Source organism: Mizuhopecten yessoensis, unplaced genomic scaffold (genome assembly GCF_002113885.1).
Source record: "Mizuhopecten yessoensis strain PY_sf001 unplaced genomic scaffold, ASM211388v2 scaffold5547, whole genome shotgun sequence".
In the NCBI taxonomy this organism is placed as follows: Eukaryota; Metazoa; Mollusca; class Bivalvia; order Pectinida; family Pectinidae; genus Mizuhopecten; species Mizuhopecten yessoensis.
Window position 1 is genome coordinate 391,009 of NW_018406103.1, and position 72,089 is coordinate 463,097.

General features: G+C 35.1%; 3 protein-coding genes across 3 annotated transcripts in view; 1 reads left to right on the forward strand and 2 right to left on the reverse strand.

Moving 5' to 3' along the window:
- Positions 1-12,289: 12,289 nt before the first annotated feature.
- LOC110450954 lies at positions 12,290-24,830 on the reverse strand. The gene is made up of 8 exons (XM_021498768.1): positions 24,110-24,830; positions 22,984-23,080; positions 21,856-21,970; positions 17,801-18,044; positions 17,063-17,226; positions 15,915-16,119; positions 14,840-14,980; positions 12,290-14,039 (listed from the first exon to the last, which is right to left on the reverse strand). Exons 1-8 carry the CDS (start codon positions 24,825-24,827, stop codon positions 13,210-13,212), a joined length of 2,514 nt encoding a protein of 837 aa, XP_021354443.1. The 5' UTR covers positions 24,828-24,830; the 3' UTR covers positions 12,290-13,209.
- Positions 24,831-47,229: 22,399 nt separating this feature from the next.
- On the reverse strand, positions 47,230-48,414 carry LOC110450941 (jacalin-related lectin 34-like). Its single transcript, XM_021498755.1, has one exon. The coding sequence runs from the start codon at positions 48,412-48,414 to the stop codon at positions 47,230-47,232; it is 1,185 nt and encodes a 394-aa protein (XP_021354430.1).
- Positions 48,415-65,887: 17,473 nt separating this feature from the next.
- Positions 65,888-72,089, forward strand: part of LOC110450942 (solute carrier organic anion transporter family member 4A1-like) — a 68,833-nt gene continuing 62,631 nt past the window's right edge. The window contains exons 1-2 of the mRNA XM_021498756.1: positions 65,888-66,110; positions 70,831-71,163. Coding sequence (XP_021354431.1) covers positions 71,011-71,163 — 153 coding nt within the window. The 5' untranslated portion in view covers positions 65,888-66,110; positions 70,831-71,010. The remainder of the gene's footprint in view (positions 66,111-70,830; positions 71,164-72,089) is intronic.

Here is a 72,089-nt window from a genome sequence, read left to right on the forward strand (position 1 = left end):
TATTTTCGGTCCAGATCAGTACGGTTTGTTGATAAGTCACCCCCTGTTATTGTATAACATACATGATTCAATCCTTTTAAGTGACGATTGAATTTCTGTAATTTTTCATTCTTTTATATATGCCTGTTTCACTCACACATGTTTCCAAAAACAGAAAGGGGAGTTAGTTTATAGATGATTTTTTTTTTACAATTTTAATGATGAAATGAGTTCCTCCTGAGGAGGTTAACGGTGTGTTGGATGCTATCTAAATGAATATGTTTTTTTGTTTTTTTATACATAAGTGGTTAATCTAGTGACTGTAAATAATATACATCTAGAGCCACATTCAAATGGTTCGTACCTTTGGCTTAAGGACTACAACACAGAAGAGATCCCTTCCAAAAACTAACCCGGCCATCCCCTTTTAAAATCCTTTAACCAGAGACATATAACATGTACTATATTATAGTGTATGAACTGCTTATATACTGTTTTTTTCGCCTCTGTATTAACCGCCCGATGTTTATTTTTTAAAACATAACTTTTTTAAACAAAGTGTCTGATCAGAGACGTATATGTTTCTGGTCTGAAGTGCTGACAAAAAACACCCCGGCAAATAATAAACTTTTTGTTATTAAATTGATCTTTAGAAAATTTGATGAACACCTATATACAACACAAAACAATTGATTAAAAAACAATTGATCTAAATTGATCAAATTAACGTAGGCGCACCAAGAGAATATGATATATACGTCTCTGGCGCACCGCACCCCTTTCTTTACAATATGTAGATATACGATTGGAATTGACAAAAATGCACCGGTACAATAGTTAATACTCAAAATGAGTAGCAACCCTTGTTTTTTCACTCCCAGTCGTAAAACTTGAAACGTTTTTATTCTGTATGCAATCCAAGGAATCCAAGCACACACCACTTCTAAGAATATTGCAGAGGGTGAACCTGTCCGTTCAAGTCTCACAAAGATTAGTAATTTATCAATGAACCACCTGATCATATATATAGCATGGTCCATCATTAATTGGCTCGTTTCTGACTTTCACCTGTCGAGTCAATTTCCCCTCGTTATCTCACCTAAGGACATTGTTGTTCAATTGAAAATTGGAAGACACATAATCTACACCAATCTACATACTAATTTCAGGACCCCCTTGACCATCTGCTTGCATCCCTTTGATGTCATACCTGTACACATGTATATAGGTGTATCGTGGCCCTCCTGCTGTCAGCGCTGTTCACAGGTGTTTACTGTTTTTTACCTGTACACAAATTTCATAACCAAGTATGCTAAGGGAGTGGATCGAGATGTTTTTCATAATTTAAGCAAGATTTTGAAATAAAAGTTGTGTAGGCTACATGTATAGGGAAAAACGATCGAGATTAATGAAATTCTGGAATTAGATTATAAAAGTCGGTGATCCAGTTTAGCATCGAATACATAGGTACTGTATTGTATTCAATCAAATGTTTGAAATGTCGACCTAACTTAAGGAAGACACAATGTCGTGGATTTGTCATTAAACGGTGATACTAAAAATATTGACATTTAAAAACAGCAGAAACCAACGTTAGAGTTATTTTGTAAACATTTTCACTGATACCTTTTCGTATTTTTAGGCTATAGAGGTACCACAGTATATAACTTTTTTCAATTTAAATATTCCTGCACAGACTCTGGTCACGACGTAGTGCTGTTTCAATGACGACATGATTGGATAAGTTCTCTCTGTATAGCAGAAACATATACAGTATATACGTCTCTATGTATAGTAAAGAAAATGATTGCAAACTGACTTTCCAGCTAAAATTAGGAAATATCGCAACGGTGACATCGGGATGGCACGTTTGTCGAATGCGTAAAACCTGAGTAGATTCAAGTATACATGTATTATGATATTCTCCGATTTTTCTTTTTCAAACACAAGAGCACCGGGATCAATATAAATCAACAAAAAAGTCTATACAAATTCATATTTGTAACTCCATTTTTCTTTATTACAATCGATAACTACGTGTAAATGAATTTTGTTCCATCTATCACATGTGGAACCTTTCAAAAGATGGACATCTACATCCGTTCTAGATATTTCCAAACCATGTGTGCCATCTACTTACCAATACAATTTGAAATTCATTTTCCTGGTCAAACTCTTGTTTAATACCTTTTTAAATCCTACTTAAACTTAATGTAAACGGTTTTTGCCGGACCCCCACTTTCTGGAACCATTTAAAATTTGGGCACCGGCACAGATTCTATACTAGTTGCGACCTTATTCTGTATGATTATGAATACATGAAATGTTGTACTAATACTTTGTTCATGATACTGGCTCGTAGTGAACACCAAGTTCTATCTTTATGGCACCCCCTGTGCGTGGAACCTTTTAAACGTTTGGCATCGGCTCGAGTTCTAGACCTATTTTGACACTAGACTCTTCAGATAATCCCTTAATAGATGTTGTAGCGACATCATACTCCTTTTGACAAAATTTTAACAAAGCCATACTAAATTTGGTCAAAATCTAACAACATCTGATTGCTGAACATTCAATATGAATTAACTAAGTTTTTCTTTCTAATTCCAAACATCTCTTTTACTACGTTTCTATCTACACAGATAGATCCGAGCGCCTACCATCGTACCATCTTCATAGTTTTCATGTTCTATTGATCTTTACTCTGCTTATCTCTTTTCTATTGGAATAAGTCACGTAAACAATTTTTTAACTTATAGTGAATTTTATAATTTGTTTAAACTGATTTGTATGACATTGAAATTTCAAAGTCAGGTTGTTGTGCTACATATTTACTATATGGTTCCTACTCTGTAAGAAGGAGAACCTAAATTTGAATTTGAAGAAAGATCTGTCTAGTATTTGTCAATAAACATGGATAACAATCTGTAACTGTCAAAATCAAGTATGGATGCCTTTGCGACCATTTTGTTTTTCTAAACAGCCATAATATGAAACTTGCACAACAAAGCCATATGAAAGTAAACATACGAAAACGGATAAAGATCTAGCAAGTACTTATTGAGAAATAGCGCTAACAACCTTTCAATCTCTTAATTCAAAATAGCAGTCTGTCACCTATCGTGATATCCTGATCAGACCCTTTAATGCATAACAGAAGACCACGGGAAACCTTCATGTCAAATTTGATAAAGAAACTCCCATTACTTTCTATGAAACAATGTTAACATACTTAAACTCTTCTCATCATTTCAAATGGCCGCTCGTCAACCAACTTGGTTTTAAACAGACACAAAATTTGACATTCACAACAAGAGACCAGAAAGATCCTTCGAATATTTTCTGAGAAATAGCACTTTACACTATTCATCCTAATCTCAAAATTCCAACAAGAGGCATAGATGGCCTGTATCGCTCACCTGAATTTGTTTAAAATAATTTGCATGAAGTAAAGATATAGCACTTCATGGTAGGTGCTGTAAGTACATATGAANTGGGGGGTGGGGGGTGGGGGGGTCATATCCACCAATTATACAAAATTGAGTCTCCTTAGCCCAAGGATGCTCCAGACTAAATAAGGATAAAATCCCTTAATGCCGATGGTTGAAAAAGGATTTAAAAGGTTTTACCTCTATTTCTTCTATTGCGCCCTCCCTTCTGCCCCCATGGGGGCACACTCGCTGTTTATACGAAATTGAGTCCCTATTGCACAAGGATGCTCCAGACTAAATTAGGATAAAATCCCTTAAGCCCTGTGGTAGAAGAGATTACAAAGGTTTAACCTCTTTTTCCACCGAACCTCAGGTGCCAGGTGGGCCACCCCCACTGTTTATACCAAATGGGTTCCCCTTTATCCAAGGATGCTCCACACCAAATATGGACCAAATCCTTTCATTCCTATAAAAGAAGGCCAAAACCACGGTTTTTACAAAATTGTTTCCCCTTCAACTAAGGATGCTTCAGACTAAATATGGAACAAATCATTTTGTTCCTACAGAAGAAGAAGGATTTTAAAGAATTTGCTAAATTTGGTCAAAATCTGCTCAGTCGTTCATGACTAGTAGCGATTTTTAGGAAAAGTTGACGGACGGACGACGGACGGACGCTGTGGTATGGCATACACTCACCATGGTCCTTCGGACCAGTTGAGCTAAAAACATGTAGCCGCCTGTCGGCCATATTTGTTTTCATGTCAGATCCCTAATTCGATATGCATAACTACAGACCATAAGAACATTCGTGTTAAACTTCAGAAAAAAACACCCCAGTTCTTTCTGAAAAATGACGTTAACAATCTATCAACATTCAAAACGGACATATATTGGTGGTAATTTAACACGGTGTACATTATTGCTGTGATACCACCTGTATACACTTTTAACGTAAAGTTAACGAATAACGAATAACGAATAACTGTAAAGTTAACAGATAACGAATAACGAATAACTGTCCAACTTTACTTTGCTACTTTTTTACATATACCGCTTCGCAGATTTACGCAAAGTGCACATTTTTTTTCGGTATATACCGTATATACCAATACAAAATCTTGGTCATTCCTAAATTAAATTGACTCTTGTCTGTCTGGATGTTAGCGCTCAGGGGGTATTAATATAATTTAGAAAGAAACCGGAAAACCCCAGAGAGAAAAAACCCACGTGTTCGGGCAGGTTACCCTATACGTTTTCACGAACGGTCAATGGATCGAACCGCGTCCACAATGTCTTGGCGAAAGGCGAGTTCCCGAGCCACCGCACCACCTGACCATCTTAAATTATTTTTTATCTTTCAATGATTTTATTCTCTTCTTTTAATCGATATTATTTTAGTTTGAACATATTATATTGCCATACAATTCAGCAAAAGGATTGGGAACAAGTAACAGGAAAATTATAATCGCTCTTTTCTTTAGATTATACCATACAAGTGCTACCTCACTAAAATACCATGTCGAAGGCATTCAACACAGCACTCCACCCGGTCACATTATACTGACAATAGGAAAACACGCTGTTGTGATTACTGCAATTGCTGAACGTTAGTTAACAGAGAATGCCATTTTTAAGGACGTTCTTGCTTGCGGTCAGAACCCGCTGTATTCCCCACTTGGGCAAAGTTCCACCAAAGCCCTACAGTGATATATTGCCAAGCAAGGCACTAGAAATGAAAAAGATTATCAGGAAGCAGGGAGAATATACATAACTCCCCAAATGTTTCAACGTTTGCAACAAATATATTTTGGTCGTTTTTGTTTTCCTTAGGAGAAGACACAAAAACCAATCCCCATTTCTGTAGGGGTTCCAATATAAGTTACCTTTTACAGCATGCAGTGGGTAACAGAGGTTGTTATTTTTCTCAATCCTCTAACTACTGGGAAAAAACAGCCATTTTACTGCTGCCAAATGAGAAAGTATACGTAGGAACCACATAACAAAAGTATTCAAATATCAATATCATATGAACATATGTATATAACTTGCTTCAAAACGTAGAACCAGTGCTAAAAAAATCGGCATTGCATATCTTAACGTAGATATGATTTACTCAATAAAGACAATCATCAATTAAGCACATGTGTTATACAAAATATGAAAAGACACGTTCTATCCGGAATGATACACTTAAAGATAATGACAATAATGACGATAACAATTAATATTTAAATGGATATTAAAATACTAATAGCAGGTGGTTAAACGACTAGATAAATTGAAAATGCGTTTATTGTTTTCAAATTGTGTCACGAAATGAATTATCAATCTCCAAGATTTAAAAAAAATACATCATGTAGTTAATATGCGTTTTTAGCTCCTTTTTGTACATATAAAAAGACGGTTGCTTCAGAAGACCTCACTTGTTTTGCCACTCAGCAAACGAACGCTGTCTCTCAAGCTGCCTAATTCGGACTCTCAGCAAACGACACTTGCTTCATAACCTCGATTCCACTGTTGCTGTTGTGATCAAGGTAAGATCTGTTATCATTTTGCTTTTCCAGAAAACCTCACTGTATTAGTAGAAATAAGCAGATTTTATTGAACATTGAGATATATTAGTTAACAGTATTGATGTTATATCCTTTAAAAAGTTCTTGTAGAGATGATGGATGAGGATTTTCTTCTTCTTTATAAACCGCTTGTGTAAAAATGACTGGTGTGGGAAGTAATTTCTGTAAATGAGACTGGTGTGTGAAATACTTCTGTATAATCAGCCCCAGTAAGGAAGAATGGGAGACAACATATGTGTTGGAATTAATTCCATTTAAAATTTAAGCCTTAACAATGATATTGTGAACGATCTTTGGCACACGGCAATAATTCTTTTAAAATAATGTTTATTATATGGTCTAGGAGGTAAGTGACTGTTTTTGTCACACTGTTCAGTTAAACATGTTTTCAGGTTAATCTTTTTTATCAGAGGTCTCTTGACTTAACAGAACACCATTGACAATATTTTTCACACAAACATGTCCTATGATGCAAACGTTTCATACAATCTATTCGTGATTGGACTCCAAGTCAACTGTCGGCATATGTCACCAGGGATGATATTTTTGAAGTGAAATTCACATGGCAAAGTCAATATTTTTACATATAAATATAATCACTGAAAGTAGTTATATGCATGGACTATATCTTTTGCCATCTGAGGCTATTTTTAGGATTGACATTCCTCTGTCTAAAGTAACTTAATTGAACATTATGTTTGCTTTGCAGGTTTCCAAACTATCACGCATAAGATGGATCTGAGTAAGACCGTGAAAATATTTGAAAAAAGCCAAACGCTACGTTTGTGTCTTAATATAGCACAAAATCTACATATGCTCCCAGGAAACGATGAGATTTCATTAGAACATCTGGTGAAAGAAATAAAAACCGAAAAAATGGGAAACCGAAAATGAAGTAAGTGACATTTTGACATGTTAGAGTGAAAATGTTACCTAGTTTGATTTTCTGCATCTTTCCTACGTGAGTTTATGTAAGGAGGTGGTTAACACTGCTGGTTTACTATCGGACGAGGTTGACAGTAACCCTGTACCTTGTTTTAAATCTGTCACTTTTTACATTAAATTTACATTTTTAATCTAGTCAGATTTCAATTTTGCTATCAACAATATATAATTTGGAACAGATTGGGCAAAGATTTCATTGTTTTGACCTTTATTTTCTAGCTTTGGTTTTATTGCGTTAATCTCCAAGCTCAAGTCATTGAAGGGCTTGCCCCATGTATTTTGTGTATGCGTGTATGTGTGTTTGTGTGCCGGATGAAGGATGTTTTGTTTTATTTTTCACCCTGTGATAGCGCGGATCTGATGCCGAATTTATAGTGCTATCTCACTGAAACCACAAAGAAATGTTCATAATTAAGGAATACAATTTATTTATTGCAACATTTATGAGGTCATAACAACATTGGATTTCTGGACATCGCTAACGAGATTCATTGCAAATATGCCCAGAAACCCAATGTTGTTATGACCTGATAAATGTTACAAAAGTAAATTACATTCCCTGTTTGTCTATTTTCATATGCCTTTAATTTACAGATGGAAGCACTGATAAAATGAAAACAGTTAATTTTCTCTATTCATACACGTAGCGAAAGCGTGAGTTTGCCGGGAAATGTGAAACTTCCGTTGGGGGTCCTAGCAACAGCATGACAACAAAACAAACAAAATAAAAGTCCATTTTCAAAATTTAATTCGTAGAATCGCACGCGTAGTATTAAACTATCAATTCTTCAAACAACATCTTTTATCTTTAACACGTAATGCGGCTCGGCATTACATTAATTCGAAATGTGATGAGGCTGCATTTTTAATGCAAAATAAGTGGCAATGGGTCCAAGCATACAGAATGTAAATATATAGGAATGCCCTTATTATTAATAAAGTGGTGGACTGAAATCGATCTTAACAGTATCCGGTTAAATATATTTAGAAAGGAAACAGTGATCTTTCTACCAGTACTTAAGCAATTATCAGAATTTGAAAAACATTATCGGTGTTCTTGTGATTTTTACACTTTTGTATCATTTTCCTTTCACATGGACGTCAACCTTATTTTTGTATTTGTATATAGATTTCAAGTTCTGATAATTACTTATATATATATTTATTTAAGAAGCTGGCAAAACTGGCAATCTTCGGAAACCAATCTCAAAGGTATATTCATATTTTCAGATCCGTGTTGGCTTTTGCGAATGTTATGCATACCGCAATTTAAATTATCTAGACCATTCGAAATATTGCATCGCAGTTTGTTTTATACTGGAAGTATATATATCAAATATAAATAAGACGGCAACAATTGTAGACAAGATACTTGAATTGGAACATGTTAGATCACGGGGGAAACTCTTGCATAGTCGGTTTTATAAGAAAATGATATTCATGAGGTAATCTTTATTCAGGAAAGCTGATTATTTACGATATCGGATGTGAAAATGGCGCCATCGCAGTAGAACTTGCAAAGAAGATGAAAAACGCCACCATTTATGCATATGACCCCAATCCCATAGCAATAATGAAGGTCAACGCAGACAAACCGAATAAGCTCAAAAATCTTACTTTCTCCGATAAACCTTGGAAAACCGACGGGGACGTGTGCAAGTCTTGTAAATCAACAGAACCATAATACTGTACACTTTATATAGGAATTTTGCGATACCTCTTTATAACTCTCGGGGACAGCCGACGTTTGATGAAACAAATGTATTCTTGATTCATACTGACTGGAAATGAAATCTTTGTTTATATCTTAACAGATTCCATTAAATACTACCTAGCTCTTGCCCTTCTTCAGTCTCACTGGGCAAATTTCTCTTGATTTTTGTCAATTTTAAAACAATTATATATTACACGATGTTTAATAGTGTACGCAATTATCGAAATAGTCATGACATAAAAATCAACAGCATTTTCTCCAGTGAGATTGACGAAGGGCAGGAACCCAAAATAATCGCATTTTCAGCGATTAAAATCCCGTGTGGAATTTGATTAATTGCAGTAATATACGTTTAAAGATGTCTGAAGACTGTTTTAAAACTTTGTAAATGTTTCTTTGTTATTTAGTTTATCTATTTTTTCGTTTGTATTCATTTATTTATTTATTATAGTAATATTATTGAACTCGGATTAGGAAACGCTTTTTCGTCTTTTTTTTTTTGTATTTAACAACAAACTTTTTTTAATTTTGTACAAGCAGATCAAATATAGTGAATTCTCAGATTTTTGTACGTATCTATATGATTTAAGAAATAAAATTGCAACAAACAATGTACAAGGAATTTAATAAGCAAGCAAAAAGTACGACTTTCATTAAGGTGGCTCGACACATCGTCATCAGCGTCCATTTTCGTGACATACTTCCGGAAAAAGTACAGCTAGGACTCAATATCTTAATCGAAATGTGCATGTACACCGTGTCGTCATTTCCGTATTGCGTATCGGGCATTCAATATCGTAGTGCAAATTATAGTAACACCTGCTGGGCCGTTTTCGTTTAAACGGTCAAACCGATCGGACCACTGTTGTTCGTTTATTAAATAAGGTCGGACCTAGTAATCTGATGCTGCTTTCAGGCGAGTCTTGAGAAAGCCTTGCAAGGCCTGCATGCACATTTGCAGGTCCGCCAGGATTTACAACCGAAATTGTTACATTTATAAACGGTCAAACCGGTTGTTCCGCATAAACGAACAGGCCCATGGTAAACAATAGTACACGTGCGTGCCGATGATATGTCAACACCCGATATCAAGATTTTACCGGGAAATGTATACTCACACGTACTTCAGGAATAAAGCTTTTCAATTCAGAGACATAAACAGACTCAGGGGAAGACAGTGACATGAGACCAGACGACCTCAAGAAGGTCATATAGGAAACACATGGAATGCGGACGTACCAACCTCACATGTGCATATCGCGTGTTTACACGAGTACATAAGCTCGAGGTCGTTACGATTTTCGCTGTTGAGGGAGTTTCGCTCTGTCGATTAAATCGTGTTTACAAATGTAGTCTACTAGCTTACTCTGTGAAAATAATGTTTTGTAAAATATCAAGATACCTATGAAATGCATGTGTGAGTGCACGTCAGAACGGTATACCATGCGATAGCCTCTGGTCTGACATGTAATTATAAATATACCGTGAGTTAGCGGACTGTGGAATGATGTCCAAAGTGTACATGACTGAGGGTAATTTGGTTCCATTAAAGAACAATAAATTGATAATTTTGATATCATATTTTTGATTTATTTCCATCATTTTTGTTATATGTAAACAGAGACAACTGTCATTGTGTAAATGTCACCCCTCTGCAAAAAGTTCCGATTTTTTTCAAGGAAGATAACTCTCACCCGGATCAAAGTGATTGTAAAATGTAAAATGAATTAATTATAAAGCCATTGTGTATATTTTGTTCAATTTCCCACTCTATATGTATAGAACTTTGTGTCCTGGGTGCTTTTAGCTTGTAGATAATCACTTTTATCCGTACAAATTCAATAAAAAACACTTTGTGTAACATGTGTTACATATTTTGCGATAAATAAAATATTTGTAGGATTAATTAGAAATGCTTCTTTTCATTTTATTATTGTTGTTATTGTTCCGAACAATGCCACACACACAAAAAACCGGAAAATATTAGAATTGTCGAAAATTCAATTTTTTGGTATTTTTTCCAAAAATTCCCCAAACTATCGGAATGTTTAGATTTTCATAATTCATAACTCGACATAGTTGCATAACAATTATATGAAAGTTTCAACGAATTTTGCTGGTTAATTGCGAAAGTGTGGAGCCACCTTAACAAAAGATATATTGTGGCGAAAAATCCATGTGATTCAAATTCAGAAATCAAGAGTGACAATATATGTTCATATATTTGTACAAAGTGTACTTGATATATTTTATCATTATCTTGTTTTATTTTCAATTTGTGCGTTTTTATACGACCATTATAAATTCATTCATGTTTTTAAATTATTATAAACACTTCCTGATATCTTACAAAATTCAAGACTTAAGTAAAAAATATGAATGGAGTTTTAATCTGTCACGGATAACGCAAATTGAAGCGACCAGATTTTGTTTGTTTATTTTTTACTTATTTATATATTCATTTACTTTTGCAACATATTGTATATAAAATGTGTTTTTTGTTTTATTTGATATATATAAAAATAATTTAATTCATTTTTTCTATAACTCTCCTATAAATATAAAGCGATATTTTGATGTTTTATATTGGTATTTGTAACAGCACAGCTTATTATAAAAGTATAAATACAATATAAATCCATTTAAATTTATGTTTTGGTATCACGTAATATGAAAATAATATATTGTCTATTTTTTTTTATTTTTTTTTTTTATTTAAAGAAAGTAACAAATCGAAATACTCATTCAATTTATGAGAAATTCGAATATAGGTTTATTTTACGTTTATTGTCAGCTGCTTTGGAAAAGCTTGATATTCTTATGTTAAGAAAAGAAATTATAAAACCAAGAAAACATTGTTAAAAAAACAAAGGAAATAATGTGTGAACTGAACGATTAAAAGACATATATTTTAAACATTCGGTTTTGTTTGATGTATGAAAAAAATGGGTTGAAATGGCTTTTGTGTAAAAGAATTTATCAATAACTTTTTTATACCTCATACTGTATTTATTACTTTTGATATATTTATTTCAATAAATTTTTAACCAGTCTTTCATATTTGTGCTTTGTAACTGAGAGTGTCAAATAAAGAAAATTTTAAACAACGTAGCGAATGTTAATGTTTCTGTGTTAAGTATCATTGTCCAACCGCAGACAAAAGAACTTCCATTGTAGTGTTTAATTTCCTACTTTATGGATTTAACTAAGTAGGACTGGGCTAGAGATCAACTGCTGATCACGTAGCTCAGCTTGTTAGAGCGAATGTATTGTGTTTAGAGAGCAAGGGTTCGAATGGCAGTCTTGCCCCGTTACATTTTGTACTCTCGGAACACTGCGTTGTTTCAATACTGATACTTTTGGTAAAAGAACAGTAGGATATGGTCCATTTTCATGCTGATCAAAAAAGAGTTTCCAATTCATAGTGTTACAGTTTTCGGCAATGACACGACAATCCTACTAATATGTACTTAACTAAATTATCTAAAATTAAAATGAATTAAGAGTCAGGTAAATTACGTGAAGATTTGATGTATAGCCTCTGTGTTTAATTTTATATAGGCTAAGCTTGTAATGACTGACTATAGACAGACAAAAAATATTAATAGACAATTTCAGATTTTTATTTTCCAGTTAACACATATGGGCTTCTTCTAATACAGCGCTTTAAGTATTCTTATTATTAATATAATAAATGATTATGCCGTAATTTAACCCGAGGCTAGGGAAGCAAACATTTTGGAGTACTTAAACCCAGATAAAAAAGGAACTGTTTCATAAAAACAAGCCACAAAAGAAGAATAAGACCATGCGTTCCTGAAGTGTAAGCGCGACATGAACTATGCAAATCTTGGTTGCATTCAGAAATGAGTACGTCCTCACAGGGAAAACGCTTCTTTCCTCTAAAAACAGCTTAACATAGAGTGTAAATCGAGTAAATAAGTGCTTTTCTTTTCCTTTTCAAAATATTACGTTGAATATCCATCCTACCTATCCAGGGGTAAAACATCTCAACTAGGCTGTCAGACGCCGAATTGGTTAGTTTGTCGTTAAGTTTATTTCATTTGATCCAAATATTACGCTAACATTAAACTGGAGACGTTGTTGCCTGGATTTCCAATTAGCAAAGATGATGTCAAAATTCCTCCTCGTTGATAAAAAAAAATGTAAAATTATTTTTTACCAGAACTAGAGACTCATAGGTTTTACTGGTTTATCTTGCACTGACGAGTAAAAAAAATAAATTGATTTTTAAACTTCAGTATGAGTCTCATGTGTCAAATTACATAATAATGACTGATGAACATCTATTTCTTGTCAACCAATATTGCAACTCTTCTACACTGTTTCGTCTGAGTAAATCTGATTAATTGAATTATTCCTTCTTTTCCATTTTCGCCAATCTTTAAACTTCCGTTGAGTATAACATTATGAAATAATATGAAATGTAATTTAATATTTATTTGCTAGTTTATCTAAGCAAACTCAAGCATGAGTCATATTCCATATTATAAGCACAACAGCAAACGTCAAATTCTCATTTAAGTGGATATGGACATTTTGCACATCAATTTTGTTCTGTTTCGGTCTTAATTTTCCAGGCGCTTTTCCAAATGCTCAACAAGTACACGAACGAATGGAACCGGAAGAGTATTCCGAATGGTACCGCTATGTGAGAAAACAGGGCCCACGCTTTTACTCCATACATATCAACCTGGATGGGATTATGTTCAGGTTCGCGTGCTTGAAATGTTTCTAGAGTCCACATTGCAAAATTGCAAAGGATCAGAAATGTAATTAACTGTCGTCCATACTTCCCTTTCTCCTGCTCCTTGTTGAGAGCTCGAAATTTCCTTGTTGTGAGTAAGAGAACGGTTTGAATAGACGCTTGTAAGATCATGAGAACGTTTGTCATAACGTTAAGTACTCCAAGTGCTTTGTCTGTGTAATGAACATCCGGTACTATATTAAACACACCGAACATGACCAGTCCAGTAAATGATACTAAAAGGAGGCCCTCTTCTAGACCGAATTTCAGTGCAGAATAATGACGTAATTTGTGCATCCGTTCTGCTGCTAGAAAGCTCGCAATGCTGGTCAGAATATACATCGTCATTTCGGATAGAAGCATCAAGACAACTGCCGTTTCCTGAAATGTTTTTAGATTGATCATGACGTAGAATGCTACCATTGTTATGATGGCGCCTACGGAGACAAGGATGCCAATAAACAGACCACGGCTGGAATTTGTACAATCTACGCTAATTTTGTGACGTTTCATGTCAAGAGAACTGATGTCGTCATCATTTTGTGTATTGAAGTCATTTCCGGTGTCCGTTGCCTGATGTTTCGGTCTCCGATTCGTTCCCACGTTGGTCCACATTACGTAGAGTATACCTAAGTGACAGGTAAAAAATATGATGCTATAAATTATATCAATGATCTATACAGAGACTTCACATACAAAATCTGTTCAAGCATCCCTGTTTCACAGCAGGCAAAACTCGTTTTTCGTTGAAACTGTTACCTTCCCTCCCCTTGATTTCATTTTAGATATAAGTGTAGTTCAACTCGACCATTGTTGCTTAGAGCACGTCCCTGGATCAGAGGGCTCAGGGTTCGAAACCGCGTCTAGCCACATTGTATGGTTCCCCTTTGATTTTGAGTCTGTAACGCGACCATAATTGACCGAGTAGACTAGTTGGTTAGAGTTGGTTAGAGTCACACTTAAATGATCGGTAGACAAGGACTCAAATCTTTCCTAAGTACTGTTTTATTTTTCAATTCAGAACATTGCTCTTGATCATTTTGTTCGTTTCATTTTTTTTGATATATTTGTTTTATTTAAGTTCCCCAAGATCTGATTTCAGAAATAATATATTTAAGCTATAGTTTCTAATCCATAGTGATTGTTTTTGCAGTGGAACAGAGATCCTAATGCAATAATTACTATACAAGTATGCATCTTCCACACAGGGGAGGCCGTCCTGAAATCACCATAGCTGTTGATAGGACGTTAAACAGTACTAAACCAAACTACACTAGTAGCTCAATATGTCGACATGAATTGAAAATCCAAACTTCCCTTTTTCCTCGTTTGCATAATATAGATTCTTTATCTATATAGTCTCATTGTTTGGAGAAAAAACATAATGTAGATGTTACCCTGTCTCCTCACCCCCCACCCGATATCTTACCAGTGCAAATAATACTGTATTCAATGGTGCATGAATACAGGTATGGCCCCGTAGACTGTACAACACGTGACATCATTTCGTCCCAATAACACGTCACTTCCGGTGTGGATCCGTGCACAGTAGAGTTCGGACTGTCCAAGCCTTAAACATTTCATAGATGTCATTTGTTAGAAGACTACAAAATACATGTAAACATTAATGTTTTCATTCTCATTATCCTTCAACGTCTGCATATTCTTAAGCTTTAGGTGCATCGTGATTATTTAAATTGAGTGAATATTATAAGATGGTCAATTTATCAATATTTTTAACATTTTTGCCCTTGTTTATCTATTTTTTCATCTACTTGTCATTGAATCGGATTTTCTCCCCGTATCATTGTTTACCCTATCATTCAAATTCAGTAATTATTTCATATTATTGATTGATATCCTCAATTCAAATTCATTTTATATGAAACATAATTTCCTTTTGGTCGGTGAAAATCCTCTCATTTGAGGTCAAATAGTTAATTTTTCCGAAGTTGGACATATCAAGCACAAAAACTTCTGCTGATTTGGTCTCCAGAACAAATATTAAAGGTTTGAAATGTATTTAACATGCAACATAGTTCTGTTCTAACCGTTCCACGATACGCGGTTTCATTAGGAAATATGACATTTCTTTGTGTTATATGAAAGTCAATGTTTTTTATTATGCTCATTAGAGTACCTTGTGGTTTTGTTGTCGTTACCCGAGGTCTCGGGGAGGACGTGGCTTTACGTGATTTGAACCATTATTATATCGAGGGTGTCATAGATGAAGCAGAAGACGGTTACTTTCCGAAACAACTGGTCTGACTCTTATTGTACTTAATCAATCGTCTCCATGTAAATATTTCCTTTATTCATTTTTTGTCCAAGTTGTATCGATTTTGTGTTAGTATTATGGTTTAGCTCACACTTTAGTACTCTTTTGTTTCTATAAATAGATTTCAGCGATATACATTCCCTGTTGAAACTAATTATTAACGGTGTTTGAGACCAATATTTATTCAACAAAATCCTTCTAAATATGTTAGGTACATATTACATACTTGTTGGTTCTTGGTTGAATATTTGGGTTGACGGTGCGTCTGACGTGTTTGGTGTCATGGCAACTTGCGCTTGGTGAACTACGTTCCAATGGTGTAGAACGGACAGTGTTTCCACAACGAGGCTTTGAATCCATACACAAATATTGGTACAACAAAGGTGTATCATACCAAACCTCGCAATTATTCTGTTGTTATGGATACACAACTGGAAAGCAAATTATATGTAGTCAGTACAACCAAACGAGGCCAATAAAAAATATTTCAATTACTGTGACGTAACAACAAAATTGATTACGTCACACTTTTAGTCTGGAGTAGATATAGCAAACCTGGCAATTGTTCTTGGGTTAATGGATTCACAGCTCCAAACAAAAGGATATGTAGCCAGTACAACCAAAAGAAGTCGTTTATATGTCAATTCCTGTGACGTAACAACAAAATTGGTTACGTCGCTATTTTGGTGTGGTGTATATAACATATTGTTTGATAAGGTTTTAGTTATGAAACATTTCGTTTATATTCAGACAGAATAGCGACCGGGTATACTACTGGAGATATGAATAAAATGCTTTATGCTTGAATAAGCAATATTTTACAGTTAGGAGTTGTTTTGTACTCATAAAGTTACTTTTTTAGACTGTTTTGTTCAAAGACAAATTAATTTGATAGACATAACAATGTAAGATGCTGTTTCTCAAAAAGCAAATAGAAATTAATAAACAACAGATGATTTCTAAAGGGAAAATACAAAAAAGATATAAAAAAAATTATAGAACAGATGCCACTCTTAGTACAAATATTTTGGCCTCCTTGCCTTGTCAAGGGCTAAAGTCAAAGATTGTTTAAAGTAACGTCATTTCCTTTAATTACCAAGAAGCAAGATATACGTTACTTGAAACACTCGTTGACTTTCGCTCTCAAAGAAGGTGAGGAGGTCGAAATAATCGGACTTAGAGTGACATTTGTACTATGTTTAAAATAGGAATTAGTTTTTGAAAACATACCAGATGTATTATTCCTAAGAGAATGTTTGTAATAAAAATAATAGAATGATTAATTATATATAATAATTACACAATGAAAAAAAAAAGATATAAGATTCAAATTAAATAACATAATAATAGCGAAAGTAAACTAATGTATAGTACCTTTGAGTTGAGGAAGATAAAGTAGAGCTGGACAAAGGTGAAGACGAGATGACCGAATGGCTTAGCCGCCTCGATAGGTTTGTTACACATTGACTCTCCATCGAAAGCCTGGAAGTGTTGCCCAAAATGAAGACCACTGTCAACCATACTTCCTACTCCGAACACTGTTGAAAGAATACGTACACATGCAAAACGACCTTGCATATTTGGGTTGAAAGGAGACCAGTGCTGCGAATACTACTACTACCATGCTTTAACACTAATGATATTGTTATATGAAAATATGTACAATGTATGTAGCTGTCCAATATGTAGTATAGAATTATTCTAAACCCAGTTACAGTGCATGCAGTTAATCTACAGTTTTCTCTAGTCTCGTTCAACCAGACTCTTGCTGTCTGCGAATTACAAAGTGATCAAGCGTCTGGTTGAACAAGACTATGTTTTTCTCAAGTTTAAGTTTTAACGATACCCATATATCTCTTACAAAAACCGCAAATATAAATTGGACCCTTGTTCGAGGCCTGAAAACAGCTTTTCGATATCGCTTTTGAAAGAAATCCTTATCATACATTATAGCTAGGTTGACTTTTTGTGACGAAATGGTCTCGACGAAGAGGTTATTTCACTACATGTTCCTAGTCTATATGAGATATTGGTAGTTACTACATGTAATTCAAATATACAACACACATAGGTCTTTATGTATCTCAAGTAAATAGGCTATGAGTTACTTACATAGTGCGCCTAGCCGTAAGTAGAAGCTACCCGTAGAGTTTGGGTAGTTGATTGATAGATGGGTCGATGGTTTACCATCCTTCGTCTGCTCCGAAACGGAAGTAGGGAGAGTCTTGGACGACGACAGCCTGCGTGATAGTGCTTTTGCAATGTCAGTCACGCGCAGTTGCCTTTTCCGCATCATGAACACGTACATGTAGATGATGAAAAGGATTCCCATGACGTAGAGATATAAATAGAATGCCTACAACGAGGATTGCATACGTACCATGAGGTACAGATAAATGTGGAACGCTTTCAAAGATTCCAGTGACAAAAAAATGCAAACAATGCAGAATGCCGCCATAGTGGATTTACATGACACAGATAGATGTAGACTGCCAACAGAACCCATGTGAATAAGCGATTATTGGCTTGTTTGATAGTGACTATTGAATTGTGTGATAGTGAATATTGAATTGTGTGATAGTGATTACTGACTTGTGTGATAGTGATAATTGACTTGTGTGATAGTGAATATTGAATTGTGTGATAGTGATTACTGACTTGTGTGGTAGTGATTATTAACTTGTGTGATAGTGATAATTAACTTGTGTGATAGTGATTATGGATTTGTGTGATAGTGATTATTGACTTGTGCAATAGTGATTATGGATTTTTTGTGATAGTGATTATTGGATTGTGTGATAGTGAATATTGACTTGTGTGATAGTAGATATTGACTTGTGTGATAGTAGATATTGACTTGTGTGATAGTGAATATTGAATTTTGTGATAGTGATTATTGACTTGTGTGCCAGTGATTACTGACTTGTGTGATAGTGAAAATTAATTTGTTTTAAAGTGATAACTGACTTTGTGATAGTGATTACTGACTGGTCTGATAGTGATAATTGATTTGTGTGATAGTGATTACTGACTTTTGTGAAAGTGATTACTGACTCGTGTGATAGTGATTATTGACTCGAATGATAGTGATTATTGCCTCGTGTGATATTGATAATTGAGCATTTGCAAAACTGATGATCAGCTTTCGTAACAGTGATTGTTCGCTTGTTTAATACTGAGTATTGGCTGATGTATTTGTGATTATTGACTTGTGTAATAGCGTCAATTTGCTTGTATTACAGTGATTTTGGCTTGTGTGATAGCGATAATGTGCTTGTATTGTTGTGATTTTGGCTTGTGTGATAGCGATAATGTGCTTGTATTGTTGTGATTTTGGTATGTGTGAAGCGATAATTTGCTTGTATTGTTGTGATTTTGGTTTGTGTGATAGTGTGCTTGTATTGTTGTGATTTTGGCTTGTGTGATAGTGGTAATGTGCCTGTATTTTAGTGATATCTGGCTGGTATTGTTGTGATTTTGGAATGTGTGATAGCGATAATTTGCTTGGATTGTTGTGATTTTGGTTTGTGTGATAGTGATAATGTGCCTGTATTGTAATGAGAATTGGTTTGTATTGTGATTTTGGCTTGTGTGATTTTGGTTTGTGTAATAGTGATAGTGTGCGTGTATTTTAGTGATTATTGGCTTGTATTGTTGTGATTTTGGCTTGTGTGATAGTGGTTTGTGTGATAGTGATAATGTGCGTGTATTTTAGTGATAATTGGCTTGTATTGTTGTCATTTTTGGTTTGTGTGATAGTGATAATTGACTTGTATTGTTGTGATTTTGGCTTGTGTGATAGTGATAATATGCTTGTATTTTAGTGATAATTGGCTTGTATTGTTATGATTTTGGCTTGTGTGATAGTGTGCTTGTATTGTTGTGATTTTGGCTTGTTTGATAGTGATAGTGTGCTTGTATTTTAGTGATAATTGATTTGTATTGTTGTGATTTTGGTTTGTGTGATAGTGATTATTGTCTTGTATTGTTGTGATTTTGGCTTATGTGATAGTGTGCTTGTATTGTTGTGATTTTGGCTTGTGTGATTTTGGTTTGTGTGATAGTGATAATGTGCCTCTATTTTAGTTATAATTGGCTTATTTTGTTGTGATTTTGGCTTGTTTGATAGTGATAATGTGCCTGTATTTTAGTGATAATTGGCTTGTATTGTTATGATTTTGGCTTGTGTGATAGTGTTCTTGTATTGTTGTGATTTTGGCTTGTGAGATTTTGGTTTGTGTGATAGTGATAATGTGACTGTATTTTAGTGATAATTGGTTTGTATTGTTGTGATTTTGGTTTGTGTGATAGTGATAATGTGCCTCTATTTTAGTTATAATTGGCTTATTTTGTTGTGATTTTGGCTTGTGTGATAGTGATAATATGCTTGTATTTTAGTGATAATTGGGTTGTATTGTTATGATTTTGGCTTGTGTGATAGTGATAATATGCTTGTATTTTAGTGATAATTGGGTTGTATTGTTATGATTTTGGCTTGTGTTATAGTGTGCTTGTATTGTTGTGATTTTGGCTTGTGGGATTTTGGTTTGTGTGATAGTGATAATGTGCCTCTATTTTAGTTATAATTGGCTTATTTTGTTGTGATTTTGGCTTGTTTGATCGTGATAATGTGCCTGTATTTTAGTGATAACTGGCTGGTATTGTTGTGATTTTGGTTGGTGTGATAGTGATAATGTGCCTGTATTTTAGTGATAACTCGCTTGTATTGTTGTGATTTTGGTTTGTGTGATAGTGATAATGTGCCTGTATTTTAGTGATAACTGGCTGGTATTGTTGTGATTTTGGTTTGTGTGATAGTGATAATGTGACTGTATTTTAGTGATAATTGGTTTGTATTGTTGTGATTTGGCTTGTGTGATAGTGATAATGTGCCTGTATTTTAGTGATAACTGGCTTGTATTGTTGTGATTTTGGCTTGTGTGATAGTGTGCTTTTATTGTTGTGATAATTGTCTTGTATTGTTGTGATTTTGGCTTGTGTGATAGTGATAATGTGCCTGTATTTTAGTGATAATTGGTTTGTATTGTTGTGATTTTGGCTTGTGTGATAGTGTGTTTGTATTGTTGTGATTTTGGCTTGTGTGATAGTGTGCTGGTATTGTAGTGATTTTGGCTTGTGTGATAGTGTGCTGGTATTGTAGTGATTTTGGCTTGTGTACAGTGCACTACATGATGCACATGTCAGATCCCGGTAGGCATGAAAGTCAGCGACAACGAAAATTAGGCTTTTATGCCCAGCAGTAGATATTCTTCGTCTTATTAATACGTTTTGTTAAGTTTACGACTTTCAATGATACTTAAAGTAATAGGAATGCATTATAGATACCACTATGTCAAAACAGATTTGCAATATTTAATAGAAAATACAAGTCGAAATGCAAACAAAAAGACAAGAACCAAAGAGTGACTTTGACAAAAGGAGAGGATTCATGAATCTGGACTTATAATAACATTAATTCGTGCTAGGAAGTAATATAACAATACCAATATAGTGATATATTGTATGGTAACAATACCAATATATCAAGATATTGTCTAGCAATAATACCAATATAGTGATATATTGTATGGTAACAATACCAATATATCACGATATTGTCTAGCAACGATATCAATATAGTGCAATATTGTCTAGTAACAATACCCAATATATCACGATATTGTCTAGCAACAATACCAATATTTTGAAATAATGCCTAGTAACAATAACAATATATCGCGATATTGTCTGGCAATATAAATATAGTGTAAAATGATTTTGACATGGCAATGTTTTGCAGGAACCATTTTCAACTAATCTTTTGGAACAAAGAAGCATAGACATGAAATAATCTTCAAAAACTTATGTCCAGATGGATTTTTTTCTGAATTTAGCTTGCTTTGTGAGCTAACTTCCAAACCTACACAAAATATATTTTTTATGTTCATTTTTTTTTTTACTTTCTTATTAACGTATTTTTAAGGATTTAATTTCTAGGGGTATAATATTTTGTGATGAATTTGCAATATTCAAAAAACACATTGCAATACTAGAAATTGTTTTCAATACATATCTGTAGCAGAAACAGATGTAAATCAAAGGAGATTGAATATACAAACATGGAATCTTAATACCGATATCATCATTGAATATCACAATATACCAACCTCGAATATAAATGGTAGTGAGGGATCTGCAAAGGTTTCGGCCAGTGGGATGACCAATCCAATGACCGCCAGAAAAATGCCGTATATCCCACTCATGCAGATGGACATGTATTCTCTGTAAGATACGGACGACAGAAAGATTTCATTAAATGGAAATATGTAGGAATTTGGGCTGGTAAATATATTTGAAGTTTACAATTATCTTTATATGTTTTTTATTCATTTCTTGTGGAATTCGCTTTTTCTACATTAAGTTTAAAACACTCTGAAAATGCGTCTCTCTTTCGTTCAAAAAATTGTGATTTTTTATTTGTTACCTATTTTCAAATATCACCTTCATTTACAAGAAATACAACCAGATAGACAAGATAATGAATACAAACAAGTTGTGCATTTGCAAAATATGCCAAATTTGAGTTTCTGGTGTGAACGACACACAGTATTTGTAATCTAGAACAACGTAATGAAATACAAGACTGAATTTTATTGACAAACAGATGTCAGATACAGTTATATAGAAATCGATATCACAACTTAAGTAACTGATTTCAATGGAATCTACGAGGAACTAATGAGTTCCTTATATTATTAACTGAAACTAGGATATGTATTTTAGAAAAACTAATCGTATCGGATATATGGAAATGCAGAACTTGTATTTCATGGGATATTGTGATATTTTATAATTCCTTCTCTAAAATATGCAAATTACAAAACTAAATGCAGGATTTCGTTTTAATGAGATTCAGAGTATTACAGAGGCCTCACAAAATACTAGAGAGGTCCAAATTTAATACAATTTTCACGGGAAAGAGAGAGATTTTTTATAGTTTGATTATCTTCTTCCACATGCCAAAAACCTGTTACTAAGTATTGGAAACTGTTTTCTTTCTAACGTGACTATAGCATTGATACATTATTTCTGAAAAAGAGCAATATACCATGTGAGAACTTAACCAAATCAAATAAACAAAATGTAATAAATACCAGTGTTCTGAGCGTAAAAAAACCCACCTGAAATTTAAACTGCAGCACTATTGCTTAAACCGGGTGAGCTACCTTATCGACGGAAGTGTCCTGATCTGACTGTTATCATAAAGAAGATTTAACAAAACATAATTCACTTACTGCAGGTTTTCCTCATACATCTGTGCATCCTCTTCCGTTTCGACTTGGCTGATGAAGACGTCATCTGGGCCGCCATCCTCGACACTTAGTCCCACTCCTTCAGGAGACCAATGAAGCGGGGTTAGTGTAACAGGGTTAAAAAATTCTGAAGATCTTTTCAAGAATATCTAAAATCTTCTAAAACAATGAACGTCATACCATATATCTGTTATTATTATTACATGCTTAACGGCCCATCAGCACAGGATAGATCATTAGGGCAAACAAATGGTCGAGCTACGTTCCAGTTTTGAATTAATACATTTGTATAACACAAAGGTGTAATTTACAAAGAAATATACGAAAAATTATCTAGGCAGTGTACGGTTGATAAAGGGCGTCGGACTGGCAGGTTACGATTTAAACAGGTTTAAATGTGTAAACATAGGTTTCGTCTTTATTGTATATTATATCACCGTGCGTTTATGATATCTCCCAATAATTATTCTCGGCGCACCTGTCATTATGATTGTCAAAACCAATGTGAGCATAACAAATTACATCATGCCATTGTGGCTTTCAGGTAGAACCTTGAAAGTATGCTTAATGAATTCCCCCGAATGAGCATTTACTCTCGGGTTTAAAAGACATATCCTTTCTGTTTAACACCTTTCAGGGAAAATGCTTTTTTCACTCCCTAAATTGCTAAACGTCAAGTTCAACTGAACGTTCAGTGTTACAGTTGTACGAAGTGTAATTTATTTTTGGCATCTTTACCCCGAAGTATTTTCATTTTCTCTGTAACGTTCCATTGCAATGCATTGAGAAGGCAAATGTTGTTGTGAGACTATAACAACATTTGCTAAATATTGTAACGCCATCAATCTCTCTTGTGACGTCATCAATTACATTGTTGTCAACACTTAATTTGCTGATCAAAGAACTGTTCGCAATAACTAAATAAAGCATAAATACTGTATCAGAATGTAAATATCAATAACGAATATTTTAGCAAATATTTTTTAAGGTCGTATAACACGCATTTATATTGCTGACAAACTTAACGGCTTTATTAACAGCAATTCGTGTTATAGGACCATAACAACATTTCTTAAAACATGCATTGCTTCAATAAATGTACACCTACCTTTGTTTCCAGATTCCGCTTTCGAGAATTTTGACCTTTGTCTGTCATTTGCCTCGTAATAATGATCCCCCGAGCTATCACTGGAGTAGTGGTAAGCGTTGTCTAACTCATTTAGCACTTTTAGTGACTCCCGCTGTTTTCTCGCGTATTTCCCACCCCATGTTGTTCTTTTTGTCCTGTCGAATTCGCCGCCAAGTTTTCTCTGAAAACTGTGCCCTATCGTATGCCACCCCGATAGTCTCTTCTCGTCTGCAGCAGGAGTTGATTCATTGCTGTGATGTAAGTGTATGTTTCTTTCCAAAGACGTTGTTCCGGAGAGTACTTTAAATTGATTTCCAATCATGTAGGATTCTTTATTGATGCCTTCCATTTCCGAATGTCGTCTTTGCAGTTTAGGACCATTGTTTTGTTTCGGAAGAGTGCTCCTTTTTATTTGTTCATTTGTACCCTGCATGTCGTCATTCAATGATCTCGTCATATCCGTTTTGTCCATTTCAGCGTCACTGGGACAATTTGAGCTATTTAAAGAACCATTGGTCTTAATATGGTACGGCCTGCCGAAGGATGGAGATTTAGGGACGATAGTTGGTGTAGAATCGTCACTGTCAATGGACTTGACGTCTCGGAAAATTTCCTCTGAAGACACACTTGCGATCGTTTCATTTTCCGTAGCATCCGATACGAATATTGCATTCGGGACACTTTTATCCTTTACCATACTTTTGACACTAGGAACCGTTTTCATGGATGAAATACCTTTACCATTTTTCATAATCGGAACACCTTTATCGTTTGCTGTCTTCAAAGCACTTGTTTTGTTTTCCGTCTTCGGAACACCTTTATCGTTTTCAGTGTTCGGTAGGGTGTCGACTTTCAATCCGTCAGTATTTATGCTACCCATATCGAAGTCAGCATTAATTATCTTTTGTAGATATGAGCTTGATTGTGCTTTGATAGTTGACACGGTCATCGATGTATCCTCGACTGCTCACCCTGTAATATATAGAGTAGCAATGCTTCATGCATATGTTAAGCCAATAGATAAACTACAGAATGTATACGTATTCTCAATATGGGATTAGAATAAATGTCGTATAGTTGTAACTTTGGATTATTTTGTAACGTATACTTAAATATGCATGTCCAACTGCAGGAAAACCACTACAGGTTCCACTGAAGGTTTTTTTTATACATATAGTAATCCCTCTTATCTCATTCACTCCTGAAATGTCATAATGAACAACTCCCATCGGATGAGCTCAAATGTGTCTTCAGGGGTAAATGAGTCAATTGTATTTATGATTTTAATTGGGCCACGGACAACCGCTAAACAGGTAGCTCAGTCGGGCAGCAGAACCGTATTCTGTTCGGCGGTCCAGGGCTCGAATCCAAGCGTTACAAGTTACTTTTAGAATATTGTTGTTTATTTCATTTTCATTATTTTCCCTAAACGTCCTGCAAAGTATGGGTTTGGCAGTTTAGAAATAATGAATTTAAACTTAAAACTGCTTCCAACTGATTGTTATGAATTTTGACAATGACGCAAGGATCCTTAACATAAATTTTCCAGCAACAACTCTCTCAAATTGTAAGCGTATTGGTAAGCTGCTCAAAACATATGTACCGAGTCAGTATGTAGACACATAGGACGCCACAGGTGGAGAACATAGTTCTAAGATTCCATGCCCTTCGACTTCAACAATGAACTTTCAATGTATTGATAGTAACATCTCTGCTTCCCCTTCTGTGTCATATCGCAGTAGAATCGATATGAACGGGCTTTCTCCAAATATCCTGAAATCCGTGATAAATGTTGGATGCTGATGAACAAACTTACAATACATGATTTGCAGAGTGGCAGGTTGGTTCGTACAATGCAGCAACATATTTTACTGTCGCCATCATAAACACGTTCGTAAATGACACATGTCCTTGTGTAATATTAATGCTAATATTTTGAACTCTCTAACGCTTCCACCACCCCAGATTTTCACGTTTATAACATGGCATTCCTTTGGCGTTACCTAGAATTACAGAAACGCTTACTTTCGGGAACACTTGGTCTATACTCCCTTTAATTTATAAGGGTTTCGTGAAAAGGTGTCTTTTGTTTGCGTTTACCCTTTCTTGATAGATTCCGATTTCGATTTACGATTAAGTAACAGTTCGCCATTTTTTAAGCATATTTGTTTGTTATTTGTATAGGGGAATGATGAATTATTTTTGGCAAACTGTATTTATCCGCATAGCAAAACCAATTATTTTCATAACCTGATGAAAATTTAAAAAAAATCATCCTCAACGCTTCTTCTATTATTTTAATTAATTGTCATGAAAAGAAACCATAACAAATAAAATCGAAAATCGATAAACTGGTTTTTTTATTTTTATTCTTTTGCAATGAAATAAGCCCAACAATATATAAAATGTTTATATTTGTAGAACTGCTAAATAATAAAGTAAAGCGTCTACTATAAGGCCAATAGGGCGGACACGATAACAAAATATAGATTTCCTTTTAGAAGTTAAAATTAGAAGGTCAGATGTGACTCAAAACTATAATTAGAGAAAAAACAGGGGGTGTTCTTTTTCTGTAGTTTTATGAAATGTTGTCCGTTGTTCGAAAATTTTACTTTATGAGAAAGTATATATATTATGAACAGACAGATTGATTTATAGACTATATGACTTTATATCCATATCCATATGAAAATTAAAAAATTACAAGAAAACAGATTTTTCATTTTCATATATTTTCCCTGTCACACAGATTCCAATCGAATTTTTATATTCTATATATCCATATGTATTTATACATGTAATATAATTGAAAAATATATATAAAGAGAGAAGGAGTGTTACAGTAAAAAAAAACTACTTATTATACTCAAGTTTATTTTAAATAAATTTACTTGTATACTATATATAGATACATTTTTATACACATTTCATATCCTGAGATTAAAAAATAGCTGACTTATATACAACATATATCTATACTAAGTTCAATTTAATTCTACTTAAATACATTTTAACAATGTAGATCCAAATCCTCATCTAGTCAGAATATGGATTTATATATACCGTCTTTGCGTATTGCAGAGTTATCTTCTCTTGAGAGCAGGTATTGATTGTTACGTCATTGGTTTGTGTGAGAAAATTACGTCGTTTACTCAAAAAATAATGACGTTCATCTCACAAACAAATGACGTAACAATCAATACCTGCTCTCAAGAGAAGATAACTCTGCAATACGCAAAGACGGAATAACCATGTAATAGTTTATGTCTTTGTAGAATGATGTAAATGTATACTTGTGCGATGTCTAGTTATAGGTAATAATTGTTAGAAAAAACCTTCTCAGGTACTGAACTCCAGAACATGAGCAAGCAAAGCAAATAAATTCAAATTGTGTGCCGCCTCCTGTGAGAGGATAGGTATACATTATATATATATATATATATATATGTATAAAATACTTATATGAGATAATACATGATGCATCTGTGATGAAAAAAAGGAATCAATTATATATGTAGTATAATGAAAATAGAGTTTATCACATAACTGACCCATTTTACTATGCCATAGGGCCATGTCATAAATATGGTATTACACACGTGTAATAATACCTAACGGTGCTGCGATTGGTCAAAACCGTGAGATATTCCTACGCCCCTACAGGTACTACTTATATTTACTACTAGGATTAGGAGGCACGGTATAGTCTAGTTGTAGGACTCCGGGCTCGTTGCGGGTTCGCGTCAAGGCATAAATAATATACAGTATTTGATAACGCGCCCTATCTAGCTAACATAAGCCACTCTAAAGCGCTTAAAAGTACATAGATATACAATTAATGAAACTAGCATATACATTAATCAATACAATTTTGAGGAATTTGTAGCAGGTGCCTTATCAGGCGCTAACTACTAGTCCTATGTCACCTGGGTTATATCTCCCTATGTGTGTATGCCTGCGTGCGTGATGGAGATATAATATATTCTGTTTGTAGTCGAACTGTGCTTCCAACGGCATCATTTATAGTGCCACTCATGTAAGTTTCTCTCCATGTAGCAACCTACATGGGAGATTTAATCACAACAACATGTAAATATTTATCTAATTTTGTATAAATTTGTATAAAAACCCACCCCAAATCAATCCGCATTGGAGTGGGACAGGGAGTCTTAATAAGCTCTCAATATTAACCTCGTTCTCACCTACAAACGCCCTTCAACAAATAATATTTTTTATTAAAAGTAAGACAAAATAATTATCAAATTGTCTTGTATCGATACATAAATAAGGCGTGACATAATTATGTAGTTTACTTGCAAGTCAAACGACATTTAAGTACAAGAAAACCTAATTATACTGACACAATTTATTACAGAACATTCAGCATGACGATTGGATACATGAATAATGTGTTAATAAAATAATTATATCACCTGAAAGCCAATCGAAATTTAAAAGCAAGAACACATTTATACACCGTCACTATTTTTCCAGAGAATGTTTGGCATACAGGTAACGCAGCATCCCAAAAAACACCCGCATACACTACTCGCATGCATCTCGCACACAGGGGAGGCCGTCCTTAAATGACCACAGCTGTTGATAGGATGTTAAACAATACTAAACCAAACCAAACATACATGACGTAACATGTAATTACGGGATTAGGCGATAAACGGAGGGAAATGTTTAAAGGAATTCTGAACCAAAAGAGAAGAAAGGAGCCTTGCAAAATGTTGGTAGTAAGCCATATCGAGGCGGCAAATCAACGAGGGGCATTCTACCAAGGTTTTTATCCACAACCATTACGTACATAATAGAAAAATGATATTCTTAAAATGGAAAATAATGTATGCTGATTTGTAAATTTCAATCAAAATATGTAAAATAATATTATTAATACTTATAACATACCTTTGAATTATTCTATAAATCTCCGAATACCATATTGTCTGCTTTAAAAGTCCGGAAAACTATGCCTGTCCTTGTGTTAATTTATCCTTTACTTGACAACAAACATCCGAGTACGAAATTAAATAAAAAAATCTCATATTTGACTTCTTTTACATTGAAGGGCATTTAGAGGACAAAATGAAGAGATAACCGCCTAAGCGGACATTACATTCACCGTCAACATTGACTGTCGCCATGGCTGAGTGACGCCATGATACACTGAAATTGTACTCTCAGCGTCACACTCATTGTCAAGTAAATATACCCCTGCGGTGTAATTGGAAACCCAAACTCGGTCGCCGTAACATTTTTGTACAATGTGAACGATAAGGTATAAACTGTCCCAAACGGGCAAAACCACACATCTCCTGTGAAAATATAAACAGTATAAAGATGTAAAAAGGGTTCAAGATTTTCTTTTGAAGTGACTTACATGACTATCGCAAATACAGCAGCAGCGTCAATGCACCTTTCATAGCTGGCGATGATGTATTAAACAAATTCAAGGTTCCCCTAAACACTACCAATAAAAAAAAACAACTAACTTTGGACTGTAAACTTTTCCCTTGCATAACTTTATCTTTCACAAATCATTTCTGAAAAGAAACCCATGCGAATACGGTGCAGTTCGTTTAAGAGGAAATGATAAAGTTGAAATAAACAACTGTGGCTCCGGATGTAAAACAAATAAAATAAAAAAGGGGTCAGACCAGGATTCGAACCACGGATTTCTTATCATTATACTGTCGCTCTAAGCAACTAAGCTACTTGGTCGAAACTAGTACCCTGGAACGTTCGTGCTACGGTTGTTTTGCATTTTTGAGATAGAACCGTATCTGAAAACCTCCATTTTTTATGGTTGTAATATCAAAATTGCATTTCTAGAACTGTTTTGCATTTTTGAGAAATTGTATATAAAAATTAACGTTAAAAACAATAAAATACAAAGTTAATTGAAGTACATTTATGATGTGGGTTCAGATTTTATTAAGAACTATTTTTATACGCGGGTGTGGCTGACCGGTTTACCGTCGCCGATGTAGAGATACACAATCCAAAAGGAAATTATGGGGAGGTCACAATGTACTACTAGTATACACACACAACAAATTGAGAATGGAATTATCTACGGGTTTGCATACCTTAGCACAGGAATCTTTTTAGGGAAAAACCGGAATTGCGTTTGCCTTCATTTCAACTTTTTTTTGTTATCTTCTTATTTTATCGACCGCACGATCACTTGTCTGGGTGATGGATAGCACTACCACCAATGAGTCTGGGGAGGATAAAACTGATGTATGGTGCAACGTAATTCATTTATGACATACTGCATCAATGACCAAATTTAACAGGTGTAATCTCGTTTCATTTTTTTTTTTCATTTCAAATATATTTTATTGATTAAACAAAAGGATTGAGCAACAGGCTTTGCCTATATAAGCTCTCTCCATGACTTCCAGCATACTTTTGATATTTGAAGACATTGCATACAATATTTACATGCATATATTTTATTTCAACTCAACTCATGACACTTGGGTACATTTATTGCTAGGTAATATACATTTAATTAGGCTGGAATAATATTTTCATGTTTCTACAAAAAAAAAATCAAAAAAATCGTGTGATACTTGAACTTAAGATAAAAAAAATCCTTAAAAAAATAGGTGTAATCTCGTGTGAGTCTTATATTCATCACTCATGGACCTTTCCTATTAGTGTCAATTCAATTTGTTCCAAGATTATAAAGGTTTAGTCTTATCAATAGTTTGTATCACATAGCACAAAGTTATTATTGGTCTTATCTATGCAATGATGTTTAGTTTCATTGGTATGGTCTAGTCTGAAGTTTGAAGTGATGCACTGTCCATCTTATTATTATATTACTTATATGCTCATTGGTATAAAATATTCAGTTTTATATAACGTTGAAATCCAATGTCCATTTTATTCTTTTGCGTTTATTTAGCCTTATTCGTTTGTCAATTGTACGCAGCAGAGTATATTCGTGTGTGTCTATTTGCACAGTGTCGTGGTATATTCATTGAAAATGACATAACCTCATTGGCCTGTCCTATTCAGTATCATACAAACCGCAGTGGTCAAGTGGTCAAGGCGCCTGACCGTCTACGATCACTAGCCCTCCCCCAATGGGTCGCAGATTCGAGGCCTACATGGGGTAGTCGCCAGGTACTGGCCGTAGGTCGTGTTTTTTTCTCCTGGTAGTCAGGCGTTCCTCCACCACCAAAACCTGGCACGCCCTTTAATGACCATAGCTGTTAATAGACATTTCTCATTTTGAGGCAGACCTACCACGGAGACAGAGACGGACGCCGAGAGTAGTAAAATCAGGGAACATCTCAAAATTATTTTTCATTTCATCTGTATAAAGGATTCCTGTCCCCTGCTTGCGACAAACCACTAGAGAACGATATTTAAGTGCTCCTTACCTACAGTAACATTCCCTGATTTTCATTACATGTACAACTGATAAACTTCTCTTGGCTGATCTCACCTTACTGGGTTTTTTTTCTGAAAAGTTGTTTTAAAATTATGGTTTATACTGAAAACAAAGCAACGGTGCAGGCTAGAGTTGATCGCATTGCTATAGAAATCCGGAAATTCACTCCCCTGAAATGATCCCTAGAACAGTCTTCTAAGAATAGTAAAAAAGTAGTTTGCCCCCCCCATATTTAAATATTTTGTTTGTGTTACATGGAGAAAAATTCATGAAAGCTGTCGATTTAAAATAACTCGAAAATAGCAGAAAACTGAATAAATTTCTACTTTTCTTCTGCAGTTATTTTTCAGGAGAAAAACCACTCCTTTTACGCCATCATGTTGATGTTGAGAAGGAACATTTATATATATTCACATTTATAAAAAGACACCGTGTAAGCGTTAAACATTTCTTTCGTTATATGGAAATATCGTGTCCTAAGACGTTTGTGGATGGTAAATTTAATCCACAAATGTATATGTGATCCCTGTCACTCTGGTAAAAACAAACTTCTTCCAACTGATTATTTTGGATCGGGGAATTTCTTTTAAGGACTTCCCAACCAACCTGACATGTTAATATACCATGCGTAAGCGGACTATAGAATGATGTCCAAAGTGTATATGATTGAGAGTAATTTTGTTCCATAAAAGAACAGTAAATTGACATTTAGATATAGTAATTTAATTTATTGCCGTCGTTTTTGGTATAGTAAATGAAATAAGTGTCATAGTATAAATTCTATCCCTCTGCAAAAAGTTCCGTTTTTTTTCAAGGTAGACAACTCTCATCAGGATCATTTTTTTTGTAAAATGTAAAATAAATGAATTATAAAGACTTTGTGTGTATTTGGTTCAATTTTTAACTCTTTTTGTATGAAACTATGTGTCCTGTTTGCTTTTAGCTTGTATTGAGTAACTTTTGTCCAAACAATTTCAATAAAAAATGCTTTCTGGAACATGTTGTAGATATTTTAAGATAAATAAAATATGTGTAGGGTTGATAAGCAATGTTTCTTTTCATTATCTTATTGTTGTATTAGTTTTGAACAATGCCACACGCTCAAAAAATGTGAAAGTGTTGAATTTGACAAAAATTCAATTTTTCAGTATTTTTTACAAAAAAAATCCCCAGTTTATCGGAAGGCTTAGATTTTCATAAAATCATCTCTACATAGTAACATAACCATTATGTGAAACTTTCATTGAATTCTGCTGGCTAATTCCGAAAGGGTGGAGCATCCTTAACTCGATCGGCGTCAGAAAAATACAACAGACGTCCCGGGTGAGATTTTGAAATATCAATCATCACGGTCACATACCTGTCGTATTGAGCCTGTTCGCTTACCTGTAGTCACGTCACGCACATGTGCGTGTACACACTCTGCCATACCCTATACGCGACGATCCATATACAATTTTCTTTGAAAACACCACTGTATTTGCTTGTCTGAGTCTCTATCTCCACGCGTGCTAGGTCTACCCCAAAATGAGAAAGGTCTAGTCATTGCTATACATAGACGGACGGGGTAACAGTGTAACTTGTACAGTGACAAACTATTGATACCACTAATGAGGACCGCATAGCAGTGTTTGATACAACAAAGGCTGATCATTTATAAGTGTTAATTGTTTGGATTCAACGTCTAATATTTTACTTCGTGGATGATCCAAATTTGCAGTTTTGTAGCAGAAAAATCTAGAACTAAGTATTTTTCGCCGTTGGAAGCAATGAGGACGATTCATCAGAGGTTCAACGTGGTTGTACGCGTGATCCTTTTCATTAGTTATACTCTTCTAGTGTCATGTATTTCATTGTACATGGAAAAGCCTACTTTCATATCGAAAACAGCAAGGGAAAAAGATCTCCGAAACACGATTCGACACGATCCAGTGGCGTTTGTTCCTGACCGAGCCAATATTTCTAACAATCTGGATTTAAAGAACAAGGCCGTCGTAAGCAATTAAAAAAAGAACAATGAAGAAACTAAATCTAAACTTGCAATCGCAGGCCGATTATTTCGAAAAGCTGTAAATCATGTCCGGGGAACAAAAGCAAGAGATGCTATGATAGTTGCTGGCCATGCTTTAGATGAAGTTTTGCGTGCGTTTGATTTGGATAGTTTGTCGGTGACGCGCCGTCATGCAAATGAGGCGCACAGTGTTTGCCCAGAGATTTACAAGGGGGGTAGATTCGGATACCCTTTTTATTACGAAGGATTTGAGCTGGTCAAGTGTGACCATCATATTCCAGAGGAGCGACTGCTTACAATAGTTACCCTGTGGGACGAAGGTAGGACTTTGTCCAGATTTTTAATGGACGTACAAAAATACAACCGGAAATTGTCAGTTATCGTTGGTTTGTTCGCTGTTGGTGATTTCCCTAAAGGTAACTATACGTCTATTTCTTCATACGTTTCTCTTCAATATTTCAAAACCGGAACTAGTAAAGGTCACATTTGGAATAAACTTATTGCGTCTGTAAATACGCCCTATGTCCTAATGGCACGTGAAACAATCATGTTCAATAACGACAGTCGAATACATCGCCTTATAAGTGAGATTGAACGTCTTCAACTGATTTCCGCTGGTGGTGCATCTCGGGATATCGATGGCCACTGGAAAATTGGCTGTCTACAGCGAGCCTACAAAAACAACACTATTGTGTTTGAGGAAGGATACCAAGAATCAGCCCACGAATGTATATTTTGTGATCATATTGATAGTTCATTTGTGATAAGTACAAAAACATGTATGGAGATCAAGTTTGACGAAAACATCACTGGAGAAGGTATTTGGGAAGACTTCTTTATGCGTACTGGTGGAGAATCGATAATTTGTCCAGATTCCATGTTTTACGTTAACCCCATATCTAGGAGTTCGAATATATCCGACTGGAAGCAATTTGGGAGAAAATACAAGTTGAAGAAAATGAAATTTATATCTTTGAATTTGGAATTCGATTTTGGTTGCCCCAAAGTTTACTCCTGTATCCGTGACAAGGGGTATGCGGTTGAAGCTTGTTGTCTGCAAGAATTAACCAATCTAGTAACGTTCGTCATGAGCGCATGCGCAGAGATGGGTATCTTTTGTGAATTAGCAGAGGGTACGGTGTTAGGAGCAGTGAAATTTCAGAACGTGCTACCATGGGAACGAGATGCTGATATCGGTATTCTGAAGGCAAATTACACAAAGTTTCGATCCCTTAGAAAGAAAGTCAGTATAGCGGGGTATACACTTGTAGACCAAACTAGCAAGGGCCTGTTTTTAATCAATAGTAAGAACTGGTTCATTGAAATATACGGACAACGCACGGTAGACACTGAAATACTAATTGACCAGAAATTAGCACCGACTAAATTGCTATTCCATGGTCAGTGGGTGAATGCACCGAGAAACCCTGGACTGTACGCAAGAAATAGATATGGACATGAAATATATCGGCACGCAGAGCATTGGAGGGCCACAGGATATACCAGCGGTTTCATAAATTATAAAACCGACGGTTTCGCACCTTGCAATAAACCCGGATCTCATAACTGTCTGGATCGTTACAACAGAGACGGAAACCTCCAGTTTTCCGACCCAATCCCTTGATCATGTTATATATATTCACAAGTCTTAAACAAAATATATCTTACAACCAAGTTATTCTTATGTACAAAATCCTAAACAACCTCGCTCTTCATTACTTTAACCACTGACATTTAATCAAGAGCTATTAGATATTCTGCTTAAAATGTATGTTATATGCAAACTTGTTTAACTAATATTTTAAAAGATCATTTACACACTTTTGAAATAATATACCTGCACATGTGGAAAACTGGAAAAATCTCTTGTCGTTTAATAAATGTACCAAACAGTTTTTGTATGTGTTAACAAGTACAATCTGACAATTATGCATGGTTGTTCAACATTATTCTTAATATCATAATTAATACATATATATCTACATGTTGAGGCGAAGATTCAAACTGACCAAATGATAGGGGAGACCCCAAACCACTGGAATGTTTTGGGCAAAGCCAGTTTCTTTTATATTTTTCATATTTTGATTATATTCTATTATAACCTAAATTTTAGTCCATCGACTTAATTGCTACTTTTTAATGCACACTACAATAATGAATATTCGGTAAAAAAAAATACTCTTTGCTATATTAGCAATGTTTGTATATTCGACTATGATAGTGCTTTAAACGTATCCTTTAGAAACATTTGTTTGACAAGCATGCGCTCATTATCAATTTATAAATACTCAATTTCAAATCATCAAGTCTGTGATGATGCTTTATCATTTGTTATTTATTATCTAGGTAGGACAATTGTTTTATAATTGTTGTAACTTTGTTGTAAATAGTGTACATTTTGTTCAGGCTTGACCATATGTTAGACGAATCTTTGACTCAATATCACTGGGAAACAATAAACAGCAAAAAAAAAATAATTCTACGACTTAATCTTCCTAATTTTACCAGTTTACTTCAACTAGCATTGAATTTTACAGTACACAATCTAAATCATAAATTCATGATCTAACTTAATGACGTAGCATCTAAATAATATATGCACGGACTAACTTAATGATGTATCATCTAAATCATATCTGCATGGCCAAAATTACGGAAACACTCTCTAAATTAGCGGAGCACTATTTAAATTTAAAAACCATATCCAAGTTATCGAGACATGGACTAGTTTTCAGGAACAACAACCAATTTTCAGGAACAACAACCAATTTTCAGGAACATAACACCTCATTAAGATTGTGCCTTTGTTCCCGAAAACTGGTCATTGGCGCCCGAAAATTAAGTCGTTGTCCCGCTCACTCGCGCAGCGGTATTCCCTTTGATGTAGCCGCGCTCCGGCGAAGCCCGTACAGGTGAGGCAGTATATAGTTCCTGCCTTGCTGGCCGTGTTGTCAGTATAGTTATGCAAACACGGCCGCTCTAATTTCGTAATCCAAACGATATAATAACACAGGTGGATAGTACACTTATATTTACTTCGAATGAAATAAATAAAGACCACGGAAATAATGCTTATTTTTTACTACGGCCAGTTGTGAAATTTGTGTACAGGTACAGCACACTAAACACGCCGTGTCCAGTGCTTGACTGATAGGTTTTGCGTCCGCTTCACTACCGAGTAGTTCGGTCAATCACAGGTAAGATGTACAGGTGTGAAAACCACGTGATTATGTGGCTATTTAATGCAATAAACTGAATTGAATTTGAATACCAGGTACAGTTTTATCACCTGTGCGTCTTACATGGGAATCTCCAACTATCTCATTACAGCATAATTATGACAGTGGTAATACAAAACTTGTGTGGTGTTTGATCACACCTCTAACCCCCTTAGAGCACATGGTCTGTTATTTCAACCGGCAGGTGTGATATGCTTGAATCTACCTGAAACTATACTTTACCTGTGACTACATGTGCCATTGTTATTATCTATGTATAGAGCTAATAATGTTTAAATATCATATCAGCATGATAATAATGTAATGTGATCGCACTGCCAAAGTATTATAAAACATTTCTAATTTATATTTATATCATGGCAGCACCACTACCTCAACAAAATTATAGAAACAACATATAAACTGAAATTATTCCGTTATCATAACTCTAATCAAAGACGAATAGAACCAGTATATACGTACGTATCTGCTATAATTTTGTGTATCATACATTGTATCTTATTAAACATTATTAATTCAATTCAGGTTATTGCATTGAACAGCCACATAATCACGTGGTTTTCACACCTGTACATCTTACCTGTGATTGACCGAACTACTCGGTAGTGAAGCAGACGCAAAACCTATCAATCAAGCACTGGACACAGGTGTGTTTGTTTTGTACCTGTACACAAATTTCACACCTAAGCAGGCTAAACGAGTCGTTCGAGATACTTTTCATTATTGAACCATGATGTTAAATTATATTTAAGTCCGTGATATAACTTAGCATCGCATCAATAAGTACTGTATTGTATAATATTAAATGTGTAACTGTCGGTATTTTGTTGTTTATTTGAATTTTCGACCTAACTTATGGACGACACAGTGTCGTCAATTTGTCATTAAACGGTAATACCGAAAATATGCTATGCGTTTTATTGATATTCAAACACAGAAGACACCAACGTTGAAGTTATATTGTAAACATTTTTACTGATACATTTCCGTATATATGGACCGTAGCGGTACAGTAACTTTGCAATATATATAATCCTGATCAGAAACTGGTCACGTAGTAGTGCTGTTCAACGACGACATGATTGGCGGTTGTGTACGCAGCATGATCAACGGTGATAACGTGTTGTCATCCAATTATAGGCTACTGACGATTGGATGTCTTGTAATATATATCAACCCTTAGTCACATATCCATTCACAATTTAAAGTTTCAAGTTAAAACAAAATAGATAGAATTAATATCCGGCCAAGTTGACCTATGAGACACTATTTCAACGTTAAATACAGATTACTGTAAAAGCATAATATTTCGTTGGGGATTTAATTTCGTTTATTTCCTGGTTTTAAGAAAACCACGAAATATAATCACAACGAAATCATAAGCACACGAAATAGAAACTAAGCGAAAATATGAAATAAACATTTCGACACAAGTCATGATAAACGATGTAATTATCGTCACAGGCACAGTGTCAAACACTTGTAACAATAGCGTGTCAATCAAGCGTTTTATTTGTAACACAGTTACATCGCTCTTTGTATGTAATTTATAGAGCATGACGGATTTGACCGATTCCCATCGAGTGAGTTTACCTCGCCGGGTCTTACTTGTACCACGGAATTGGATTATCTTAGTCCGTGCTTGCACGGTGAAATCCACTTGTATAGAAACGAAAACAAAAAACACACTAAATATTCTGTTCAACGAAAATGGGGTATAGTGTAAATAAAGCAGTCGTCGCCAGTTGTTTACGACAATAACGTTAACTTTGGATCGATTTCAGGCACCATGCTGTCAGGACGGCATGCCCCGATTTAAAAACGCTTTCAACGGAGACACAGGGTAATAAACTTCTAATGCAACAGACAATCTATTGCTTAAATGATTTCAACACACGTCTTCCTTCTTGAATAATATTTACATTAAAATCGGTATGATTTTGTTCACACGATGTGTCAAGGTAACCGTGAATATTTATTAAATGCGTGCTCTTTTTCTTATCAGAATTTGTGTTATAAAATGTCGGTAGGCCTAATTATTTCCATCGTATATTGCAATTAACTACCACACATGTTTGTCTAGATTAAATTATATGACCATCGAGCGATGGTCGATCTATTGTTTTCCACTGACTGGGGTGAGGCGAGGTGTGAAAATTTCACCTGGAGTGGATAGGTGATCACCTCGGGCGGTGAACGGTTAGTCTTATTGTCCAGGTGTCAAACAGAAAAAAACTGGGTTTGAACATATTGATTCCACGAAATATAATCCCCACGAACTTGTCCCAAAACCAAAACAACGAAATTTAACCCCAACGAAAATATATGCTTTAACAGTATACTATGATTTATAAAATAAAAGTACAAATCAACTTCTCCACGGATGCTGGTTACTTAATCAGATAATGAAATAACAAGATATTTCCTTTGTTATAGAAATAATTAACTCGGCCAACCTTCCTGCAAATATATCAACATGCACACGTATGTACAATCAATCATATCAAAATGTTTTTTTCATAACAACCACTTACCTATACATTCAACAACATTTTGCACATACTTGTACAATTATACCCTATCGTCAAATACAGCTTTTTATACATTACATACCACATCAACCCACTTTTTCACAAAAAAAATATGCGAGGACCAGGATGCTTGAGCTTATAAAAACGAATTCAGTACAAATGTCGCTTTAGTATTTGAACATTGTGTTAGCAGGAAAAAAGTGTTTCAGTATTAGCAACATAGTCTTATAAATAAATGTTTGCTTTTGTCTATTATATTTTAACAGGAACAGAGATAATTATCATAATACATTGTCACAGTTCCTTAGTTAAATGAATTGTCCTTGACGCTTATAAATAGTGATAAAATTTCATTATCCTTCAATGCTTAGTTAGAAAGTTCATACAGACCAACAGCTATATTTATACACCTACAATTTGAACATACATGTCCAAAACAATGTACATCCACATGTAAGGTTTCTATGCACGATTATACATTACAAACAAAGTAAACCTACTCTCTCATAATAAAATTTTATGCATGGGATGCTTGCACCAATTAAAAAAGAATTCAGAACGAATTTCACTTTCTTGTTTAAATACATTGTACAACAGGAAACAGAAAAAGAAATAGAAAATGTCACTGCAAGTAAATGCACCAGAGTGAGACGAGAACTACGGGCCGTGATATTACTGTCAATCAAACAACAGCGGAGCATCGACATGTTATCAAGTTGAAATGAGGACTTTAATTATTATTTTTATTATTTTACCTTCTAATTATGATGCCTGGCTGATCAAAATATAATAAGTTTTAAACATAGAAAACAAAGTCGGATTACCTACAGATATAGAGTTTGGAAGGTTAAGTAGATAGAAAAGAAAGAAAGCAGGAGGACAGAGAGGAAAGGTGAAACATTATGTATTGCAATGAAGGTAGCAGATCAAGTTTGTTATCTTCGTTGTCCTCTTTATAGTAGATACGAAGGAAACCCACGATTTTGCATGGAGTCAGCATTATTTGCCTTTTGCGGTGAATATGCAGTGGGATGTAGTACTAGTAGGTCTATTTCCCCCCAGTGCTCAGTATTGGCTCAATTCAATGCCTAGCAAATGGTTGTTTGGTATAAAGCGTCAAAACATTTCTTGATACAGTAGTAAATTGTGACTTTTACAATATTTAATTTATGTATATAAATTAAGCTTCAATTGAAAATTTAGTGTACGAGTATATGTGCAATTTTTTTGAACATACATTTTAACTATATAATTATATGTTATTCTTGTTTGTCATGTCTGAATATTTGGTGCTTAGCACCGAGTCATTCCATCATCGTATTTTATATATATAAATATTTAGTATTCATTTTTAGGTCTAATTTTAATTTCTTCAATACCCCACAGACAGAAGACGCCCCAATTATGTAGGGGGTCCGTGCCTTAGTCGCCTCTTACGACTATGCAGTAAGATACAACAGGCTTATTCTTTTCTTGAACGACGGGTACAGTTAATAATAATAATAATGTTTATTTCAGGGAATAGATCATAGACATCACATGTAACATGACAGTTGCCATACATATATCAGTACAACATACATATATATTACTAAAAATATTAAACAGAATATCACAGGTTTTTGGAGCAGTCCAAGGAGCAGGTGATTGGGCATCCCCTTCCTATAAGTTCTCCGGACGCTCAAATACTAATGAACCTATATGAATTAAATTGTCGTCAGTAATAAAACATTGCAATATCTTAAAATATTATATTATTTATTAAAATAAATTCATAACTGATTTTAAGATATAGGTAATATATTATACAATTAATACAACACAAACATTGATCTATGAACCTGAGGATAGCCCATGAAAGCTCGAAAGCTTATTTCCAATGGGGTCCATGTTATATTGATCACGGGGAAAGGTTCTGGCAGGAGGGAATGATTGACAACATATTATTAACTTTATTGTCAGTACCTATAGTAATTCCGTAATGACTATATAATCTAAAAAACACACATATATATATGTTCAGGTTTAAATAGTTAGCCCAACTTAAAATATGTAACGTGACTTTCGAAGTATTTCTAAATAACAAAAATAATACGGTACAGATGTCGTCAGCACGTCTCGAGATGTATTTTGTCATGTGTTAATCTGTGCTGTATACTATCGCCAGTGTCGTTGTATAGTAAACCTTTCATATACTCCACTTTATTATCCCCTCGCAACAAAAGTTCGAGGGGATATCGGGTTCCGCCAATCCGTACGTACGTACGTATGTTACACTCTTTGGCATCGCTCTAGCGACCTCATCTCTCAACGGAATTTCATGAAACTTCATACAAGTATTAAGTATGACAATACCTTGAACAGTTTTACATTTCGGGTTTTTACGTTGAAGGTCAATGTTGCTGTTACTATTTTTTGAAAAAAACTTTGGAGTTTTTATCAAGTGACTATTTTTAGTGTTTACATTTCATTAATTAGGATGGATCGTATTTGTTTTCACAATTAAAAGGTAAGTCAGTTGAGAGGGTCAGTTTGTGGTTTGCTGTTTGCTGCTCAGATATATAAGGGTCCAGTAGCTGAGTAGAAAGAGATACGGTCAAAGGTTATGAGCCTCCCTGGTGTGGTATCTTCAGGCATCAGAAGGGTTAGATATATATAGGTTTGTGGTCATTCTGAGAGGGGGTTAGATATATATAGGTAGGTGGTCATTTTGAGGGAGTCGAGATATAAATAGGTTTGTGGTTATTTTGAGGGACTGGTGTATTAATAGGTATGAGGTCATTACTGGGGTAAATGGGAAGGGCCTGCATATCTAATGAGTTGGTTAGTTGCTGGTATTAATAGATTTCCTAGTTATACATCATGATCTATTATTAGACACCACCCCTGTATTAAGTACTAAGTGGTTTCCATAGTTTGTATTTAGATGTAGCTCTATCTTTAGTGTATCTTGTCTCTAGTTATATTTAGTAAATGATGTCATCGGCTAAGTTTAGTATGGATTGGAGTATATTTAGTATATGATGTCATCAGCTAAGTTTAGTATGGTTTCGAGTATACTAAGTTTATGATGTCATCGTCTTAGTTTAGTATGACTTTGAGTATATCTAGTATAGGTTGTCAGTATCCTAAAATAGTTGTACTTATATAAAGGGTTGATAAGGAGTTTTTGTTAAAAATGACGAGTAATGAGGGGATAGAGTTTTCCGTTGAAAGATCAAGAGTTTGGCGAGGGATTAAGGGAGTTTTTGAGGAGATTGAGAGTAGAACGGGGATTCTATGATGACTCGGGAGTATTCTTATAGACTTGTGAGGAGTCCAGTGTAGTAATATATATAGTGTAGAGTATTAGTTAGTTGAATTAGTCGAATTAGTGTAAACTTCAGTTGATATATTTTGTTATATTACTTTTGAGTGACATTTCCAGACTTATATTAAGTTTGTCTATATGTTATATGTATTAAAAGGAATATCAGCCTTCTTCATCTTATCCTAATTTTGATCATTTCAAAGTGCTTCAACTTTGCTTGGGTTATACAATTTTTATCCGGGAGACACTTTTAGGTAACTTTATCAAGTTGAACTTTTGGCAAGAACATTGTTTAAATTTCTGTAAAGGAAACTTTAGTTAACCTTATAAAAACTTGTATGTTGTGTTTTTATCTCTTGCATTTGTCAGACCGACTGAACGACTTGACTTTCACTAAACATAGAGAAATTAACAATTACATTAATAGCAAGATGGTGTCATAAATGGAAACGTAACAATTGGTGTCAGAAGAGGGATGACTAGAAACGTAACAAGAATTATATGTATAGATAATTGTTTAACATATGCTTTTATGTTGCTTGCACTGGGTGTACTGCTTGCATTACTTTATAGTTTGGATACGTGATCCGCAGTTATTCGAACTGGTTACTAGACCTTTCTCATTTTGGGGTAGACCTAGCACGGAGCAAGGAGACAGAGACCTAGACAAGCAAATACGGGGGTTATTTCAAGGATATATCGAGGATGAACAGTAACATGATGGCGACGAAGTAACCACAGGGACCTGATAATTTGTAACAGATATATTTGGACCTAAACTAAGGTGTTTAGAGTAATTTTACACGTTGGAGAGGGAGGTGTTAGATTCATTTTCGGTAAAAATGCCACAAATCCCCCAAAAGGTGTAAAATTACTCTAAACACATTAGTTTAGGTCCAAATATAGATGTAACAACTTCTCGGGTCTCTGTGGAAGCGACCATTATCGTTCTGCCATCTATTTTAACAATAGATAAGCTACACTAGTTAGCCATAAAAGGAGTGGTTTCCTGTATTAGAGTATGTCATGCGTATTTTCCTGAAAAATAACAACAGAAGAAAGTAGAAATCTATTCAGTTTTCACAGGTCGACAGGTTTCATGGTATTTTCCCCATGCAACACAAACTCCTTAGAAGACTGTTCTAGGGATAATTTCAGGGGAGTGAAANGATCTTAAATGTTTCTTAAGTATTAAAATGAGTATTTTTCCAGTGTTCATCAAGCAACACTTCGAAGTTATAAACAGTATCAGCAGCTACGATATGTTGTGGTAGGTTATTCCATATATCTACTATTCTGTGACTAAAGAAATTTTTTCTGATGTCCAGATTACAGCGTTTTTTGAAAATCTTTTTTGAGTGACCCCTTGTTCGGCTTGAGATGTCCATTTGAAAAAAGTTTTCTGTTACTCTACGATCATATATATTTTTCACTAATTATAGAAAACATTTAAATGATTGTGTGCAATGTATGCTGACGTTTCATGTTATGGGACTATGTTGATCAATATCCCTGGACTTGGTAAATTCGGACTAACCCCTAAGTCTATTCAGACATCTTTTGCTCGTACATTTTCTCTGCAGGCCAGCCAGTTACCGTATTACTTGTGAAAGATTTAATTGTCATGCAACAGAAAATTTATGTTTTTCTGGGACCATCCATAACAATTACATGTGGTTTGACTGCTTAACTTTTGGGACTAATACAACTTACGTCTCAAATACTTTTCATCTTTCCTTGAAAATACATGCATTGAAGTTGGTTTGTATAAAATGTGAAAAAATCTTCGATCTTGTAAGGACAACATTGCAACTCGGAAATCAACATGGAGTGAAAAATGAATCAATATTCCATTATCATAGGTCTTAGAAGTTATGTCATCGTTTGAACAATATCTTAGGACAACATCAAGTGCTTCATGCACAAGTACAAAAATTTTGCAACCACACTGTCCGCAGTTTGATACGGAGTCCGATTCGCAAACCACAGGAAGGGACATGGCTACTGACGTTTTCCCCACAAATTAAAATCTCACCCATCGTATATTTAAATAATGCAAGTATTACCAACTGATTTCAATAATCAATGCGCAGACTCCTAGATATGTACCTTTCAAAGCAATCAACACGTCTGGCTTTTGCTTGTCAACCATTATTACTTTTCCGGAAATGACGACGATAGAGTGGTTTTCCCGCCAAACTTTTGATAGTGTTTGGATAAATCCAGAGGGATATAGAACGTAAAATTACCCATGATTCTCAACCGTGTGCTGAGCGGTGGTGTGAGAAATTGCACGAAGTCGTTGTGTCTATTTTTAGTAACATTAGGTAGTTGCGTATTCAAACTAATTTCGGTGCCCGAGAATCCGAAAATGACGCTCTCGAATTGTGGGGAACAATCTCGTTCCCCACAAAACTGAACTATCCCCATAACGTTGGTCTTTTGACCAGTGAGACACCCCCACAACTACGGTATCTCGGGAGCTCTCTCTCTCTCTCTCTCTCTCTCTCTCTCTCTCGAGTTTTTGTGAGCATCTCTCTAAATTCCCAATGCAAGTCCGTTTTATCAAAGCTCGTAGTACATATCTGATTAAACATTCATATTCCTGTACCACCCATCGTACATATGCATATAAAATGAGGCACGTGCGACAATTTAATCTAACTTCTAATCTAATTTCTAAGCTAAGTTTCCCCTACCGAAACTTCTATACTAGATGTTCCATATGGTAATGACAGTTACCCCCGTCTGTTTTGGAGGAGTTCACACTGTCGTTACTATCGCTATGGCATCCATGACTGAGCTTGACGCCGCTAGCGTTCAACACTTCACCTGTCAATCAATGCACGGTGTTACCAAAATCATATTTTTACGGCCTATTTTGTTACACTATTCAGTGAAAAAAACGCATTTAGTCTCGTTGATCTGATATATTGATCGTATTGATCTTACCAATTATGTGACAATGACATTAAGTCATGTTGATTGGCATAGTATCTGTGACAATTATTCTGTGACAGTTACAATGTACATTGCAAAGGATGTGTGTCTATAAGGCCCTTTTTGGGCCCCGGTATATCCGGATTTTCACCTCCTTAGTTTGGCAAAAAGATATCCTATTGTATTGCACGCGCAAACATTAAGGCAACAGTTTGACCGAAAGTGGGTTATACAAAACGACATCTTTGAACAAATTAAGGAGGTGAAAATCCTGATATACCGGGGCCCAAAAAATGCCTTTACTATCAGTCGTATTGACCTTGCCAATTTTGTGATATTAACACATTGGCCTGGTCTATAATATAACATGAAGTATGATGTGTAATCGAATTATGAACAACAAATATATATGTTATTAAAATGTAAGATGCATTAAAACTTGACATATCTTTGCGTTATTGTCAAACTAACTTAATATGACATTTTTGCGTATTACTTAAGGCTATTCATTTAACATGGAACCTTGATTCCCCTGTTGGCTTCTCCATAATCCAGTTTTATGACGTGTCATTAGTTATGAATATAAATATACTGAATTTCAGAAAAGTGTGTATTTTCTATTATAATTATTCTCCCGATCTATATCGGCAGATATATTATGATAGACGCCCATCGGTCCTCCATTTCCGCTCAACAAGTTAAGGTCATGAGGGCAGACTATTCTCCTTTCTTATACAGCGCTTTCTCATCAAAAAGGATTGCTTTGCAAGTCAAATGTCGCAAAGGTCGATGTTACTATAACAAATTTGCCTTTTGCACTATAGCTCAAACGTTCATGTGGGTTGATAAAGTTGTATACACTGCTCTTTTACTGAATGTGCTTTTTCTTATTGTTTTTTTACCTTCGAAGTGCAAAAGCCAATCAAGGTCAATGTGATTTTAGCTAGAAAATTAACTTTGAAATTGATATGGGGTGACTTCATACAGTGATTCTTTTCCGAAAACACTTGCTTATGATTATGCGTTAAAGATGCAAAGGTCAAGTACTCAATGGTAGATCAATATTTCAGCACTATATAAATACCTCAGTAACCGATGGAAAGCTATATTATCCTCGACCAAAACACTGATAAGTTTAGGGAGTATTAGTTTTGCTCAACTCTACCTTGTTAAACCACCAAAACATTCAATAAATAATTTCAGTTATTTATTAGAATAACACGTGGAAAGAGTCTTTGTTTTCGATTTTTTTTATAAGAATACATCGATCAAATTACTAACATCAAAACAAAATGATCCTGTACAACCTCAATAATGTTTACCTACAATATGTCCTGAAAAAGGGGGATAGAAATTCCCAAATTTGCTTGTTAACTTTAACAGTGGTTAGTGAAAAAAAAATGTTGTCATTAAGATACAACGGCTTCCATAGCAATAATAATCCCAAATCACGCCATTCTTATCTGTCTACACAAATCTATATTAATGAAAAGATGTTTAATGTTCTTGATTTTGTTGAATTCACATTTGAAAAATACCCTCACTACGGGTCAACCCTAACCACGTTTTATGCAACTTGGGTCAGAAGTTAATAAAAAGGTATATAGAAAAAACAGGACACAGATTTGTATGTTTATTAGGCATTTCCTTTTTATTAAAATAAAGAATTACTGAGCGACTGAAGAAATTGGTTTCCAGACGGCAGGAGTCCTTCGGAACCAACCGTCCCTGCAGCTACACCAGAACCTGCAACATTCGATATTGCCCCTATACCAGCCCCGGTAGTAAGTGATGGGAAAAACCCTCCAGTTCCCGTTGCAAAGGATGGGAAAATCCCTCCAGATCCGGTAGCAAGGGATGGGAAAATCCCTCCTGATCCAATAGATTGCATTGATCCAGACGAAATCCCAGGTAGAATGCCAGTACCAAGGGACGAGAGTCCAGGCTGAAGGATCCCAGATGATCCAGACGAAATCCCAGGAAAAATCCCATTACCAAGGGACGAGAGTCCAGACTGAAGGATCCCAGATGATCCAGTCGAAATCCCAGGCAGAATTCCAGTACCAAGAGAAGAGATTCCAGGCTGAAGGATCCCGGATGTCCCGACTGCCTGCGTCAAACCCGTACCGACCGAGGGTAAACCGACATTGATTCCAGGGTAGGGTGGGTAACTGTATGTGGAAATCGGCGGAATTGAATTTAAATGGTAGGATCCAGAGTTAATAGTCGGGTATGAAATGGCATTGATTGGAGAAATAGGTGGTCCTGAATAAGTATGAATAGGAGCCACCTGCGTTCCCGAAAATGTATTGAAAGGAACCGGAATCGATGAGTAAGTACTTACAGGAGCCGGAAGTGTTGTATCATATGTATTACCATGAACTGAAAAAGGTGCAGAAAACGTACTGGTAAGATCCGGAAGTGGTGCTGAATACGTGCTAACAGCAGCTGGAAGGGTTGTAGAATATGTGCTATAAGGAACTGAAATTGATGCAGAATACGTATTGGCAACGTTTGGAAGTGCTGAATATATACTTAACGATGTTGGCGGAAGTGGCGCTGCGATCGCACTGTATGAGGTTTGAACTGGTGCTGAATACGCACCGAAATGCTGATGTATCGGGGCCTGGTGTACTACTTGAATAGGTGGAGTCATGATTGGGGCGTGGTCATGAGCTTGGATAGGCAGGTGCGGCATGTGGTGATGACCGTGATCATGGTGATCATGGTGATGGCCCGGTAGGTGGCAGTAAGGGTCATGTGGGATCGGCTCCAGAGGGAAATGACCATAAACGGTATACACCAGCGTGATGACTATCACAACAGGAAGGAGTGCCATATTGGAACGGTTCGTCTCCCGTCTTTATAATCTGGAAAATAGTAAACAAAAAGATAAAAAAGAGATATACTTTGTATTTTAACATATTTATTTAGGTTTTGCTAAACATAATTAAGTGTTTCGAGTTCTTCTTTGTGAAACAATAATTATGACATATGACTGTGCAATCAATACTTATTTTTGAGACTATTAACATTAATTAGCCGACTCATTAGATCTATTTTGAATATATGGGAAAATGCAATATATTTGCATAGTACAAAATATTTTTCTCTACAACTGAGCATGAAACATTGTATATTCAAGAAAGAGTCACGCAGTTTAAAGACGTCATTATCTTTATACCATCAAATTTTGCAATAAAGTGTAAATTTGAAAATGACTTAAAATAACCTATTTTTGTATGTAGCGTATTACTATGTTAGATATTGGGGAAAGTACCATTCAATTCATTATGAGAAAATATGCGTAGAACTATGACCATAGACCCCCCACGCATTAGTGAAGTTACAAATGTTCTGATCAAACTACCGTCAAAGATATCAACCTGAAAAGATAAATGTCCGATTTACACAAGAAGCTATATTTCACTTAGCCTGTGCCCGATTTAAAGCTGTATTTTTGTTTTACACATTCTTTATAATAATTAATTTTGCGGTCAATCAAAATAATGACAATAATACGCATGCATTTACTGCAAATTTGGAAGCGCTCATTAACGCACACGTCGAACCAAGTGTTTTAGCGTTTTCGTGCTTGTGTGTGTATATGCAGGAGATAGGGTATGTTGGTGTATTTGCCTCCTTGTGATAGCGCGGATCTGATACCGACTTTATAGTGCTATCTCACTGAAATACCATGCCGAAGGCACCCAGTACAGCATTCCGCCCGGTCACACTATACTGACAACGGGTGAACCAATTGTTGTCATTCCCCTTAATGCCGAAGGTTAAGCAGGGAATAACAACTACCATGTTGAAGGACTTTGTTATGTCCCCGTCTGGGAACAGAACCCATTGCCTTCCTTGCCTGGGCGAACGCTCAACATCAAGGCCAAAAGTGAGGTTCTACCAAGCAAGGAACTAGAAAATAAAAGATAGGAAGAAGTAGAAAGAAAGATAAAGATCCCAAATATTGATATGGGTGCAGCAGATTTATTGTGGTCCCTTTTGTGTCCCCAAATAGAGGACACCAAAGCAATTCCCAAATTCTGCAGGGGGTTCCCCTATTAGTCGCCTCCTACGATACAAGCAGGTGTATTATATTCCCGATCCCCAATCTGTAGGGGTGATATTAAAATGCAAGACATATAACAATATCTAATACATCTGTCTCTGTCCTTTAATTGGCGTTTATCAAATACATTGATTCTGGGGCCGCGGTCGCCAAGTGGTTAAAGCACTGACATTCTGCTGCCACTAGTTCTCCACCACTGGGTCGCGGGTATTAGGCCTACGTGGGACAGTCGCCAGGGAACTCCGGCTTTCCTGCACCACCAAAACCTGGCACGTCGTTAAATGATCATAGCTGTTGATAGGACGTAAACCACAAGCAAACCAAACAATGATTCTAGTACAGGTACAACTTATAGAGATTTAAAAGCATATTAGAATTCAATAACAATACATAATAAAAATGTAATTTCAACTCCTCCAATCTGTAGTGATCACTCTTACTTTGTATTTAGACAATATGCATATACAAAAAATGTTCTCCTGTATAATAATGCTGATGTTATCGAAATGAATCAGATGATTGATAACATAAACTGGGTAAGTATAAATGAACAACAAGATGTAAATGGTTTTAATACTGTACTTGTTGATGCTATAAATAAAGCCATATATGACTGTATACCTATAAAGAAAATTACTATCCGACCAAATGATAAGCCATGGATGTCAAACGAGATAAGGTTAAAACTAAGACAGAGGAATAGAATCCATAAAAAAGCAATACAGACCAATAATCGAGATCATTGGGCAAATTTTAGGAACATCAGAAATGAAGCCATCAGCATAATACGTACCACTAAAGATTTATATTGATCCCAATGTCTCATCATCTAAATGGTGGAAAACCACAAAAACTATTCTAAAAAATAACAACAAGTCACCCATTATTCCACCATTAAATGACAATAACACTGTTTTGTTTCATCCACTTGATAAAGCCGAATGTCTTGTTGATTATTTTACAGCAATATCAACTTCCTCTGATAATATTAATCCGTTGTCTCCTAACATACTTAATAACATTTTATTTTTTAAGAACAGGATGTGAGGGATCAACTGACTGTACTTAATGATAAGAAACCTGCAGGATCTGATGAAATTATACCAAAAGTTATTAAACTTCTTTCTCCATCACTAATAACTCCCGTTACTATGTTATTTAATAAAACCATGTCATCTGGTTCTATTCCTTTGTCTTGGAAATGGGCTAATATTAATGCTATATATAAAGGTAAAGGTGATAAAAATGATGTCTCAAATTACGTCAATTTCTATTACTTCATGTTTCAGTAAAATATTAAAAAAAAATCATTTTCAAATATTTATATAATCATTAACTGGAATTCGAACTACTAACAAAATACCAGTCTGGATTTATTCCTGGTGACTCTACTGTTTATCAATTATTATCCATGTATAATACTATTATACAAAAACTTGATGAAGGACTTGAAATTAGATCAATATTTTGTGATGTAAGCAAGGTATTTGATCGTGTCTGGCTTCATGGCTTAATATTTAAACTTGAAAAATATGGTATTAAAGGAAATCTCCTTAAAGATTTATCGTAGATACTAATCTATCTTCTCATCATATAGACTGGTTAGTGCTGGTGTCCCCCACGGATCAGTCCTCGGTCCGTTTCTATTTATGATTGATATAAATGATATAACTGAATGTATAACAAATGAGAAACGACCATTTGCCGATGATACATCTCTTTTTAAGGTGATGCAAACTACTCCAGTCGATGCAGCCAATAGTCTATCCAGTGATCTTGAAAATGTAAATATATGGTCTAAGAAATGGGACATCAATTTTAATCCTACTAAACGGAATCTTTAACTTTTAGTCGGAAAAGAAATATAATATCTCCTGATATCATTTTTCAAAATGAAACTGTAGCAAATGTGTCAACTCATAAACATCTTTCTAAACATCATTTTTTTCTGAAGACGTTAAGTGGCATCACCATATCAACTTTATTTATAATAAAGCGTATAAACGTATAAATTTATTGAAATCTGTAAAATATAAAATGAGTCGTAACACACTAATCACTATATATACCGCTTATATTAGACCTCTACTAGAATATGGTGATATCATTTTTGATAATTGTACTCAGCAGGAGGCAACTTTACTTGAATCTATCCAAATAGAGGCTGCTCGAATAATTACAGGACTGCGTAACGGAACCTCACACTATAAACATTATTGTGAACTTGGTTGGGACACCCTTGCTGCAAGACGGAAAAAACACAGACTTATTCTTCTTTACAAAATTCTTACAGGAACTGCACCCACGTGCACGTGGAGTAAACAGTGTAACTAGTGCCGTCTATATCGCGAAAAATCACAAACAATAATAATAATAATTCGAGGTTCTTATATACCACTTTATCACAACATAGTTCGTAAGTCGTCTCAAAGCGGTTCACAAATTATCATCTGTGGTTATAGGGCCTTTGCAACTAGCCAGTACATTTCTCAACTCCGTGGGGAGCTGCCATTTCGGCGCTAACAGCTAGCATTCAACAATTCTAGCAGTGCCCAACCACGTATTCATTTACAGCTGAGTAGACTGGAACAAGCGGAGTAAAGTATCTTGTCCAAGGATACAACACAGTGCCGTGACGTGACTCGAACCTGCAACCCTTCGGTCACGAGCCCGGCGCCCTACCACTAGACTACCGTGCCTCCACAAACACGATCTAATAATAAACACGCACATTTATCATACCACATTATATATTGTGAACAATTATGATAATGTTATTATTCCATGAATAATATTTTCTATAAGCCTTATATATTTGCAAATAAGGTAAACACTCCCTCTTTTTCATAACCTAACCCTCCAAGTTAATCAAAGTTTCCCATCTTATATGCATATATATATATATAAATAGTAAAATATTGATGGAAAAGGGTTAAATATAAGTTGGACAATTAGTGCTTAAATCCCATAGAATATTGAATAAAAATAGGATATGTTTATGTATCGCATGCGTAACATTCTGTAAATCATCTGAAGATAATCTTCAAGTGAATCCCAACCACACATTAATATCAATGATTTTTTAGAATATTTTAAAAGTGTTAGTAGTAACACTGGTGATATTGATGCTACTACTCAGGAATTTAATGGTGACATAGATTTAACAATACTTGAACATTTAGATAAACCATTTACAGAAGATGAGGTACATGTCGCAATTAGAAATTTAGAGATAAAAGCTGTAGTGAAGATTTAATCTTAAATGAACTTTTCGTAGATTGTGAAGACATTTTAACCCCTTGTATAACGAAGCTTTTCAGACAAATATTTGAATCAGGTTTTTTTCCGGAAGTGTGGTCACGTGGCTGCATTGTCTCAGTACACAAAAAGGTGATATTAATGATGTTGGTAAACAGAAAACCTAAACAGTGGGACAAAGAAAATTCAATTATTACTGATGCCCAGTTTGGTTTTAAAGCTGGTCACTCAACTGTAGATGCTATATTCGTACTTCAGTCATTAATTGATAGTTCTCTGGTTAAAAAGAAAAGGTTGTATTGTTGCTTTGTAGATTACAAAAAGGCTTTTGACCTTATTGATAGAGGGAAATTGTGGTGTAAACTCATTAAACATGGAGTTCAAGGTAAATTGTTAAAGATTAATCCTGTGTTAAATACAACTGTCGTATTTCAGAATATTTTTCGAGCAGAATCGGTCTCTTCCAAAGAGAAGTTCTCTCACCAATTTTATACAGTTTGTTTGTCAATGACTGTGAAATGAATTCTATCAGAGAAAATTGTCAACCAGTTGAAATAGGTATGATATCCTTATTTTTACTTATGTACGCAGACGACACAGTTCTTATTGCAGAAACACCGCATGCTCTACAATCTATGTTGTTGTATAATAATTAATGGAAGCTTAATCTCAATACAGATAAAACTAAAATTGTCGTTTTCAGGAATGGCGGTATTGTAAAACAGGACGAAAGTTGGTTTTATGACAATAGCGAAGTAGAAGTTGTAAATGAATTCAATTATCTAGGTATGCTTTTTAATTTTAACGGAAAATTCAATAAAACTCAGCAACATGCAGCAGAAAAGGGAAGGAAAGCCTATTTTGCATTATCAAGCAAATTAAAGAACCATAAATTTAATACTGAAACATTATGTTCTGTATTCGACACTTATGTAAGCAGTGTATTGGGGTATGCAAGTGAAATATGGGGTTTGCACAGAGCTTTAGAAGTTGAAAAAGTTCATACATATTTCTGTAAAAAGACACTAGGTGCGGGTAAAAATACATGTAATGACCTTGTATATTACGAATTAGGTAGACTTCCAATGTATATTGTTCGGAAAATGAAAATATTAAAATACTGGGTTATAGTGAAAGAAACAGACAATTGTATATTGAAAACATGTTATGAACAGAGAATATTAGATAATGATGATTGGATTATAAATATACAATCAGAATTGAATAAGTTAGGATTAGGGTATTTATGGAATAACTGCTATGAAAGTAAGATTGTGTACAAGTTAATAGAGCACAAATTTTATGATATACACGTACAAGAATTATTTTCTAAATTACAGAATTCCCCAAAAGGAACATTGTATCAGCATTTAGTAGATAATTTTGGTCTGCAATACTACCTGAAAAAACCCTATTGATCAGTTATATAAGAACAGCATTTCATGTATTCTCTTAAGCTCCCACAAGCTCAATATTGAAAGTGGAAGATACAATAATTTAGCTAGGTCCAATAGAGTTTGTACATTATGTGATAATCGTGATATTGAGAATGAGTTTCACTTCATCCTTAAGTGTCCTATTTATGCAGATTTACGGGTGAGATACCTGAAGTCGTTTTATTTTAGTCGTCCCAGTGTATTTAAACTTGTTCAATTGCTCAGTGCTAATAATGTAAAATATTTGTGTAATCTTGGTAAATATATAAGATTTGCTTTTAAGAAGCGCTCTCAGTCATTATAGTATTATCACATTCTTGTGTGTGTGTGTGTGATACGATTATATACAATTATCACTCTCCTTTACATCATTACATTAATAATATGTATTAATATTGTGTTTTGTATCTTCACCTTAGTCGTAAGGCTTACAGAATAAACTAATTGAATTGAAGTGATTATCACAGAACCATTAAATGTCATCGTGTTAGTTTCTACTTACCTGAGAAAGACAAGCAGGTAGATCAATGGTATCCTGCGAAAGTCAGATACAGCCAGCAGAAACTGTTTTCACCTGTGCACTTTTATATGTCGAATTTCTCTTAAAAATGCGATTGATCATTTTCTTTTGTAAAATTTACATCAAACGGGACAACGACATTTTAATTCATCACAATGCAACTGCGACCTTTAAAAATAAGAACTTAGGGGTTTTATTCTGCATTAAAGACACAAATGCTATATAAAGTATACCGGATAAAAGCCTGTGATTTCTTACATAAAACAAAAATGTTATTTTCGAGAGTTTAGGGAACTAATGGAACGTGACAATTTTTCAGATGATTTTTCTTTTATATTTTTATATGTATCAGAACCAACCCTACCTATGATTTAAAATCTAATAGATTCTATGTGATATCCAAATGGCAACACTAGTTAGAATAGACTGTGAAGTAATTCAGACATCTAGAATATCGTCATTGATTATGAAACAATTTCTGGCAACATACAGCGTATGGTAATCACTGATGTCGGCCCGGATAATGCAAACGCCTTTCACCAAAACGGTCGGAGTTCGATTCCCCAATCGGACGTGAAAAGGTATCGGGTCAGCTGCCCAATCACGTTGGTTTTCTTCGGGTACTCCGGTTCCCTCCAAATCAAGACCCTCTCCGCGCTTCCATCCAGACCAACAAGAGCAATTAATATAAGCTGGGAAACCCTGTTATATGTTGTGAAATAAATCAAGTTCATATACGCAGTTTGAATTTTCTTTTCGCGATGAAGAATGTCAAACTTTAAACAAGTATGAACCACTATAATATTCAAGAAAAGAACGTTTGTTTTCCAGGACATGTGGCTTTAAGATAAATTTGGACGATTAAAACATTACAAAGGTCAGGTCTTCAACGTCATCAGAAGAAAATTGATTGGTCAACCTTTTGCTTACTAAACGGTCACTCTTTTGTTTACCTGGGAAGTAAACGATAAATCAGGGAAGCAGTGATAAAATATAACCTTTGCAAGTACGAATAGGTTAACAGAATGTACTTACCTTGGTATGATCATTAAACAACGGCTTCGAGATTAACAACTATGTATACTATATCAAAGACATGTTCTATAATACTCCATCTACCATCACACGTGTACTATAATGTGTTCTCAGTAATCTCAATAAATGAGTATTATACATCATAAAAAGTCATCTTTTATTCGGATTTTCTGTCAGAGCTAAAACGGTTTTGTAAATTTCAATAATGTGCACATTTGTAACGTTACAAAAGTTTTTTCTTGTTATTTCGAATGTTGAGAAATCGTCATAAATGCAGTGAATTTCATGTAAACTGTCAAAATATCAATTCTATTAATAAATAAAAAACGTATTTTATTGTTTTATTTAATTGGCCATAATAGGAGGCAACACATATTTATATAATGGCATTTTAAAATTCTGAAACTCGTATCTGTGGCAGCAGGCGAGTAAGTCAACATATTAACTCATTCACCCCTGAACTTTCATATTGAACATTCCACCCTTTGAATTGGAGGAGTTCAAATGTGTCTTCAGGGATGAATGACGGTTAAGAAAATGAACCAGATGTGTTGAGTAACCTCCTAGAAAGGACACACTGTGGATAACAAACACGTATTGTTTAGACATTTTAGAAACCTGGGATATTGATACTTTTTTTACTGAGATAATTATTATTGCTTTTTATTAATATATGTGATTATCTCCCTTTATTTGTAACATAATATGTTATTGCTATTTTACATATGTTTGCGGCAATAATAGCTCTCAGGAGCTAATGTTCCTTGTTTACCTTTATGTGACGTTAAATAAAGTTTCTTGTATCTTGTATTTTGTTCGTTTATACCTGGAGGGCAGTGGGTGTTGAAGGTTGATGATTGAGTTATACATATTTAATATTTTTACTAGATCTTGTAGCGTCGTGATTCATCTTAGGTCAACATGTCCTAAGTAAGGCTAGGTGCTATGAAGTACCTTACCACGAGGAAACATTTTTTTATAAAAAAAACAATCGGCGTAATTGAACAGCGGTTGTTGTCGACTCTGACATTGAATAACAGGGTTTATATGAAATACCATTTAAGTACAAAATAAATGCATAAATTATCTTTTGTAGACAACAGCGGTATATTTGTAACGTTATAAGGGGTTTAGGTATATGTCCCTTTTCGCTGTTTTCTTCACAAATGTTTCGGAACCATTGAGGACATGAATTTTCGTTCTTCCATTCTTCTCACTTTAAACCACTGAGGAACTTCTAAATGGACGCGTATAGTGCACAGTGAAAAAAATGCTAACTTTATTTGGGTTTGTGCATTAACGAACAAAATGTTCAAATAGGTGCTTCATTTCTTCATATTTCTGATTATTTGTACTGTCCTAACCAACAGACTGCATATTGCATTTTTTGCAGGCTAATAATGTCAAAGTATGTGGCACACTTTGTCATTCGTTTTACATTGTAATATTTTGGGATGCGAGTATGGTCAGAGTTGAACACTCTTTTCTTGCATGTCGTGAGCAATTTTCGTCAGAGGAACCACGTTTAAGTAATTTGCTAGTTACCACAAGATCTCTTGGTTTTGGTCAGCGGTATGCCAATATAAATAACTCTTAGAATGTCAGCCTGAACTTTACTAAACAGTCAATACGGGGCAAATTTGATTGGAATGTAACTACACAAAGTATCCTCTGTGTTTGAGATCTGAATATCTATAGAAATTATCTTAAATTATGAACTCTTATTATTTTACAACAATTATGAAACAAGTTATTTAAACATTTATTAATCACTCTTGTTGGCCCATATATTAGCGTGTTGGGGGTTTTAATGTAAGAGGAAACCGGAGTAGATCTACCCCGAGAAAACCCACGCTGTCGGGCAGGTCGACCCATCCCTTTTCACGTCTGTTCGGGGAATCGAACGCTGGCCGTCTTTGTGAAAGGCGAGTGTATTATCCACTGCACCACCCGACCTCAAAATATAATATATATAACCCAAGCGGTTAATAGGACGCTAAACTCAATATATGTTCAATGGGAGGCAATCGCGAAATATAGCTGAATCGGTATCTACATTTCAAATGAAATAAAAGATTAGTTAGCTTCATGTGCGATAGAAGCACTTCTGATTAAGATCGGACTGTTAGTACATACATGTAAGTATATGTGAACCTCTAAGCAAATTGTATATTTTTGATCTATAACATTTACATCTGTTTTCTTTTCAGTTCAAATTGAACGAAAATAGTTTTTTCCATCCATACCGAGTTCCCCATTTCAAGACGTCTACACTAAATGACATTTCAATAAAGAAATAATTTGGTAAATTTTTAAGTTTTAAATTGCATTATTTTTTAAAATACAAGTTGCATAAACGTCCAATTGAGATTTTAAAAAATCAAAATCGCCCTTGCGTGCCAGTTTTAAAGGTTATATAGTTACATAAGAAATCTGCATTGGCCATACTTAGATACTTAAACGCCAGCCAATATATTCAACAAGATATTTTTTAAGTCATACTTGTTTCAATGCAATGCTTCCGATACAATGTTTTAGCAAATCTACATTGTTCGTCATTTGGTCTTGCTATACTTTATATTTTCCATATGTAACGACGATTGTTTTGAAAAAAATGTAACAACGATTGTTTTGAAAAAAATGTAAAAACGATTGTTTTGAAAACAATGTAACAACAATTGTTTTGGAAAAATGTACCAACGATTGTTTTGAAAAAAAATATGTTAATAATAATCGTCTGGGTTGTCGGAAGTCTTCATAAAGGATGACACAGAGATGCTTGTTGTTGTTCCAATTGATTGTTTTGTATTCAGGAACTCCACAGATTGTTACAATATAACAAAGTGGTATACATATAGTACATTTCCTTGAGAAGTACACCGGTAGTCCGAGCTAGCGTAACCTCTCGAGTCGGAGACCTGACTCGGCCGAATCTATGTACCCAAGATTGGTGTCCACGTTGCTGGGTGTTACAAGTGTCATAAATTATAAAATATTACATAAATCTGTACCATTGTATCGGATGTCGGATAGCTTAAACATCAATGATAGATATTCCTATTCAAAGTCACCTGTGCAGGTATTTATGTCACTAGCTTAAGGTCAGCAGGAAGATAATTATTATAAGGTAATAAAAAAACATCAAACAATATTGACATGGCTCAGATTTAACAAGAACGAAATATTGTCCCTGAGGCGTATTACAGGAAGGCATTAGTTATCAATTGAAATAAATTATAATTTCTTTGAACCAAAAGGCCTATAAAATATACTGAAACAGTTAAAATGGAAATAAATAACGTTTAAAATGTTCAAAAAGTAAATAAAAAGTTCCGTCAGTATTTGTCTCTATTTTTCACAAATTCACACCGTAGCACATACGCAATATTTCAAATCAGTCAGACAATAATTATGCTTCAAATATGACGCTCATTGTTTTCTTACTCGCACATGTACAGGGAGCATACCGAGGTGTCAACAAAAACCATACTTCGTCCTCAAAAGCTATAAATAAGGGCAAAATATGAACAAAGGAAGGATTTACTTTGAGATCCTTGAAAAAGTAAAATAAGACCAGGTGTTTCGGAAGGGTAAGCGTCTTCTGTTTAATCGATGACACCCGCCACCTAAATTCAAAACATAGATTCTTGTAGCCTTGGGTTGTTTTTTTTATAAAAAAAAGTTATGCAATACATGTCATATGTCCATCATTAATTTTAAGCACGGAAACGATTAAATGATAACAGGTTTAGAATATATATTGCAGATATTTCTTAGTTTATTACTTTAAATATTTGTGTATATTTTATTACAACACAACATCAAGCGCATATTACTACTTGATACTGCTGGCATCTTTTTTTCCAGGTTTTTTTTTCGCGGACAGATTGTTAGCATCTTCATCCAATATTTAGCTACTTCCATTACCGTCTGTCTTCTGGTGCGTTCGATTGGTAACATCCTCTTGTAATTTAATCTAACGCCACCCGACACATCTCGGTTAATTACTTGTTAACCTATAATTACCTGACGCACAGGGACTTGTGACACAATCATACGTATCCATTTCTCTCAACCACTACTACTTAATCATTGCTGATAAGTAAAATGATATTTCTGGTCCCTGTGGTGTCGTGTTAATTCCCAATGACGTCATTTTAGAAGATAAGCTGACTCACGCACAGGGAATTGTGATACATTGATACGTTACAAGACGATTGGTTGACTCACGCACAGACACTTGTGACATATTGATACTGTACGTATTCTATTCTTACGACCACACCTTCTTAATCATTGTTGATAAGTAGCATGATGTTTCTGGTCCCTGTGGCATCGTGTTGATTCCCAATGACGTCATATTAGACTCAAGCACATGGACTTGTGATACATTAATACGTTACAATACGATTAGTTGACTAACGCACAGGAACTTGTAACACATTGATACGTATCCTATTCTTACGACCACGCCTACTTAATCATTGGTGATTAAATAGTAGCATGATGTTTCTGGCCCCTGTGGTATCATGTTACTTCCTGCTGACGTCCTCTGTTTCGCAGCGTTTTACAGCTATGTAATGAAGTGCCAATGAGGTAATTACCACTGGCAATGTTACTGCCTTGTTAATGAAACTGGAACTTGAACGCAATAACTATACACGGACACGATGAAATGCATGGTCATAAAAGTAATCAAATATTTATTCAAGTACATAGTCATTATCTTTCAAGCTTATGAAGCACTGCACAGTCGTATGATAATGAAATTGGGCGATGTTTTAGAGCTTTCATTGTGTTGTGTTCCTATTTAATCGCAATCGGGAACCGTCGGCACTTTCCGTAAATGAGACATTATTTTTGCCGACGGTTCGAATTCCCGATTGACATAATCGAAGAGAGTTCTATATATTTGTTTTTAATTTGGAGTAATCTCCCTTATATATAGAAGACGAAAAATCCAGAAGGATTATTATTTCTGGCTTAGGTTATCTTCCCCTGTCTTTTTCACATAGGTCGTAGCCTTTAAATTGGCCTCTCATTTTGGTGATGTTCCTTTATAATTCCCGAATGGCAACATCGGTAGTTTCTAGGCTTGGAGGAGTAAAGGTCCGGAGTTGGACCCCTGCAGTTTTCCTTTGTTTCATTTTTTCCCTCAAACATTCAAATCTCATACAACCAAAAAACACAGTAAATTGCATCGCAATGTGTGCTTTTTGTGGGACACATCGTTTGAAAAGGAATCAAACAAATATTTCACAATAGTGACTATGGTAATTATATAGTTTAACTTATTGGTACAGTGTATCCTTTACATAAAGGGTTCTATCACGAAACTTCCTTTCTGAATGAACGTTAATCGGCGTTGCCATATGTTTAAATGAGAGCGTGATCATAAGACTATTACATGTAGAAATTTTAAAACCGAATCCCATTCTGACGTCATTTTGGTCTTATTTTTGTTATGCTGCAAATATCTGTGTATGAACTTTTAAAGTAAAAGTGTCGTCACTATGTCTTGCTACGCAACTGTCAGAATCAATTCAATTTTTTTTTTGTCACAAATAAATAAACTTTTGCAATAAAATCACATTTATCTAATTTGTGATTTGGGAATTTTATCAATTAATGAAAAAGTAAAAGACTCGTTTCTCTGACATATACACATTTCACGGTATCAAACGCGTTACTATAGTCTTCATAAGAGTATACAATGAAAAGACACGACCAGTTTTGGTGGTCGAGTGGTGAAGGTGTCGAGNTTCCTCCAACACCAAAACCTGGTTCGTTCTTAAAGCTGACAGTGCAAGTTAATAACCTTCAATTGAGATTTTTTTTAAAAGCGTTTTAAAAAAATCATATTTTTTTTTGGAGAGGGGGCGCAGAAATTGTGCATTATATTTTCAAATTGTTGTATTTTACTATTATTTCCACTTATTTTAGATAAATGATATCTTTGACGTGTTCCATTTCAATTTTATTCAGCTGATCTGATTAAAAATGTTCGTTCAAAAATAGTTTTCTATTAATATGTTTCAGCATAGTAAATTAAATGATAACCGGTTTGACGGGGCAATGCGCCTTTTTTACCAAGCGAGACCCATACACGTTACCAAACAGGTTCATTCTAAAGTGTCGACGCTTCCTTAGATACGACAGCTGCAAGAAGAGACCGTCATTGGGGAAGATATCAAAACCAGAAAAACACCTTTTTTAGAATTTCAATTGAAAGCTTTTTAACTTGCACTGTCAGCTTTAAACGACCGTAAGTTTTAATAGGACATAAAGAACAAACATACCAATTTCACAATTTGGGATTTAAATATGACCTGCTGCTTTAATCACAACAACAATCGTCCTTTTTATACCCTTCCATCACGCCTCGTATATGTTCTCCTCTCTTTAAACATGTAAACATCATATGTCAATATTTCAATCTTTTATATAACGATTATATGATCTCTAGGTGACACAAGACTTATACCGAAACCACATATTTAGCTCGATATTTTAGTAGGCGGTGACTTCAAGAATTTTGTAATACACACATTCGCGAGTTATCTCCCGTCGAACGATCAACATGATTTTCACTAAGTAAATAATAAAAAAATTTTTTTTTTTTTTTTTTGGTGCGGTTATTAATTTCTTTGGTATCCACCCGTCTCAATTAGTAATATCATATATTTTAAGCAATCTCATAGGTACATAACTTTACTTCTGACCTTTAACCACATGGAATGTACGTCAAAATTCTGCAGTTTTTTTTTAAGATATTACTTTTTTAAGCAGAGACGTATGTAATATATGTTATATAAAGTCTCTGTTTTAAGACGAAATAAATAAAACTTGTACACATTGACGATAATAATCATTTACAGTAACCAGAGACATATATATGATACTACATGGCTTTATATGTATCTACAGAAACGTAATATATGTGAGTTTGACGGGAAAATGAATGAAAGAAATCTTCAGTGGCATGTAATACAAAATCATGGAATTATATTAGCTATCTAAATCCGTGATATGATCATAGATAGCAATTCCGTGGATCAACTAAGGACAAAATTTCAAATATTTTTAAATCGGTTTGTAAAAAATCCGTCATGATGTTGCTGATAACCATTTGTAATGTACTATTGTATGGTACAATGATCGACTTCCATTATTTGTGTTGCATATTTGATACGTGTGACGTCAGCCGTGTGATTTGTGCCATAATCGGCATAATTAAGACTTAGCTATGATCATGCAATATGACGTCTTCTTGCGCAACTATATTGTGCAATGGAAATTAAGGTTATCCAGAGACGTATATATATATACTGTAATATATACGTCTCTGGGTTATCAGAAACACATGTTTAAAGGTAGGGTCAACGCCTATGGAGATTTAACATTAGCGTCGGCCCCCGCTTGTAATTTAAAAACAAGATAAATCGAAGAAGGTATGGGTATAGGAACCTTTAATCAGGAACAGGTAGTTTCAGAATTAATTTTATGATAAATTGGACCTCATTGACTTATACCTGTGAACATTATTTCAAGAAAGTATTGTTCTTTTTATTGAAGATTAAAGCAGAAAAGTATGTGCAATTGTATTACTTATGAGAAAGTTTCCATTTTTGACACGTTAATTTTAATAGTTATAAAACTAGTCTATTTTTCATACTTGATTAAAAGTTGGCTACCAATAATATCTTTCAACATTAGGAATTTCAAAAAAAATCACAACCGGTAAATTTGTCATATAACACTTTTGATTCAAATAAAGAAAAACAGAGCTTTCTTTCCACTTTTTCTTTAACTTGCGTTTCTTCATGACCAAAGGTTCCTGGGGCTTGCTATTTGGTAAGTAGGTTGTTCATGTGAATGGATTTAAGTTTTGAAAACGTTGATGACCTTGACCTTCGTTCAAGGTCACAAAAATCGAATGTGCTAAGAATATTTTTGTAAGGGGAGTCGGACAAGGATATCTTTCCTTGCTTTATTTATTAAGAGTTAACGATATAAATTAATGTAATACTCCTTCATATTTTGTTTAATGAATGCCAATAAGAAATTAAAAAAGAATAATAACTAGAACTGTAAGCCAAAGACTAACTAATATCCCCACTCCTATATAAACCAGAACTGTAGGCTTAAGGCTATCTAAGGCAAAGCATTGCAAAGCAATCCATAGTCTCCCACCAGTAATTATTTAAGTATATATGTCACTGACATACTTCATGTACTCCCTCTCTATGCCAAAACATACTTCCATACCAAATCTTGTAAGCCCATATATGAACCAGTTTTGCTGAATCGTCCTAGTAGTTAAGGAAGAGTTGTCAAGTCAAAGATTTTTAACAAAGGGCCATAACTCCTTCAAAAGGGTCGAAATGAAAAAAAAATACTACCCTGATGCACGTACCCTGATGCACGACATCAGGGGGTAACTACCATATCTGTAAACATTCATTGAAATCGGCCGTGTAGTTGATGAGGCAGACAAAGTTTGTTTTAACAATGGGCCATAACTCCTTTTTAAAGGATCGGAATGAAAACATAATACTTGGATGCACAATGTCAGGGGGCAGTTACCATATCTGTAAACTTCCGTTGAAATTGGCCACAAAGTTTTGGAGGATATGTCCGGACACCGATTTTTCAACAAAGGGCCATCACTATGTAAAAAAAAAAGGTCAGAATGAGAACTTAATGCCTGGATGCACAACTGCAGGTGTTAGTTATCATATCTGGAAGCTTTCGTTCAATTTGGTCCACTACTTTAGAAGGAGTTGTCCGGACAAACGTTTTCTATGGACGGTCTTGCGGACGGACAAGCTGATTCCAATATCCCCCCTCCGTAACTTCTTTGCGGGAAGTATAATAAAGTGTATAATAGTTTTAATATTAAGATTATTTTATCGTTTTTATATAATTTTATATCTTTGTCTGTAACACAATCATAACCTTAAGTAGTTCTCCAGAGGAAAGATTACTTTGGTAGAATACATATTCATGAGTTATTACTGCTGCACATACATTTAAAACATGCGAAAAATAATAAAGTGTTTTGGTATGATACAAAAACAGAAAATGTATCGGTATTTACCATAATAAACATTTATAATCAAGTCTTCAAGATTATGTAAAAATTGGCATTGATCATGTTTGGCATCCTGAAATGTACTTTACCGGTTTTGATATTACATAAAAATGATTCTATAGACAGAATACATAAATGGGAAGTTTTTTTAAGAAGTTTAAAATATAGGCTACCATTATAACTATATACAGGCAAGTTGACAATGTTGGTAATATTTCATTTTATTTTTTTTAAACTCTGCATGTTTTTCTTATTAAAAGTATCACTACGCTTACTTCAAGTATACCAATATGACATATTTAGTATCAAAATAACAGTAGTTTTATACACTGTACACTTTCATATTTCATTTTCAAAATAACATTCGCCTGTGACGTGTATCTGTCATTTTGCTAGGTAACCCCGTCACTCAAACTGGTGTTACGCAAGGAGGTCCACTACGTATACGGTTATCAGTAGCAATTATGAATAATCATTTATGCAGTTATTGATCATTTTTATGTATCTACATATGGCAAAAGATTATAAGAAATCAAAGTGGGGGCCAAATGTTGACCCAACCTTTCACCAAAACAAAAAAAAAAACCAAATAAAACTTCAATTTAATGTACCGACAAAAGCTTTTTCACGAAACCTGAAGTTTAATTGGGATTATAATATGAGTCTTTTTTAGTGAAATCATTGTAGGCCAAGCAAAGCCATGCGAAATCACACTGTCCAGGATTCGAACTGAAGCTGTACATGTAGTTATGAATCCCACGGAGTGATTATAAGTATTGGGTTTCCCTTTAGGTAATTAAAACATAAATGCATCACGATTTACGAACACTGAGACCTGGGCACCTGTTACACGGCACTCCCACACAGTGAGACTAAGAGCAACAACGAGGAAAGTTAAAAATAGCAACAGTATTACATAGCGCGAACTAGAATGCCAACTTAAAGCTGAACGTTCAACGTTCAAGGAAAATTCTCTGATCAGATTTATTCAGAGTGGCAACAACCGTCGTTGTAGCGAGATATGCGTTGAGGTTTGGTGTGTATGTGTGCGTGTGTGTTCGTATTGTGTTGGGACTACGTACGCGTGCGACACAGGAGATTTACTACTGTACGTTTGGTAAGTAGATTTTCTGTGTATAAAACACCGACGTACGCATATATATGTATGTATACGTGTAGGTGTAGCTAACTCACTTCCTGTGACTCGTAAGGGTTCAAGTATTTCTTACGCTCGTCTGGTGTCGACTGTACGAACGATTCAATTGATTTTTTGTTTTCCTAACTGGACGTAACACCAAATCACAATCCTGCGTGTTCGCTTATATAGAACGGTAAGTAAATCTACACGTGCAGATCGCGATCGGTACATGTGATTAATAATACACCTACACTGTACATTTAATTTATCGTATCTGTGTTATTACAAATCGTATAAGGCTATTTTGTAGGGGAATTAAATGGCCTACCAATATCTGATATATGTCTCGGAGCATACATGGTCACAAATTAAACAGACCTAGACAAGATATTTATTTACATACAGAAATAGACTAGACAGAGACCGGCCTCCAGGCGGAGCTGTCAGTTTGCACATCAACCGTTTACAACCACGTGTTTACAAAAATACATATAAAGCTGAGTTGGACACATGTTAACAGGTAACACGAGAACGCACCTACACGTGTATGTTCTAGTGATAAATATATATGTGTGTCTGTAGGAGGTTACTGTATGTAAACAAAAAATGTGTTTTTCCTGAAGTGGTAATTGGTACTGTACAGTGGCTGATCCAGAGACCTATATAGGGGGGTTTCCGAATGTCGAGGGTGTGTGTGTGTGTGTTGTTCCATGTGGGGGGCAAATTGATTAAACGGTGAAAATATATGATTTTTGAAGAAAATTCTCAGGGTGGGTTTTTTTTTGAAGCCCAAAAAACCCCTCTGGATCCGCTACTGGTACGTCATCTCAAAGACAGGCACTACTGCCTATCATAACTTATATGTACCCATTGCACGGCTGCTTTCCTTTTTAATACAGTATCCCATTTAGCTTACATTTGGAATCAACTGTCTCTTATTTGGGCTAGCACTATATATATATTCCTTTGACCAAGTATCACTATGTACATGTAGCACAATCAGTCTCAGTGATGATATAACAAACTGGAGTCCAGGGTTCGAATCCTTGACTGGCACCGTAGAATTTTTACCAGTACAATCATAACACATTTGTTGATTATATTTTGTTTATTTCATCTCCATTTTGTTTTCATAAAAGTCGATCCTGCAATGGAGTTATGAAAGCTATAGCCATGCCTAAAAATAAGTTTGAATGTATAGTTTCATTTTTGGCAGCGGTACGGGTATCCTTAATTCTTCCTGTTAGATGTTGTGAGGACATTGACCCTTTCACCCCTAGGTAACTTTAATAGACTCTACCATACATTTATTTGGACAAGTCCATGATGGTCTACAGTGGTTAAGGGTTAAGGTAGCTGGTACCATTGCATCAGTTACACAGAAGAGTTCCATTTATAATTTATTTTTACTTAGGGTATTCTCCTATATCTATACGGAAGATGCAGTGACAAAGAGGATTTTGTTTGGTTAGAGTAAATTCCCCTGTAAAAAAAAATCATTTGTTTTGCGGGCCATAAACTGGACACATTTTGATGTTGTGCTTTTTATTTCTGTGTGGCAACATTTGGTAAAATTTTCACTTTACTATGTAAATTAACTCAGTCACCCCTGAAGACACATTTGAACCCTTCCAATTCAAAGGTTGGAATAGTTCATTATGAAATTTCAGGGGTGAATGAGTTAACATGGCAACATTGGTAAAGTGTAAAGGCTTTGTAATGTAAAAGTCTTGAGTTTGACTCCTCCATTATTATTTTTTTTCTTTTCTGACTAATGTTGTCAAATATTCAAATTTCCAAACAATTGTAATGACAGGTGGGGTCATCCTCGATACTCCAGGGGTCAAGCTCACTTACGTTTTCTGCACCCCTGGAATATATCATAGCAAAATGGAAGGCACATGGATTCTTTTGATATACGTACATCAAAGGATCAAACTAGTCTTCTTGCCCCATCTATAAGGTGGCACCCACTGAGTCTTCGACGCTGTCAAGACATATTCCAGGGATGCAGTGAGCATTAGTGAGCATAACCCATGAAGTATTGCGGATGAGATGGGATATGACTTGCCTCCCTTAATTCTGAGCGAGGGAAATGATCGCCCTCTACTAAAAGTTGATAGCCTCATTACTGCATGAATGGGAAAATTATGGTGAAAGAAACATGTAACAATTATTAAACTAAAATATTGGTGAACAAAAAATCTTGTAATTTTGACTCTATTTTCCCAAAAGCTACTATCACAAATGTTTTCAAAGCTATTAGGGCACCAAAAGTATGAATAATTATCAGATCCATGAAGAAGAAGAATTAATTCCATGGTAAATAACTGATACCCCAGGGGCCAGAGGGGTTAAGTGAGCACCCCCTGCTGTCAAAGGGTGACCTCAATTTTTCATCAGTATGGACCTTCTAGAGCAATTTGTTTTACTTTTAGCTGGCTATACCTCTCTGGGAAATCCACTGGGGATGTAAGCATTAAACTGAAGTCTATTTAATATAACTTCATTTATTTTACAACAATTATGAAATAAGTTATTTCAACTTATATTAATCACTCTCGTTGGACCGGATGTTAGAGCGTGGGTGGGAGGGGGTGGGGGTGGGGCTTAGTGAGTATGGGAGGAAACCGTAGTACCCGGAGAAAACCCATGTGGTCGGGCAGGTGACCCCATACCTCGGGGAATCGACCCTGGTCGCCTTGGTGAAAGGCAAGTGCGCTATCCATCCACATTCTATTCAGTATTACTGTCCAATAGTTTGAATAGTATTGCAGACCAATGCAAACGTCATGCATGATAAATATTTACTGTATACTAGGAAATTTTCGTGCCGTCAAATTCTCGCCCTATGCTGGTAAAATCTGTATTAGCCCAGTGTTGGTTTCGCCTTTCACTTCCGATTACTATCGTTATTGTGTTGTTTACTTGTGTTCGCTCTAATGATAAATTGGCTGTCGTTAAAAAATGTAACTATATATTGGAGACAATTTTTTCTAGCATTTCCATAGCTTTAATAAATAATGCTTCCTGAAAAGAAAACTATACCTTGCAGAACTTCCATGTAATAAAAATGTAGGTGAAATGTTTAGAAATCAGCAACATTTTTCTGTGTGTCGTAAAAAGAAAAATAATGGGGCCAGACTAGGATTCGAACCAAGAACCTAGTCTTAATTATTATTCTGTTCCTCGGTAGCACCCTGACCCAGGTGCACTACAGTTATAACCAAATTACCAAATGAAATTAAAGGAAGGTTACAGTTTACACAAAGCACTATAGTGGAATTTTTAAGTCTGTTTGCAGGGATCGTAAGGAAGTTCCCAGACTAGCCCATGTCTCTAGAAATTCATTTTTTTAGAAAAAATTAACTTCAATCATTGTGATCACTTGGATGTTCTAAACGAGAGGGAGATAAGCTATTAGTGAAATGCAGCTTGGGAATTCTTCATAAAAACTTGTTCCTGACCAAAGTTTTTCCACAAGAAAGCATTATTAGAGTTAAGGAAAATCTTCATTTTTAAAAAATAGTTCCTCATTCTATAATGCTTTCCTATGGTGAATTATAAGTTAGAGGAAATTCCTAGAGTCCAGGAATGTTTGTGGAAGTGGCCCGGTACCGTCATGATCAGTTAGAGGTCATGCTGACCTTAACACTGAAGCCTTCTTCCTGAGAGAGCTATAGAATCATTAGTGCAGTAATTAACCATTTACTGATCAGATCAATGTCTTAATAGTTTCTGTCCAGACACACTCAACACCCTGGGGTAAGACTGGACTTTCAGGTCCAGTACAGCTGTACTGCTGAAATATATTCCTATAAGCTCTACACCTATATACCAATAAATCAATTTCAGGCTTACAGGGTTAAATATAGTCTACGTAGATGCTTGTAGGTTAAAAGTGCATCGTTAGGATATTTATACTAGAACATGATTTATGTTATTTACCACGATATTAAATTTTTGGTCACAAATTGATTGAATTATCATTGATCAGACAGAAACTTCATAACACAGGACTCTTTCTCACTGTCTCTGGAATGGGGCCATGCATTGGCTTTGAAATTTCTGAAAAATTATTTCACAAAGTATCATCTGCAATATTATAACATCCTTATTTATGAAATACCATTTTCATTTTACTGTCAATTTCCCATCTGAATACAAGCTGAGACTAAAACATATTTTTTTTGGGGGGGGGGGGGGGGAATTTTAACTCATTCACCCCTGAAATTTTACAATGAGCTATTCCAACCTTTGAATTGGAAGAGTTCAAATGTGTCTTCAGGGGTGAATGAGTTAAGGAGATTTTGGGAATTATATAGCAATATTTGTCATGAGGAATGGAGCAAAAATTGGTCGTAAAATGAACCAGAAAAAAAAACCATGCTGGCGATAACCAGGGTATTTACTGGGTTGATTAATTCAAACACTGTAACGTTTCTGAAGCACCATCATGAGAATGTCCAATAATTATATATAGTTTATAGTATTATGTATGTCGGGGCTAAACGTATCTAACCAATTAATTATTGAAGACATAACTTATGATTGCATGTATATGATGTATTGGCAATTAGTAAATGTTGATGGTTCTGATTGGTTACTGTGAGGGACACCGGAATCCTATGAGTTAAGAGACTTGTTGTTTTATGACGAAGCTATGAATACATTCATTAATACTTCTATCTATCTACAGATAAATCGGACCAAGGCTTGAGTGCAAAAATGGATTTTTCTGCGGTGATATTGTGTCGACAGAGGCATCAATTTCATTCATGACAGTTGTACCACGCCTGCTGCTGCATCTTATTACTGGTTTTATGGTGTGGCAAAGTCTAGTCAGCCAAAAGCTTTAAAAAGTCAATACTGAGAAAACATGGATGTTTCCATTAGCGACAAACATGGTGAGGATTCGGATTCTCTGAATCACGAAACGTGCGGATGGGGTCCAGTTCGGCCGAAATGTTGTCAGCGGTTCCGCAGTCCCCGATATTTACTTCTGTGCCTTTGCGGAGCCTCTTTTATCCAGGTAAGTTGTAAACGCTGTACTGTAGTGCGACATGTCGTACGTAACGAGGCACTTGTCTGCATATAAACACAGATCTACACCACTTGTCAGTCATTATACATCTATGTGTTAAGTGTATGCGGTAATAAAATGGTAGTACCATCTATGTAAAAGACATCAAATCGGAATTGATTCTTATACTCTGGGAGCTTAAGGTAAAGAGTGAGCACTGCGTCGGTTATAATTGTAACGAAGAGTTCTACTCAGCATTTTTTTTTTACTTTGAGTAATCTCCCTTCTACAATGTATATAGAGGATGAAGCACCCAGAACAGTTTTTTGGCTTAGAGTAATTTTCCTTGTTAAGTTATGTGTAAGTAATTTTATAGGCTTTTTGGCCAAATAACTCGCAAACTCATTTTGAGGGTATACATTTATAACTCTTGGATGGAACCATTGGTAACATAATATTGTGGGCTTTGCAATGTAAAGGTTCCATGTTTGACCTGCTGCAGTTTGGATATTTGTAAAGCATGGGTATATACATGCCTTTTTATGACCGAATATGGGTCAATTCCCCTTTCAAATTTTGGCATTATTTGCCCCTATTTCAGTTAAAAATCCCCCCACTTTTGACTAAATACTACCACATGAATATCTGTCTTGGTTCCATTTTGTTTTTATTTTCTGTCAGTTCCACGACTGATGAGTGATTTATTGCATTTTCCCCGTTTTCATTTTTAGCTCACCTGCCCAAAGGGCAAGTGAGCTTATGCCATGGTGCGTCGTCCGTCCGTCGTCCGTCTGTCCGGCGTCATCTTTTTACTTTAACAACTTCTTTTAAGTAACCAAAAGACCTAGGATAATGATATTTGGCCAGTAGCATCCTGGAATCAAGGGCTACCAAGTGTGTTCAAATTAATGACCTTCATCCATTTTCAAGGTAAC

Coding starts and splice junctions, on each gene's coding strand:
- LOC110450941 (XM_021498755.1), bottom strand. CDS start 48,414: ATGGCACTCCTTCCTGTTGTGATAGTCATCACGCTGGTGTATACCGTT.
- LOC110450954 (XM_021498768.1), bottom strand. CDS start 24,827: ATGGTAAAGGATAAAAGTGTCCCGAATGCAATATTCGTATCGGATGCT. Junction 23,081..24,109: donor AGCGGAATCTGGAAACAAAG/GTAGGTGTACAT, acceptor GGTCTCCTGAAG/GAGTGGGACTAAGTGTCGAG. Junction 17,227..17,800: donor CTTACGGCTAGGCGCACTAT/GTAAGTAACTCA, acceptor TTCTTTCAACAG/TGTTCGGAGTAGGAAGTATG.